The sequence below is a fragment of the Halichoerus grypus genome, chromosome 11, assembly GCF_964656455.1.
Source record: "Halichoerus grypus chromosome 11, mHalGry1.hap1.1, whole genome shotgun sequence".
Taxonomy (NCBI): Eukaryota; Metazoa; Chordata; class Mammalia; order Carnivora; family Phocidae; genus Halichoerus; species Halichoerus grypus.
In genome coordinates this window covers 9,249,157-9,320,980 of record NC_135722.1, presented here as the reverse complement: position 1 = coordinate 9,320,980, position 71,824 = coordinate 9,249,157, and the positions used below count along the sequence as shown (strand labels likewise).

Sequence of the window (71,824 nt, the reverse complement as noted above, 5' to 3'; positions counted from 1 at the left end):
TGGGGTGGGAGGGATGGGGTGACTGGGTGATGGACACTGGGGAAGGTATGTGTTCTGGTAAGCGCTGTGAATTGTGCAAGACTGTTGAATCACAGATCTGTACCTCTGAAACAAATAATGCAATATATGTTAAGAAAGAAAAAAAGAAGAAGAAGAATGTAGCAGGAGGGGAAGAATGAAGGGGGGGAAATCGGAGGGGGAGAAGAACCATGAGAGACAATGGACTCTGAAAAACAAACTGAGGGTTCTAGAGGGGAGGGGGGTGGGAGGATGGGTTAGCCTGGTGATGGGTATTGAGGAGGGCACATTCTGCATGGAGCACTGGGTATTATGCACAAACAATGAATCATGGAACACTATATCTAAAACTAATGATGTAATGTATGGGGATTAACATAACAATAAAAAATTAAAAAAAAAAAGAGAAGAAAAGACAGCTGGTGTTACATATGTGTCTCAGTCTTTTTTTTTTATTTATTTAAATTCAATTGAATTAACATACAGTGTATTATAGGTTTCAGAGGTAGAATTTAGTGATTCATTAGTTGCATATAACACACAGTGCTCATTACATCATGTGCCCTCCTTAATGCCCATCACACAGTTACCCCATTCCCCAACCCACTTCCCCTTCAGCAACCCTCAGCTTGCTTCCTATAGTTCAGAACCTCTTATGTTTTGCCTCCTTCTCAATTTTCATCTTATTTTATTTTTTCTTCCCTTCCCATATGTTCATCTGTTTTGTTTCTTATATTCCACACATGAGTGAAATCATATGGTTTGTCTTTCTCTGAGTGACTTATTTCACTTAACATAATACACTCTAGCTCCTACCATGTCATTGCAAATCACAAAATTTCATTCTTTTTGATGGCTGAGTAATATTTCATTATATATATATACACACACCACGTCTTCTTTATCTATTCATCTGCTGATGGACATCTGGGCTCTTTTTATAGTTTAGCTATTGTGGACATTGCTGCTATAAACATTGGGATGCAGGTGCCCCTTCAAAATACTATTCTTGTATCCTTTGGATAAATACATAGAAGTACAATTGCTGGGTGGAAGGAAGAGAAAAATGAAGGGGGGGGCAATTGGAGGAGGAGACAAACCATGAGAGACTATGGACTCTGAGAAACAAACTGAGGCTTTTAGAAGGGAGGGGGGTAGGTGGATGGGTTAGCCTGGTGATGGGTATTAAGGAGGGCATCACTGGGTGTTATATGCAAACAATGAATCATGGAACACTACATCAAAAACTAATGATGTACTGTATGGTAACTAACATAATAAAATAAAATGAAATAATAAAAAACATTCCTGGGTGGGAGGGTAGGTCTATTTTTAACTTTTTGAGGAACCTCCACACTGTTTTCCAGAAAGGCTGCACCAGTTTGCATTCCCACCTACAGTGTAAGAGTTCCCCTTTCTCCACATCCTTGCCAACATCTGTTGTTTTCTGAATTGTTAATTTTAGCCATTCTGACTGACGTGACATGTTATTTCATTGTGGTTTTGATTTGTATTTGCCTGATGCCTATTTTTCTTACTGATGTATCCTCAGTGCCAAGAACAGGGTGGACATGAAAATGAATGGTAGAAAAACTTTTTCCTGTACTCTTCAAGGACTTTTAGATGGGCTGATAATTGAATTTACTTAAGACAGATTAATAAGAGAAAAAAAACAAAGTTTTATTACATATGCATAATAAATAAAGCCCAGTAATAAAATTGATACCTAAAGGAATAACCAAGGCAGGCAGTTATAATACTTTTCAGATAAAGAGACAATAAATCAGTGAGGAATTGACAGGGCAGAGAAAACTTAACTTTGGGAGCTACAATTAGTAAGGAATTCTAAACAAAATTGGGCTGGGGAAAGAAATTAGTAAAAAGTAACAAGGATTGTTTATGCAGCCTTCATGGCTCGACATTTTCTTTCTTTTTTTTTTTTTTTTTAAAGATTTTATTTATTTATTTGAGAGAGAGAGAATGAGAGAGAGAGCACATGAGAGGGGTTAGGGTCAGAGGGAGAAGCAGACTCCCTGCCGAGCAGGGAGCCCGATGCGGGACTCGATCCAGGGACTCCAGGATCATGACCTGAGCCGAAGGCAGTCGCTTAACCAACTGAGCCACCCAGGTGCCCCCATGGCTCGACATTTTCTAACTCTGGTGATTAGGGTGTCTACCTCCTGGTAGAGAGAGGGTACCTTACATGGGGAGATTTATTTCCTGCTTTCAGGGCAACAGATGAGTGTCCTTATGCACTCATTGCCTCTTAAGTAACTTTTACTGAAAATAATCAACATGCCAAAGTAGCACATTTGGGGGCAGCTTGCCCTTGGCCCCTACAAAAGGCAAGTTCAACAATAGGTTTGTGAGTGAATGACCCAGATGTAAGAATCAGTCAGTGGAAGGACCCAGTCAAGGGACAATCAAAGAGAGACATGGGTTCCCAGTCAAGTTCAGATCAGAGATGATGAGCAAGTGGCAATGGAATTGCAAAAAAGACCATTCCAGATGACAGTACAGAAAAAGAACCATTGGCAAAGAAATGGAGGCTCCAGAATGATCTATCTTGCATTGCATGATGTATTTACTCTCTTGGGTACCAGAGATTACTGTAAAATATGGGGGTGGGGGTGGCAACCAGAAGCACTGAGCTAGAAACATATGAATTATTCCCTTCAATGGGGAAGCAAGGCCTCTCTTTAATGGGACCTAACAATCCCACTGACCTTGAGGCTCTAAGTAATATACTACACATACAAAAAAAGTGTCCCACTGGAATGCAGATTCTCCATGGTTTATGATAAAGGAAGGAATTATGGAATTTCACTTAAAAGCCAACATGGGTGGAGAAGCAATAGATGTGGGGGTGTCAGTAGGATGAAACAGAAGCTTATGATTCCCATTCATCAGTTAGCACATAAATGAGCATTCTAACGGGGACACAGACAAGCAAGTGTTTTCCTGAGGTTTAGGGTTATGGGCACAGAGGAGTAGGACCAATATGGGTGCTCAGCTTTCATAGAGTATGTGTGATTAGGTGAGAGGACCACAGGATGTCTCCTTTTCTGTGGCAAGGACATAGGCTCCACATCCTTGTCCAGATAAGCTTGCATGCACCTTGATCACCTGGACAACTCCTGTTGATCCTTCAAGTCTTAATCAATCACCTGACATCTTGCTTAAGGATCCAGGATTGAACTTCCTGCAAACATTTGTACAGTCTCTCTTATTCTCCAAGTCCCTCTACTTGCTGACTCCTGGTGATTACCAGAGAATGTGACAGGTAGAGGAGGAGGTAGACACAATTTTGGTATCAAAGCACTCAAGAAATGAAGCTATGGGAGGGGAGTTATGATTGCTTTCACAGTGTTTACTCTAAGCCTTCAGGGTACATGGAAGATGCTCCAAGGCTATGCTTGGAGAAATTGAATAGACCAAAGAAACCACCTATATCATCACCACATTTGAACCTCAGCAAAGTATTCATCATTTATTCTCTCCCATTCCAAATGTGTTTGCCCAGCTGAGAAGTAAAACATTTTATTAAAGTCTCTGTCACACTACAGATAAAGGGCTGATAGCCAAGATCTATAAAGAACCTCTCAAACTCGGGGCGCCTGGGTGGTTCAGTTGGTTAAGCAACTGCCTTCGGCTCAGGTCATGATACGGGAGTCCCAGGATCGAGTCCCACATCGGGCTCCCTGCTCAGCAGGGGGTCTGCTTCTCCCTCTGACCCTCTTCCCTCTCATGTTCTCTGTCTCTCATTCGTTCTCTCTAATAAATAAATAAAATCTTAAAAAAAAAAGAACCTCTCAAACTCAACACCAAAAAACCCCACAAATAATCAAGTAAAAAAATGGGCAGAAGACACGAACAGACACTTCTCAAAAGAAGACATACAAATGGCTAACAGACACATGAAACAATGTTCATCATCATTAGCCATCAGGGAAACTCAAATCAAAACCACATTGGGATACCACCTTACACCAGTTAGAATGGCAAAAATGGACAAGGCAAGAAACAACAAATGTTGGAGAGGTTGTGGAGAAAGGGGAACCCTCTTGCACTGTTGGTGGGAATGCAAGTTGGTACAGCCACTTTGGAAAACAGTGTGGAGGTTCCTCAAAAAGTTAAAAATAGAGCTACCTTATGACCCAGCAATTGCTCCTGAGTAGTTACCCCAAAGACACAGATGTAGTGAAAAGAAGGGCCACATGCACCCCAATGTTCATAGCAGCAATATCTGCAATAGCCAAACTGTGGAAAGAGCTGAGATGCCCTTCAACAGATGAATGGATAAAGAAGATGTGGTCCATATATACACTGGAATATTACTCAGCCATCAGAAAGTATGAATACCCAACTTTTACATCAACATGGATAGGACTGGAGGACATTATGCTAAGTGAAATAAGTCCATTATCATATGGTTTCACTTATTTGTGGAACATAAGGAATAGCATGGAGGACATTAAGAGAAGGAAGGGAAAAATGAAGGGGTGGGAATCAGAGGGGAAGATGAATCATGAGAGACTATGGACTCCAGAAAACAATCTGAGGGTTTTAGAGGGGAGAGGCGTAGGGGGACGGGTTAGCCTGGTGATGAGTATTAAGGAGGGCGCATATTGCAGGGAGCACTGGGTGTTATATACAAACAATGAATCACAGATCACTACATCAAAAACTAATGATGTACTGCATGGTGACTAACATAACATAATAAAAAAATAATAATAAATAAAGGTCGTGTCACCCATTCCTTCCAAGAAAATGACTTAGTGATGGTTCAAATCTCATTTATGTTACTAAAATGGATCTAATTTCACCAATTCCTCTCTGGTTGTGTCTTTAAATCATCCATCTCTGCTCATCTTGAGTGGAGGATGCTTAATATTTTCATCACCTTTTTAATTGCCCTAAGTACATATTATGTGCTCAATTGTGATAAATTAATAGCATCAATTTGCAGAATCAGTTCTGCTGGTAGAAATTGTGGAGTTGCATGCCCTAACAGGAATGGTTCATCTCTCACTAACTACTCATTGTGCCTAGAATATAAAAACTGAGATCTGCTCCCCGCATCTCCTACCCAGGGAATGAGACAAAAGAGGGATGGAATAAAAAATCTCCAAAGACACTTTGAGGTCACTTCCAGAGAGGATTCCTGTTCATAGGTTGAAAGAGCCCAGGCATTGTAGTGGAAGGAATTGGTCCAGAGCACCTGCAAATAATTTCAGCTAACCTGGGTTTCACCTGGTTGCAGTTTCACCCCCTGCCCCAGAAGTCCATGTTGTTGATGTTATTCAGTTTCCAGCATACAGTGAGATCAGGTCTTCATGTTTTGACCCTGTGCAAAGTTGATGATGGCTGACTGTTACTCTACCATAGGTACTTTCTTTATCTTCATGTCATACCACCCAAGAAGCCTCCCTGAATTTCCTCTGGTTAGGTGGTCATTTGCCATGATCCCATAATTCATAAAGCACTGTCCTTGTTGGACTTCTGTGGGTCGTGGAGACACTACTTCTACAACCACTGCAAGATGTGACATCAAAAGCTGAGAAAACATGACTTCTGCCTTCTTCCCACCTTTAAACTCCCATCAGTGCCCTCCACTAGAGAACCACACAAGTCAGCACTGGCAAGAGAGTCTGGGATATGTTAACTCAGATGCCTTCAGTTCCAGTGATAGAGACATGAGTAGGACAAAAGAACTCTGGAACTAAGAAAACACAGAGCCTATCTGGCACAGAGATTTAATCTACAGAGCCTGGGTTTTTTCACTCTGATAGAGACCACTTGTCTGAACTATAGAAAAATTAATAGCTGGTAAGTTTGTTGCCTACAACTAATAAACATGACTTATTGGCATAATAAATACATCAACTAACACACTGATAAGCTTTATTGGTCAATACCTGTGTACTAGGTAATGCTGGGATAAGAAAAGTCCCCTGAGCTCTTATGTTTTATGTTTAAACCCAGAGTGGCAGGTCTACAATGACAGATTGGGAAAGTTCCTAACGCTACGTGTACATAAATATTAGAGCAGAATGGAGATTAAACAGGATCAATACCCACAAGGCACAAATTACTTTTATTGTCCACTTCACTACAAAAGACTATTCAAGAAAAAGGTCTTTGTGGTAAGCAAAGTATAAAGGTCAGCAAAGAAACAGTCTTGAGACTCCTACACTGAGTATTACTTCATCAGTTTCCTGGCACATCTCACAAGTCCGGAGATTATTTGGCCTCTTCTTTACGCAGCTTGTCCAAAATTTAGAAACAACTTCACTCAACCTGTTGTTGATGCCATAGGGTAACTTCTTTCCTCCCTAGGCTAAAGATGGAGAAAATCTAAGTGACATCTCAGTGCCAATTTTCTTAAGTGTTTGCAGAGGACTCAAACTCCCCCTGTTTGGGAGGTACCTCTGATGAGGTTGTGACTTGCTGTCCTCAAGGTTCTCGTTGACATGTGAGGACAACTTATAATGAGGAGCATGTACCTCAGGGATGAACCAGCACACCTTCCTGAGGGTGGGGATGGTCAAGAATTGTTAGCACCTGGCTTGATTGCTACAAGGGGCCCCCTCTGGAATTGCTCTCTGTAACATCTGTTACTCAGATAGAACACATGTGTTGTGACAGAGTCTCACCTTGGTCTGGTAGCCCTGACTCCAACTTAAAAGGAACTTGGAATGAGAAGAGAGTCCTTGACATTCAAGTGTCTTCTCACGGCAGAAGGAAATTGCTGGAGTTCTACCTGAAAATCTCCTAAGCCCATGACAATTCCATATGAGAAGTGCTTCACAGCTCATTTAAATGCAGCCTGTATGTTTTTTGTATCATTGAGAAGGCTTTAGGCCAGTGTAGGCTCATTAATTTTGATTTATGTAGTCTGTAATTTGTCACTTGATTTACATACAACCTTGCCAGAGGTCTGGGATTGGGGTACAAGATGTGGGTGTATTTGGTGTTTAAACCCTTGCAAATCTGTAGGAAAATTTGTCTTATAAATTAAGATTCTTCATCTTAGTGTTTTTATTGTGAAAGAGTCTGTATATGGGAGCAAATGGAGTAACTCATCAATAATAGGTGGATCTGGGTAAATGTAAACATATGTTCTTCTAGCATTATAGCATTGCATAATTCCTAAAAGTGTTTAGTTATTTTCAAATACAAAGTTAACACTTGTACTGCTCAGACAAAATGGGATGAACAAACTTCTGCCTTCCCAGGATGGGAGGGTCAGGTCATCCTGGGAGAGTACCTGATACAGCTGGGCCATGGGAGGACCCCAGGGATGGGTGAAGCTATATGAAGTCAATGTGCAGCTGGATGAAGAGTCCTTAAACTCCAGGTTGTGACTGAAATGGCACCTGGACTGGATTCTCAGCATCATGAAATGCACAAGTAGGACAATGCACACTTTGAGAAACTGTTAATGGAAATTCTGCAGCAATCAAGAATTTCTGATTTTTTTTTCTTCAGTCTTTATCCTATGTATGACACAGAAAAGAGATTTAGACATCTTAGGACCATTGCGTTATGGCAACAGTTGGCAAACAGGTGAAGTAAAAAATCTCTGATGCCCAATGGCCTTTTCCATGACCTGGGCTTCTTTTTGCAGGTCACAGCTTATAGCAAGAAGTTTGAGCATGTGTTAGGGGTAGGAAGGTTGTGGCAGATGATGTGTGGGAATAGTAGATGGCTTGGTAATCTCACACATTTCCCTGAGGACCCTCAGGGCAAAAATCTCAGAAGCTCAACAGTGCACAAAGACAAGGGAAGAAATAATAAAATGGTTTTTGGAGTGTGTAAGATAAAGCACAGTGGTGATTTGGGTGCCATCAAATATGCTTGGAACTTTGGATAAAAGTATATTTCAATTTTTTATTAATTTTATTTTGTTATGTTAGTCACCATACATTACATCATTAGTTTTTGATGTAGTGTTCCATGATTCATTGTTTTTGTATAACACCCAGTGCTCCAAACTGTACGTGCCCTCCTTAATACCCATCACCGGGCCAACCCATCCCCCACGCCCCTCCCCTCTAAAACCCTGTTTGTTTCTCGGAGTCCGTAGTCTCTCATGGTTCATCTCTCCCTCCAATTTCCCCACCTTCATTTTTCCCTTCCTTCTCTTAATGTCCTCCATGCTATTCCTTATGTTCCACAAATAAGTGAAACCATATGATAATTGACTTTCTCTGCTTGACTTATTTCACTTAGCATAATCTCCTCCAGTCCCACCCATGTTGATGTAAAAGTTGGGTATTCATCCTTTCTGATGGCTGAGTAATATTCCATTGTATATATGGACCACATCTTCTTTATCTATTCATCTGTTGAAGGGCTTCTCGGCTCTTTCCACAGTTTGGCTATTGCGGACATTGCTGCTATGAACATTGGGCGTGTATGGCCCTTCTTTTCACTACTCTTAATAACAAGTTTTCCTTCTTTTTTTGTCTTTATTTTTTTTTAAAGATTTTATTTATATTATTTATTTGACACAGAGAGAGAACAGCAGGGGGAGCAGCAGAGGGAGAGGGAGAAGCAGGCTCTCCACTGAGCAGGGAGCCCAATGCGGGGCTCGATCCCAGGACCCAGGGATCATGACCTGAGCCTAAGGCAGATGCTTAACCGAATGAACCACCCAGGTGGCCCTTTACTAGAGATTTTTTCAAGAACAGTTTGAGGTTCACAGCAAAATTGAGCAGAAAGTGAAGAGAGTTTCCACATATCTACTAAAATCACACACATGGACAGCCTTCCCCACTATCAGCATCCCCCACCAGATGGTACATTACTTACACAGGATGAAACTCTACGGACACATCCTTATCACTCAGAGTCCATAGTTTACCTCAAAGTTTATTCTTGGTGTTCTCCAGTCTATGCCTTTTGTGATATCTATGTGATGTTCACCCCCCCCCCTTATAGTACAGGAGAGTTTCACTGCCCTTAAAATCATCTGAGCTCTGCCTGTTGGTTCCTTCTTCTCCCCGACCCCTGACAACCATTGCTATTTTTAATGTCCCCATTTTTTTTACTTTTCCAGAATGGCTGCCATTGAATGCAGAGATCCAGTAGAGCCCTAAGTCCCTTTGAGACTCTGGACCACTCAATGGGAGAAGCCTGGGCTCCTGAATGACTGGATGTGGTCAGGATGTATCATAGACGGGCCACTGAGAGGACCCTGCTTAGGGTCAATGTAACAATTATTTTAAAAGTCCAGCAAGGAGGGGCATGTTATCTGTGATACTGCCTAGAAAAACTAGCTCATGGTGATCATTCAAAGCAGTTGACTTTTGGGGGGAGAGTATGTGCTATGATGAGCACTGTGAATTGTGTAAGACTGATAAATCACAGACCTATACCCTGAAACAAATAATACATTATATGTTAATAAAAAAAAAAAAAAGCAGTTGACTTTTACTCCATTTTGTTGTCATTTTTAAATCCTCCACAAAAAAGCACCCGCTCATTGCCCATACCCCGTGGGAACACTTCCCCTGCACCATACTCTACCTCCAACATGTCAAAGCATGTCACCTGTCCTGGCCAACTGCATTGCACTGAGATATACTAATAATAAGCCATTATTTTTTCATCCACTGAGATGATGAAAAATAAAGACATATATGTAAAAGAAAATTAAAGATATATATGTATTTTGGAGGTAAAGAAGAAGATCAGAGACTCAGAAAGGACTTCTGAAACCAAAGGGAATAGATTGCCACTTGGCCCTATCTCTGAGCAGTGTATTTTCCAAAAATACACAGTCCAACAAATGAATAATGGTTTTTCAAAGAATTACTTTTAATTGCATTTTTAACACATAGGAATATGCAGTGTGCAGCAATTCTTAAATCCGGTTTTCCTCTCTCTTTTGTTTCCCTCACCTCTTTCGTTTCTACTCAAACATCTCTTTCTCAGGGAGAAGAGTAGAGTTTTTAGATTTTTTCCAAGTCTCAATGTCTGGCTCAATAGAAGACAGCTGCTTTTACATATTTGTTTCAGTCTTAAATGTTGCAACATCCCATGTCACGTAACCTCTGAAAAATTCCACTACATTTGTGAGAGAATGAGAGTAACCTGGGAAAAGAAATCTTAATATTATTATTAAAATTTTTTCCTCCCAGGACCCCTGGAAGAGTCTTGGGGTCCCCTCAGCAGTCCCTGGAAGCACTGCAGTATCTATATGTGTGTGTATATATGGTAAAATTTCTCCTCTGCATACCAAAAGATGAAAGCCAAAGAGGACTCTTAACTTCAAAAGTTAAACACATGTAGGGGATTCCAGAAAAAACACCAAAACCATTACTTAACATTATTATTATTACCTCAGCAAATGAATAGAGAAAATCTCATAGTTATATGAATAAAGTTATTTGATAAAATCTGGTGATACCTCTTAGTAAAAACTCTAAGTAAAGAAAGAATAGAAAAAAACTAGTCAGAACCCAAAAAAATCCAATTTCAAAGTCAACAGCAAACAATACACCAAAATACTGAGTGCTAAAGATACTTCCATGAAAATCAGGGAAACAAAAATGCTTGCTATATTCATTGTTAGTCAACATTGATTTGTAAGTCCGAAGTGTCACATTAAATAAGAGACAAAGTGATCACAAATATTTCCAAAGATAAGATAAAATACTTTTTAATTTGCAGACAGTGCAATTCTTTCACCAGGAGACATGAGACATGCTCACCAAGTACCATTGGAAGTATTAAAATAATAAGATCAGATACTTTGTAAGTGGCTGGATACTTGCTCAATCTATAAAAATAGAGCTGTTTATATGCTCTATGAGAGAGCCAGTGTACATGGAAGAAGATACCTCATTTGCAAAAGTAACAAAATCATAAAATACCTAAGAACAAATCTAATAAGATACATACCTGACTCTGGACAGAAGTTATACAAATGCCAATCTTTCCACAGTTGATATATAAATGTAATATACTTTAAATCATATCCCCTTAGAGCTTTAGCGAGAACTAGACAAAATTATTTTAACATTTGGGGCGCCTGGGTGGCTCAGTCAATAAGTGTCTGCCTTTGGCTCAAGTCATGATCAGGGTCCTGGGATCAAGACCCACATCAGGCTCCCTGCTCCTCGGGAAGCCTGCTTCTCCCTTTCCCATTCCCCCTGCTTGTGTTCCCTTTCTCGCTGTGTCTCTCTCTGTCAAATAAATAAATAAAATCTTCTAAAAAAATTATTTTAACACTCATATGGAAGAATACCCCCCGAAAATGGCCATGAAGATTAGGAAGAACACTGAATGGTGACTCGCTCTATCAGATACTGAAACTTACTGAAAAAGAATTCACCTTGATCTGGATTAGTGTAGGCACAGAAATAGACAACCATAATGTGGAACATAATGGAGAGCTCAAAAATAGATCCACATACTCCCAACATCACTTCGTGAATAAGCTCTCTTTTCCCAATGATTTGAATGTCACCATTACCTCTGATCTGGAGAATTTGGGGACATTCTCTTATAACCGATTGGTTCTCTATTTTTAAGCTGTTTCAGTGAATGCAGTTCCATTAGTGGTTTTTTTTTTTTTATTAAGGATTTTATTTATTTATTTGACAGAGAGAAAGAGACAGCGAGAGAGGAAACACAAGCAGGGGGAGTGGGAGAGGGAGAAGCAGGCTTCCCACGGAGCAGGAAGCCCGATGTGGGGCTCGATCCCAGGACCCTGAGATCATGACCTGAGCTGAAGGCAGATGCTTAACGACTGAGCCACCCAGGTGCCCCAGAACCGTCTCTTGAACGGTTACAGGAGGTTAAACGGAAACAAGAGGTTTAATGAGGAGAGTTATGATTGCTTTCACAATGTTTACTCTAAGACCACAGGGTCTATGGGAGATGCTTCGAGGAGAAATTGAATGGACCAACGAAACCACCTAAAACATCACCACATTCAAACCTCAGCAAAGCTTCATCGAACGTTCTCTCCAATTCCAAGTGTGTTTGCCCAGCTGAGAAGGAAAACGTTTTATTAAAGGCCCTGTCACCCCTCCATTCCAAAAAAAATGACTCAGTGCTGGTTTAAATCTCATTTATGTTACAAAAATAGATCTAATTTTCATAAGCTCCTCTCTGTCTCTTTCAGTCATCCCACTCTGCACATCTTGAGTGGAGGACGCTTAATATTTTCATTGCCTTTTTTCATGAACCTTGTCAGCATAGATTATGTGCTCAATCATGATAAATTAATAGAATCAATTTGCAAAATCAGTTCTGCTGGTAGAAATTGTGGAGTTGCTTTCTCTAACTGGAGATGGTTCATCTCTCTCACTAACTACTCATTGTTCCTAGACATTCAATAAAAACTGGGACTCTGCTCCCTGCATCTCCTACCCGGGGAATGAGACAAAAGAAGAATGGGATAAAAAATCCCCAAAGACACTTTGAGGTCACTTCCAGAGAGGGTTCCTGTTCATGGGTTGAAAGAACCCAGGTTGGACTGGAAGGAACTGGTCCAGAGCACCTGCATATACCTTCAGCCATTCTGGATTTCACCTGGTAGCAGTTTCACCCCCTGCCCCAGAAGTCCATGTTATTCATGTTATTCAGTTCCCAACAAGCAGTGAGACCAGGTCTTCCTCTGTTTTGACCCTGTGCAAAGTTGTTGAAGGTTGACTGTTATTCTAGCATAGATACTTTATCTTCATGTCATACCCCCCAAGAAGCCTCCCTGAATTTCCTCTGGTTAGGTGGTCGTTTTCCATGTTCCCATAATTCGTAAATCACTGCCCTTGCTGGGCTTCTGTGGGTCATGGAGACACTACTTCTACAATCACTACAAGAGGTGACATCAAAAGCTGGGAAACATGACTTCTGCCTTCTTCCCACCTTTAGACTCCCATCAGTGCCCTCCACTAGAGAACCACCAGGGCAGCACTGGCAAGAGAGTCTGGGATATGTTAACTCAGATGCCTTCAGTTCCAGTGATAGAGACATGAGTAGGACAAAAGAACTCTGGAACTAAGAAAACACAGAGCCTATCTGGCACAGAGATTTAATCTACAGAGCCTGAGTTTTTTCATTCTGTTAGAGACCACTTGTCTGAACTATAGAAAAATTAATAGCTGGTAAGTTTGTTGCCTACAACTAATAAACATGACTTATTGGGATAATAAATACATCAACTAACGCACCCATAAGCTTTATTGATCAATACCTGTGTACTAGGTAATGCTGGGATAAGAAAAGTCCCCTGAGCTCTTATGTTTTATGTTTAAACTCAGAGTGGCAGATCTACAATAGGAGATTTGGGGAAGATGCTAAAGCTGCGTATACACAAACATTAGAGCAGAATGGAGGTTAAAAAAGATCAATACCCACAAGGCACAAATTACTTTTATTTTCCACCTCACTACAAAAGACTATTCAAGAAGTAAGGTCTTTCTGATAAGCAATGTATAAAGGTCAGCAAACTAAAAGGTCAGAAGAATCCTACAGTGAGTATTATTTCATCAGTTTCCTGGCACATGTCACAAGTCATGAGGTTATTTGGCCTCTTCTTTATGCAGCTCGTCCAAAATTTAGAAATAACTTCACTCAACCTGTTGTTGATGCCATAGGGTAACTCCTTTCCTCCCTAGGCTAAAGATGGAGAAAATCTAAGTGACATCTCAGTGCCAATTTCCTTAAGTGTTTGCAGAGGACTCAAACTCCCCCGTTTGGGAGGTACCTTTGATGAGGTTGTGACTTGCTGTCCTCAAGGTTCTCATTCAAATGTGAGGCCGACTTATAATGAGGAGCATGTACCTCAGGGATGGACTAGCACCCCTGCCTGAGTGTGGTGATGGTCAAAAAGAATTGTTAGCACCTAGCCTTGATTGCTACAAGGAAGCCCCTTTGGAATTGCTCTCTGTAACATCTGTTCCTCAGACAAAACTAATATATTGTGACAGAGTCACCTTGGTATAGTAGCCTTGACTCCAGCTTAAAAGGAGCTTGGGATGAAAGGAGAGTCCTTGACATTCAAGTGTCTCCTCATGGCAGAAGAGAATTGCTGGTGTTCTACCTGGAAATCTCCTGGGCCCATGACAATTTCACATACGCAGTTCTTCACAGCTCATTTTAATGCACCCTGTATGTTTTTTGTATCATTGAGAGGGCTTTAAGCCACTGTAGGCTTGTTACTTGTGATTTATTTAGTCTGTAATTTGTCACTCAAATTAAGTATGACCTTCTCAGAGCCCTGGGATTGGGGTACAAGATGTGGTTGTAATTTGATGTTTAAGCCTTTGCAAATCTGCCAGAAAATTTGTCTCATAAGTTAAGACTCTTCATCTTATTTTATTTTATTTTTTTTTTTTAAAGATTTTATTTATTTGACAGAGAGAGAGACACAGCGAGAGAGGGAACACAAGCAGGGGGAGTGGGAGAGGGAGAAGCAGGCCTCCCGCGGAGCAGGGAGCCCGATGCGGGGCTCGATCCCAGGACCCTGGGATCATGACCTGAGCCGAAGGCAGACGCTCAACGCCTGAGCCACCCAGGCGCCCCTTATTTTATTTTTGAACAGAATTCTCACAAAGAGTCTGTATATGGGAGCAAATGGAGTAACTCGCCAACAATAAGTGGATCTGGGTAAATGTGAACATATCTTCTACTAGGGTACATAACATTGCATAATTCCTGTAAATTTCTAGTTATTTTCAAATACAAAGTTAACACTTGTATTAATCAGACAAAATGGGATGAACAAACTTTTGCCTTCCCAGGAAGGAAGAGTTAGGTCATCCTGGGAGAGTACCTGATATAGCTGGGTCATGGGAAGACCACAATGATGGGCGATGGTGTGTGAATCAATGTGCAGTTGGATGAAGGATCGTCCAACTCCAGCTTGTGTCTGAAATGGCACCTGGACTTGATTCCCAGCATTATGAAATGCACGAGTAGGGCAGTGCACACAATGAGAAACTGTTATGGAAAATTCTGGAGCAAACCAAGCATTTCTGATTTTTTTCTTCATTCTTTACCTTATGTTACACAGAAAAGAGATTTAGACACCTAGGACCATTGTGTTATGGCACTATTTGGCAAACATGTGTCTGAAACAATCTCTGAAGCCCAATGGCATTTTCCACCATATGAGTTTCTTTTTGTGGCTCACAGCTTGTAGCAAGAGTCTGAGCATGAGTTAGGGGTATGAGAGTTGGCAAATGGCAACTGATGTGTGGGAGTAGGAGATGGCTCAGTCAGCTCACACATTTCCCTGAGGACCCTCAGGGCAAAAATCTCACAGGCTCAACAGTGCACTATGACAAGGGAAAAAGTAATAAAATGGCTTTGTAGAGTTTGTAAGATAAGGCACAGTGGTGATTTGGGTGCCTTCAAAGATGCTTGCAGTCTTTGGATAAAGGCATATATTTCAATTTTTGATACTTTTTAAATCTATGGTATAAAATGTTATTGATAAATACATCTCTTAAAGAGCTGAATGAGGCCCTTTTTAGTTTTGCATATCCATGAATACCATTTATTCCTACAATGAGGCAGGTTTATTCATGTTTTTCATCTCTATAGATGTAAACCCTGAAAATACTGGTCACATGAATGTGCAGATGGGAAAAGAGTGAGTGTATGGCAGCGATGTCACTCGATTCTTTGAATTCCCCTAGGTACCAGCTAAAAATGACATTGTGATCTGTCACTCCAAATTATTTTTTGTACCATTTCAGCTTTTATTAATAAAACAGAAAGCTAAACTCAAGGCAACTGCTTTGTTCTTGCATCTGATCTGACCATATACTGGAGAAGTGATTCTTTATGAGGACTTAACTTTCAATATACAGACAGGTTCCATCAAAAGTGGGATATTGCAATATCTAATAAGGTTAGGTAAATGAAATTAAAAGAAGAACAAATTAAATATTAAAAATCACAGGAATCTCTCTCTCAAATATCAGGGGCTTCCTATGACAGTCTTCAATGTGTTCATCAAGATCAATCATATTGCTCTACCCCCAAAGGAAAAAACTGAGGGAACTCATGGGTAATTTTCACAGCTTCATTGTAAAGTCCAAGATCAAAAGGATGGTTATCTTCTTTAAACTGGATATATGATGTATACATTATGGTTGCCTTGGCCGTTACTCTTCCAGCTACTTCCACGATTCCAGAGATTTCTTCATCAAGGGGCTCCATCAACTCAATGGTTCCATTTTTTCCTTCTCCATCTGAAAGTATAAACATTTTTCCAATGGGATGAATCTTTTCCAGCCTCCTTATGAAGCAGACTGCCCAGTCGATGAACTGAGCTAGCGTGCTGGTGTTGACGGACGACCTGGGCAACACCATGACATCCACCATGATTGCAGTGCGAGACTTGCAGGCAGCAGGAAACAGACCATTCCAAATTATTTTTAATGATTTATCATCCCCAGCTGAATTAGGTCCTTTGATGTTATCCAAAGCAAGGAATCAGAAACCACTTCTTATAGAAAAAAGTGTGTGTACCACAAAATATTACTTTCAATTATTTTTTTGGTGTCTAGAGATTAGTACACAGAGCCAATGTTGTGTAAGATCTGAAGGGTGACATGCATGCCTCTGTCTTTATAAATTGGAATAAGAATGTTCATTTCAGGCAAAATGGGACATGACAACCAGTGTCACCACATGATATATCCTTTGTGACACTGTTTGTGGACCTTATGATCCAGAAGTGATGTCTTAAATTTTTCCATGTCCCATGTATATGTTAAGCCCTAGAGAATCCCTGGGATTTTAACCTCAACCAAAAGGACACATGTGACCAGTGTCTCCTGCTGTGAACACGAGCCCAGAGACCCTGTGTGGCTTGGGGATAACTAATATCTGTCTCCACCCCCCACTCTCTTATACCTTTAGTTCCAGTACTCAGTGTTTGGAATTTAAAATCACAAAAGCCATTTCAATGTGATAATAAAACAACGAATTAAGTGACTGAAAAGTACTATGGGGAAAATTTTAACTGAGAGAAACCCCATTTTAACATGAGAGAAATCCCAAAGAGACTAAAGCCAAATTCTGAAGCACACTTTGTTCCCACTTAGGATACATAAACATTCCTCATTGGCGGAGTCAGTTACATTTGGTTGATATTTGAATAGGGAGTGAGCTGATTTATTGTGTTTGACATTTTACTTGTATATTTTCCTTTTTGTTACATAAACGTGACAGCTGACATTACTGCCAGATACTATGCTGAGTGTTTTTCCTTTATTAATTCATTTATCATAAAATAAATCCTATGAGGTAAGCACTATTGTTATCACCTTATTTTGCAGATGAAGCACCAGCCCAAGAGGGTCAGCATCTTGCTGATGTGCCCACAAGTAGAAAGTACAACACCTGAGCTTGAACCCAGTTGTCTGACCCTAAAGTTGGGCCCTTACAATGTACTGCTCACACTGCTCAATGAATGAATACATTCTACTTTGTAAGACCCAGCATTTCAGAACCCAACACACAGTGTAAAACTGCCTGTTGAGGATTCTGAACGGGGCTGGACTGGATTTGTAAAATAATTTGAGAAGAGCGGACTTCCTTAAATGTTCTACTATTTTCGTCAGGAACAAAGTGTGTGCCTCTATTTTTTAAGATTCCTTTTTACATCTGTAAGTAAATTTTCATTATTTGATCCTTAAAGTTTGCATTTCCACTTAGGTTACTCCAACATATTTCTGTTGCTGCTATTGTTCTGTTGCTAATGGCATCTTTTTTTCCATGATGTTGAATAGTATTAGCAGGTTTATAGGAAAGTCATTGATGTTTACAAGCTAATCTTATATTCAGCTACCTAATGAACTTTTGTCAGTCCTAATACATTTTTTCAGTAGATCATCTTAGATTTATTCCCCTTGATCGACTATCTATATGTGGTGACAGTTCCATTGAATCATTTTTTTCTGACTGTTTTCTTGCTGAAAGAGAATGTTTTTAACAAGATGTTTCCCTTTTTTCAATAGCCTTTATGGATTTAAAGAAGTGTTAGGTTCACAGAAAAACCAAGCAGAGCATACAGAGTCCCGATGTGCCCCTCACCTCCACACATGCACTGCCTCCCACACCATCAATAACCACACCTGATGGTATATTTGTTACAATTGGTGAACCTATCCTGACACATCCTTATCACTCAAGGTCAGTAATTCACATTATATTTCACTCAGGTAGTAATTTGATGGGTTTCGACAGATAGATAATGACAGGTATCCAGCATCATAGTCTCATACAGAGTAGTGTTGCCAGCCTGCATATCCTCCGTACTCTGCATATTCATCCTTCTTGCCTCCCCAACCCACAAAAGCCTCAGATCTTTTATTGTCTCCATAATTTTGCCTTCCCAGGATGTCATAGAGTTGTAATCATACACTAGGCAGCTCTTCACGTTGGCTTCTCTTACTTAGTAATATTTATGTAAGGCTCTTCCATGCCTTTTCATGGCTTACAGCTCATCTTTAAGAGATCAATTCCTGGGCGCCTGGGTGGCTCAGTTGGTTAAGCGACTGCCTTCAGCTCAGGTCATGATCCTGGAGTCCCGGGATCGAGTCCCACATCAGGCTCCCTGCTCGGCGGGGAGTCTGCTTCTCCCTCTGACCCTCCCCTCCTCATGCTCTCTCTCTCTCATTCTCTCTCTCTCAAATAAATAAATAAAATCTTTAAAAAAAAAAAAAGAGATCAATTCCTTAGAATTTTACAGCTATATCCCATCGTTGGAAGGTACCACACTTTCTTTATCCATTGACATACTAAAGGAAATCTTGATTGCTTCCAAATTTGGGCAACTATGAATGAAAGTGCCATGAACATCACGTGCAGATTTCGTGTAGCCGTGTTTTCAGCTACTTCGCATGAATACCAAGAAACTCAATTGCTGGATCGTACTGTAAGACTATATTTATTTGATAAGAAACTGCTAAACTGTTTTCCAAAGTACCTGTATCATTTGGCATTCCCACAGGCAGTGAATGAGAGCTGCTGTTACTCCACATCCCCAACAGCATTTGCTGTTGTCAGTAAATTACCTTTTTAAAAAGTAAAAGAAGTGGCGCCTGGATGGCTCAGTTAGTTAAGTGGCAGACTCTTGGTTTCAGCTCAGGTCGTGATATTGGGGATGAGATCTGGCCCCTGGTCAGACTAGGTCTCATCGGGGAGTCTGTTAGAGATTCTCTCTCTCCCTCTGGACCCTTCCCCCACCTCTCTAAAATAAATGGATAAATCTATTTTTAAAAAGTAAACAAAGAAGAGAACTGGAGAGAGAGATGAAGAAAGTGAAGATCATCAGAAGAATTCAGTTGAGTCAGAAACTGATGCAAGCAGAGAACTTCACTGTCATCTACCTCTGTTCCATCTGACATGTCACCACCTCCAGCCACCCCCAACTGAAAGCACCAATTTGTTACTTTTTAATTCACATAACGTCTTGCCTGAACTAGACCTACTGGCTTCCAAACTGAACAAGATTGAGCAAGTTTCTTACCTTCTGCAAGTTAGTTGACTCAACTGTTAAACAGGAAACCTAATGGCTTGTAGATTTGGAGCAATGATTGAAGATGATAAATTATGTTTCCACATTCTCTGGCCATAGATAGCAAGCAAAATTACTGCTACTCATTTTCTTGCTACTATTATTATTGGCTACAGGAGGGTTTGCAACCCAAAGAAACTGTACGGAGGATTACAATGGTATGTTTCCAGATATCATCAACCCACTGTTAATGTGATGACATGATTTTCATTGAAGATGATATTTTACTTCCCCCAGCTCTGGCAACCACCATTTACTCACTATTTCTGTGAAACTGACACTCTAAGAACCTCATATTAGTGGAATCATACAGTATTTTCTTTCCTTTTTTTTTTTTTGCTGAGTTCTTTTTAATTTTTTTATTTTATTATGTTATGTTAATCACCATACATTACATCATCTAAGATATCTTTTCATGTTGATTTATACAGATTTTTTTATTGTGTTATGTTAATCACCATACATTACATCTTTAGTTTTTGATGTAGTGATCCATGATTCATTGTTTGCGTATAACACCCAGTGCTCCATTCAATACGTGCCCTCTTTAATACCCATCACCAGGCTAACCCATCCCCCCACCACCTTCCCCTCTAGAATCCTTAGTTTTTTTCTCAGAGTCCATAGTCTCTCATGGTTCGTCTCCCCCTCCGATTTCCGCCCCTTCATTTTTCCCTTCCTACCTATCTTCTTTTTTTTTTTAACATATAATGTATTATTTGTTTCAGAGGTACAGGTCTGTGATTCAACAGTCTTACACAGTCCACAGCACCCACCATAGCACATACCCTCCCCAATGTCTATCACCCAGCCACTCCATCCCTCCCACCCCCCACCACTCCAGCAACCCTCAGTTTGTTTCCTGAGATTAAGAACTCCTCATATCAGGGACACCTGGGTGGCTCAGTTGGTTAAGCGGCTGCCTTTGGCCCCGGTCGTGATCCCAGGGTCCTGGGATCGAGTCCCACATTGGGCTCCTTGCTCAGCAGAGAGCCTGCTTCTCCCTCTCTCTCCCTCTGCTTGTGCTCTCTCTGTCAAATAAATAAAATCTTTAAAAAAAAAAAAAAAGAACTCCTCCTATCAGTGAGGTCATATGATACACGTCTTTCTCTGATTGACTTATTTTGCTCAGCATAATACCCTCTAGTTCCAACCACGTCATTGCAAATGGCAAGATTTCATTCCTTTTGATGGCTGCATAATATTCCATTGTATATATATACCACATCTTCTTTATCCATTCATCTGTCGATGGACATCTTGGCTCTTTCCATAGTTTGGCTATTGTGGACATTGCTGCTATAAACATCGGGGTGCACGTACCCCTTCGGATCACTACATTTGTTTCTTTGGGGTAAATACCCAGTAATGCAATTGCTGGGTCATATGGTAGCTCTATTTTCAACTTCTTGAAGAACCCCCATACTGTTTTCCAGAGTGGCTGCACCAGCTTGCATTCCCATCAACGTGTAGGAGGGTTCCCCTTTCTCTGCATCCTCGCCAACATCTGTTGTTTCCTGACTTGTTAATTTTAGCCATTCTGACTGGTGTGAGGTGGTATCTCATTGAGGTTTTGATTTGGATTTCCCTGATGCCAAGCGATGTTGAGCATTTTTTCATGTGTCTGTTGGCCATTTGGATGTCTTCTTTGGAAAAATGTCTGTTCCTGTCTTCTGCCCATTTCTTGATTGGATTATTTGTTCTTTGGGTGTTGAGTTTGATAAGTTCTTTATAGATTTTGGATACTAGCTCTTTATCTGATATGTCACTTGCAAATATCTTCTCCCATTCTGTCGGTTGTCTTTTGGTTTTGTTGACTGTTTCTTTTGCTGTGCAAAAGCTTTTTATCTCGATGAAGTCCCAATAGTTCATTTTTGCCCTTGCTTCCCTTGCCTTTGGCAATGTTTATAGGAAGAAGATGCTGCTGCTGACATCGAAGAGGTTGCTGCCTGTGTTCTCCTTTAGGATTTTGAGGGATTCCTGTCTCACATTGAGGTCTTTCAACCATTTTGAGTCTATTTTTGTGTGCAGTGTAAGGAAATGGTCCAGTTTCATTCTTCTGCATGTGGCTGTCCAATTTTCCCACCACCATTTGTTGAAGAGACTGTCTTTTTTCCATTGGACATTCTTTCCTGCTTTGTCGAAGATTAGGTGACCATAGAGTTGAGGGTCCATTTCTGGGCTCTCTAGTCTGTTCCATTGATCTATTTTCTCTTTTTACTGGCTTCTTTCCCTTAGTCTACAGTCCTCAAGTATCACCCATGCTGTAGCACTTGACAAGCTTTCCTTGCTTTATATGGCTGAATGTGAATAATCCTACATTATATGTATGTACCATATTTTCTTTATCTATTCATCTACCCATGAACACTGGGTTCTTTCCACCTCTTGGCTATTGTGGATAATGCTGCTATAAATATGGGTATGTAAATATGTGTTTGAGACCCCGCTTTCGATTCTTTTGCACAGGTACTGAGAGGTGAACTCGATTGATCATATTAACTTTCCTTTTAATTTTTGGAGGGATTTCGAGGCTTTTTTCCTCAGAGGCTGCACCATTTTACATTCCCACCAAAATGCACAAGGGTTCCTATTGCTCCACATCCCTGCCAACACTTGTTCTTTCTCTCTCTCTCTTTTTTTTACAGTAGCCATCATAATGGGTGTGAAAAACCCATGTGATTTTGGTGAGAGATCTAAAACCCAGCATGAAAGCACTAGTGCCAATAAACCTAGATGTGTCTCACCCCACCCACTATTCTGCCCCCACATCCCACAGAGTACAATGGAAACTCTCCTTGATTTGGCCCATCCTGTCTCTCCAGTCACAATGCCTTTCTTCTGCCACCATGCACTGTTGTATGTATTGTATGTTTTAGGGTAACCTAGGTACCTGATATTCCCAAGGAACATGATTTATGCCCTCTTGTCTCCCCTCATGCTGTTCCTTGGGATCCCTCCTCCAGCCATTTCTTCAAGTCAAAATTCTATATACACTTGAATGGCTCTCCCATATGCTCCTCTGGATAACCAGACTGACCTTCCCATGCCTTTAGTAAGAATCTTCCACAGCTCCCCTGTGTTTCCACAGAGCAGAATGCTCATAATTGGGGAGAGGCAGAGGAAGAGCCAGTATGGGGAGATCTATTGCCTGGATCCTGATGACACCGAGGTGTGATCCTTCCAGTTGACAAGTAAAACTAACGAGGAGCTTCTTTTTCTCCATATAGAGCCTGATTTGATTTTAAATATCTTTTGATATTTTTTAAAATATTAGCTTAGAACAAGAAATTAGTATTGGGGAGGTAGTCTTCCTCTTGGCATTGTCTTCTCTTGGGATACCAAAAACCACTCATTCTTCTCACTGGGATCACTATGCTACTAACCTTTCTCCCTCACCTGCCCAAAGGGATACTTGGCATACCGGGCATCTATTCACACTGAAGATACACCTTAACCAAGTTTAGTGGTTTGGTGATTCATATTCATCATTTATCCCAAGTATATTTGCTTTTCCTTTCCTGTATGCCAGGCATTATGCTAAGTAAAGATGAGCAAAACCAGAAGTTGACCCGGCATGTCAGGAGCTAATGCCCGGGGGCGGGGGGGAGGGGGGGGGAGGACAGGCTTGCATCAATTAACTGACTATAGATTTGTAAAACTACAACCTCCGTTTTTGCTACAAAGGAGAGGTGCATGCTGCCAGCAGTGCTATGAACAGGAATTTTGACCAAGTCATTGGGGTCTGTGACACTGATGGATGGCATGAGCACTCAATGAGGAAGCTAGGGCTGGAAGCCAGGCCCATGGCCTAACCACATGTTTATTTGGGCAGCACCAGGGAGGCTCTCTAGGTATAAGTAGCTCTGGGCTCCCCAGTCTCCTGAATTCAGCTCCTAATTGCTCACCTTTCAATAAAGCTGAAAACTCAAAGGAAAATACAAAATGAGGTTGTTCCTGAGTGTCCTGCTGGTCATTCTGGCTCTTTACTGCTATGAGGGTGAGTATCATTTCTCATCAGACAGGCACCAGCCCTGGTGAGTACCCTTCTCTGAACTAGGTGAACTTAAGTGGCTCTCCTCTTTTTCCTACACTTGTGTACTAGCCCTCCTCCTCCCCACCTCATCTCCCAAGCTCAAGGTTCTTTTTGTCAGTTACAACAACCTGGAAATTTTACAACAAATTCTTGCGGGCAAATTTTAAGAGTTTTCCACTGAAGCCTCTCTCCTTATCTGTGATCTGTATTTCAGAAGCAAGAGGTCATAAGATTTAGTGTGAATCATGGCCTTGCCACTTAGCAGTGCTTTGGCCTTCAACAAAATGTTTAATCTCTTCAAGTTTCTTCTCATCCTTGTGTTTGACAGATACCACTAGAGTAGCTATAGCAATGAACTGAGATTAACTGTGACAAGGGTCTAGGTTTGGCTACAGGCTGATGTCTAGTAGTTTCCAGACATTCTCCTTCCCAGAGTTTTTCAGGTGCCAGTTGAGTCCACAGCATTTTCACTCATGGATTCAGACTTAAATGTTACAGCTGGAACGGTTTGGGGAGAGTTCTCACTTCCAGAAGTGCTAGTGTTCTCTTAGTCTCTGATAACAAATCTTCAAGGCAGCTCTGGGAATAAGCAGCACTCACTAAATCTACTAGTGAGTAGATCTCACTGTATCTACCAGTCCTCCTGGTTTTCTAAGAGTGCTCCCAGTATTTTGTAATAGAATGAGTATACTCTGAGGAATGGGATTTCTGTTTATCTAGATTAATTCTGGCTATCTATTCCACAATATTTTTGTATGTCTTCTTATCCTTGATACTGACCCAAGTCTTCTTCCATCTTTATTTCATCTATCTAAACATCCTCTTCTTTCCCTCTATTGCCTCTGATGTAAACCTCTCAAATTCTTTGCATAGTTTGACATCTGATCAGGGGTCAGAAAAGATCCTAATAGGGTACCTCCCTGGCTACAGCATGGTTACAAAGATGTGGATTGTTAGAGAATCCACATTAAGAAAAGTGGTCACTTTAAGTCTTGCCACAGTTCCATTGGAGTTAGGAAAGAGCCCCATTCCCTGTCTCTCACCCTCTCTAAGGAATTCTGTCCATCCATGCAGGAATAAAAAAGCCAGTCATAACTTTGTGTATAAGCTTCAAATGTGTTCAAACTGATTACCTGGGGGTTTTGTTTGTATGTATGAATTTAGCTTTTTAACCATATCTGCATCCAATGACATAATCCAATTCTTTAGTCTCAAGCTGTCATCTTCCACCATATAAAGAGTGTGACCTGCTCTTCTGCAGATTGACCCACGGCTTCTCTGCTCTCTGGAAAGATCTGACTCTACCATTCACTTAAAAATTGATTTTAAAATCTCCTCTAACCCAAAATCCAAGACAAAAACAAGATGTCATTCTATTCAGGCAAAACGTAATTGTGTGAAATATAAAGAAAGTAAATTCCATCAAACCAGGAGAGTTTTGGAAAGGAAGGAATGTGATTTAAAAAGGATAAAAACTGAACTAAGGATCAGTAAGCTGATATTCTAGTCTTAGCTCCTCTGTTTGCTCTTGAGTATGAAGTCACAGTTTCCCTATTCACCCATTGTCCTTGGCACTATAATGGGATGAGATCATACAACCTTTTGGGTTTCTGTCTAGTTCTAACATCAGGAAGCCATGGGGGAAATGTGATATCCAATATATCGATTGTATTTCTTTTTCTTCACCAGCCAATGCGTTTGCCTGTCCAGCCTTAGTAGATGATTTGTTGGGCTTTCTCTTTCAACCTGCAACCATCTACAAGAAAACAATTAGGAAATTTAACGCACCTCAAGAATTCATTGAGGCCAAGTTGGAAGTGAAGTCCTGCACAGATAAGATATTCCTTGGGAATAGAATACTAATTGCAAACACATTGGTAATTCCTTTCTTCTTTGTGCATAGAGGCTTCTGCTCAGCTGAGCAGCCAGGAGGGCGGTAAGGGTGCTGCTCTGTCAGGGGCACAGGTGGTGGAGGTATCTTCCTCCTTGCTCACCACTGATAGGGTGAAAGGTGGCCACAGGGTGGATGACATTACACCTGGGGAGCTACACTAAGGCTGCCTGGAGCATCTGGGCACCTTCCTCCTCTTCAGGTCACTTCCCTGGGTGCCAGGTTCCCCATAGTGTCCTGAGGGAGAGGACACCAGGAGCCCCAAACAGTGATGTTGAAGGGCCAAAGCCTGACTGCCTCCTTACTTGGAAGCTTTCCTGAAGGCGAGTTCTCCCCCTCTGAGCGGACACAGTCACAGCAGAATCCCATGGACATGTTGGGAGTGTTGAATGGGGAGACAACTGGAAAGGAGGGAACCTGGTCCTCTGTCAGCATGGAGGGCAGCTGGCTGGGCACTCTGCCAGCTTCTGCATAGCCAAGACCTACCCCCCTTCCTCAGCCCACTTCACCACTACCTGCCTACAGTGCTCTCCTTTATCGTACCCATGTCCAGAAACCCTCCTTCCACTATCTCCTGTAGTCACATGTGAGGGTAAAACACTTAAATTATATCTTTGTCTAGAAATAAGATAGTTAAAGGTGTCTCTCAGCCCATCCACTGCTGGATTTGGCTCATCAGATTCAGTCATAAATGCCCATGGGGGCTGGGTTTTCAGTGCTGAGAAGACATGTGCCATCTTTACACACCATGAACCTGGGACTCTCCTGAAAGCAGTATTCCCAAAGTCCCCTCCCACCCCTGTTCCAATCTCTCACCCCAGTCTTCCCACTGCAGTGAAAAATTAGAGTCCTCCACCCTGGGATAGCAGAGGAAAAAATACTGGGTTGCTCCTCCTTCCATTAGAAACTTGAGTCTTACTCTTGGGTCACCTCAGGCTTTATTTGCCAGACTATGAAAATGGATTTTTCCTGATTTGCATCGTTTGTTGTAATTGTGTCAGGTGTATTTAGTTTACCATTCTCCCTGGTTTCCTGTCTTGTGCCCATTCTACTTGCCTTTTGTTGGTTCAAATTTCACAGACAATGTCTTATGAGTAGAGTCTGTGTTAAGGTGTCATCCCCAGGAACAGCATAACTGAACTTCTCTCTCCTTTATCTGTTTCAGGGGAAAATCCTGAAAAAATGTCTCATATGAACCTTATATACAGTATGTCTGTCTTGCAATGATCACTTATTCTTCTGGAAAATGTAAAGGTTTCAACATCTTGCTTCAATAAATCACTTGCTCTGCACTGCTATAAATGTCTTCTTATTATCCCACAGTCTCCAGCCTTGAGTTGGGGTGCTCTTTGTCATGCAGTGGACATTGGGTGTTGTCAGTAGTTAATTTCAGAGACCTAATGTCCAGTTACCCATGGCAGCCTGGGGAGCAGGGACCAAAAGAGGAAGTATTTGCTCAGGAATTGTCCTGCATCACTTTATAGATTTCCCATTCACATGGTCACCAGCAAAAATGAAGTTTCAGGGTAATAAATGATAAAAAAAAAAAATTCCTGCTATGGTTTTGTAAGAAGGATACCCACAGCCTAATTCTCAACGTGGTTCTCAGCCAGCAGCATCACTAATATTGTGTCCTTATCACAACCACAAAAACCTACTTGGTCCTCACACCTTCACTCTGGATTCAATGTTATGAATTCTCTGGTATACTTTGTTTTCCATCTACTTCTCAATTTTTAGTGAATCTCCAGGGTTCACCCTTCAGTTAACTCTTTTTGAGTCTGCACATGCACATTGCCCGACACCTAGACCACTCATCAACACCTCAGGTTAATGCTTTTTCCCTCACATTCTCCTGAGAGCTCCAGAAAGAGTATCCAGCTGCCACCTGGAAAACTCCATACAGGACTCCACAGTTACTTCAGGTGAATGTGTAAAACTGTACACATTGCCTGCCTGCAGCCTGCTCTACCTTCCATGAGCCTTCCTTTCTCAATAGACTCCAAGCCATGAGGCACCTGATTAGTTTCCACTGCAAAACACTACCGTACATTTAGTGGCTTACACCAATTATTTTCTCAACATTTGGATGACAGGATTCAAAATCTGTAACACTTTGCAGAAATTATTGTGTCAGGAGGGCCACGCTACCTCTGGAAGATTGAGGTGAAAATCTAGTCATGGTTGCTTCCAGCTTTGATGGCTGGAAACCATCATTCCTTATCTTGTGTCCCATCATTCTGATCTCTGCCCTATGAGGTCACACTGCTTTCTCCTTTTCTGTGCCTGTCAATCTCCCTTTGTCTTTTTCATATAAAATATATCGGGTGTGGGGCGCATGGGTGGCTCAGCCTTCGATTCAGGGCATGATCCTGGATCCCAGGATCCATCCCTGCTTCCAGCTCCCTGCTCTGAGGGGAGTCTGCTTTTCCCTCTCCCTCTGCACCTCCCCCACCCCTTCCTCTACTCAGGCTTTAGGTCTCTCTCTCTCTCTCTCTCAAATAAATAAATAAATAATAAAATCTTTAAGATATATGGGGTTTCATGTAGAGGACAATCACAAAAATTCAGGACAATAAGGCCATGTCAGAGTCTAGTTTTATCACATTGACAAAGTCCTTTTCTACCATGAAGGTAGCATTGCAAGTTGCAGGGATTAAGATGCGGGTATCTTTTGGTGAGCTTTATAAGTTTACTGTTTTCACATCCCCCTGACATCCAAAAGTTCACTGAATTCTGCTCCTACTGCTTTCACAGCCTTACTTCTGAGCTTCCCCTCCTTGCCATCCCCACAGCCATCATCACACACCAGTCCTGTCCTGCCTGGCTTGCGTCAAATTTTCCTATGTGGCTCCCTGGGCTCTGCCATACTTTCCTGCAATACATATTCCTCATTGACACCAAAGTGACCCTCCCTTCCAACTGTGAATCTGATCTCACTCCTACAACCACGAATTACTAAAGGTTACATGTTTCCACACCTTTTGAGTAAGAGGAGTTTTTGAATGTTAAACCCAACTCTCAAATTATAGTCAGAAAGTGATACTACCTCTTGACTGAGAAATAGAAGGTAACAGCTATTTACTATTATCAATTATTAGCAATGCCTTTATAATAAATTTTTAACACATCAAGAAATATGGACACTCAAATTGGTCCCCTTTTGTGAAATACATTCCGTATTCAAGTTACATACTATGCTCAGTGGACACAAGGATTATGGAGCTCTTGAAAACTGAGATACTCAGACTGCAGACACACTGCTGGGAGGATCAAGGCCCACCATTTGCATTGCACACAAGGGCATTCATGGCTCCATCCCTGGGCACTCCTTAGCCTCAATCCCTGATCACCCAGGACTCTATGCTCAGCCCTATTTGTCTGCATGCCATTCACTCATGTATCACCCTGAGTCACTCGATTGTACCAGGGAGGTGGAGTTCTCTTTGCCTCTATGTCCTGCCTGAATAGGACAGCCTACAGCCTCACCTGCAAGGTCCATTTCCCGTCTCCTCTTTGTGAAGCTCTCTCTGAGTCACACACCCTGAAACAAATCTTTATACACAGACACACATTTCACCCTCAACAACACACACAGTACACAGTTTTACAATCACACACAGACAAACCCAGAAATACACAATATCACACTCACACACACATCTTTCTGTTATCACTTTGCCTTTCTCTGATAGACTATTCATATCACAGAGTGGTTTTGGATAAATTAATAATGTAAAACAACAAATTTTATCAATCACCATTGTCATTTCTAAAATACTAAGCATTTACATTCACTGAGCACTCTTATGGGCTAGTCATTATCCTGGAAGGTTTACATGTTCTGTCTCTCTTAGTCCCTACTAGCAGCCAGGAAGGTAAAAGATTAATACCACCATTGAATGTGGAGATGAAGAATGTCTTCCTCAAGTGTTCCTCAACCCTGGCTCTGTGTTAGATCAATTCGGAAGATTTCAAAAGCAACTGATGCCCAGACTGCTTGCCACAGCCACCAGGACCAAAATACAGATATCTCTGCAGGCAGAACCCATGCAGTCCTCATTTCTTCATCCCCATCTCCTTTAAGTGTCAGTGGCCCAGTGACTGGAGAGGCAGGTGCCCGTCAATGGGGGGAGGAGGACAAGAATCTCCGTGATACTCAGAGAACCCCCAGCATCACCGTGGTGGTCACCATGAGACATTTTGTGTTTTATTTTAAGTTTTATTCTTATTTAAGTTATCTGTACACCCAATATGGGGCTCAAACTCATGACCCCGAGATCAAGAGTCCCATGCTCTTCCCACTCTGCCAGCCAGTCAACCCCTGCCTTGAGACCTTTCCTTAGCTACTTCTGTAAACCTTCAATCCTGCTCATTTCAAGGGTATCCATTAGTTCCTCTGTTATAAAACTAATAAAATTAAGGTCTCATACAGGAACATATTCCTTCATGAGCTGCTGCTACGGAGTGTGAGGTGAGACAAAGCAAGACTGCAAAGGCAGGGCTGGGAGGAGAGAAGTTTATAGAGTGATTATTTACTGCGTACAGAGTTTCTGTTTGAGATGACTTCTGCAAATGAGTAGCCATTACAACATTGTGAATGTACTTAATGCAGTGGAATTGTACATTTAAAAAGTTTAAATAATAAATTTTATCTTATGTATATTTTACCAAACACACACACACACACACACACATGCACATATGCACACACAGAGACTCCTCAGGCTATAGCTCCCTGACGCAGCAGAAAGATAACTAAATTGGAGCCAGGCCTCTAGTTCAATCTCCACTGGACATACTCCTCCAGAGTTGTTGACACCTCAAAGTCAAATAACGTCTGGTGTCAACTCACTGTTTGATTCGCCTCCTAGATTTTTCTTTGTTGACATATGCCTAATTTTCTAGTAACTCTGGCTCAACTCACAACTGTGTTTAACCAAGCACAAAGGATGAATGTATGCAGAGTCTTTTGACTTTGTCTTTGAGGCCTCCATTTGTTCCCCTGGACACAGATTACCACTCTCTGCCCAGGGACTCCTCCTCGAATGGCTTCTCCCTGCATCCATCTTACTCTCTACAAAAAGTCAACACTCTGAACACAAAGCTCTGCTTTTTCCATGGCTTATTTCAAGCAAACCTTCAAAGGTTCTCCATTTCCTGGGATATGAAGTCTAATGTCTCCATTCTGTAATTAGCATATTCAGGCCTGTATAATAATCAAAACCTCACATTGTTTCAGATTAAGACTTCTCCTTTCTTTCATTCTTTTTTTTTTTTTAAAGATTTTATTTATTTATTTAAGACAGAGAGAATGAGAGAGAGAGAGAGAGCACATGAGAGGGGGGAGGGTCAGAGGGTGAAGCAGGCTCCCTGCCGAGCAGGGAGCCCGATGCGGGACTCGATCCAGGGACTCCAGGATCATGACCTGAGCCGAAGGCAGTTGCTTAACCAACTGAGCCACCCAGGCGCCCTCCTTTCTTTCATTCTTATGTTTTCACTCCTGGCTACTAACCATAATTTCTGGCAGAGTTAAGGCCTAAAATTAGGTGAGACAAGAGACAAGAAAGTTCTTAACTTACTCATATTCTTTTGCATTTAGTGTAGATTCTCTGGGCCAGGCAGATCTTTCTCTTGTGGATCCTTTCATGGGTCTTCAGAAAGTCCAGATTACCAAGATCTCTTCATCTCCTCATGGCTTAAAAATATCCCAAGTAAAAGAGAGATCTGGAGAAATTAAAAATATAACCTCTGGAAAAAAATAAGAATGAGTTGGAACTCAAAGCAAAATCATGAAACATAAGTAGTGTATATGTATTGGAAAGGACAAAGAACACAAATATGAGAGAATGGAAAAGCATGTTAAAGCATCGATCCATGACACCTAACTAACAGATATGCAGAATGAGACAGAACACAGTGGGAAGAAAATAATCAAAGCAATAGGACAAGAAAATTTCCTAGAAATGAATAATACAAAATTGAATAACCCACTCACTCCTCACCTCAAAACACATCTCTGTGATTCTTTTAACACCACTCAGAAAAAGGTGTTTGTTTTTTTTTTCAGAAGGAAACACTAGGTCATATCTAAGAATGGAGAATAAAAATTGATTCAACACAAGACTGGAAGACAGAAAAGTTAGATTAAAAATTCAGAGGCTGCAAAGTCAGTCAGAGAAAGACATGTATCATATGACCTCACTGATATGAGGAATTCTTAATCTCAGGAAACAAACTGAGGGTTGCTGGAGTGGTGGGGGGTGGGAGGGATGGGGTGGCTGGGAGATAGACATTGGGGAGGGTAGGTGCTATGGTGAGCACTGTGAATTGTGCAAGACTGTTGAATCACAGATTTGCACCTCTGAAACAAATAATACATTATATGTTAAAAAAAAAAGAAGAAGAAGAAGACAGCAGGAGGGGAAGAATGAAGGGGGGGAAATCGGAGGGGGAGATGAACCATGAGAGATGATGGACTCTGAAAAACAAACTGAGGGTTCTAGAGGGGAGAGGGGTGGGAGGATGGGTTAGCCTGGTGATGGGTATTAAAGAGGGCACGTTCTGCATGGAAAAAAAAAAAAAGAGACGTTTATAGTAATTCAATGGTAAACAGTTACAGTGACAATCCACAATAAAGAACTAATGAAATTCCAAAAAAAAAAAAAAAAAATTCAGAGGCTGCAACCTGTAATTGTATATGAATGGAATTCTATATGAAGTCAACTATCACTTAACCATGAAGAAAAATGGAGATTTTGGAAGTGCAAATCTTCAAAAGTTTTATCTCCAGTGAGCTTTTTCTCAGAAGGTATGGGAGGATATGCTTTACCAAAAAGAAGGAGTAGATGAGAAAAGATAAGGCATGAAATCCAGTCAATGCAGGATAAAACTTAGGTTTTTATGGATGAATCAATAGAGAAGAGTTTAAAACAATATTGAGAACACAGCAAAACCAGGAGACACAGTGAAAGAAGTTGTAGAGGAGTATGAAGCCACGTGGTGTGGGTAAGAATAGAGACGGCTCCAGCGTTTCTCAATGGAAGCTGTTTTCAATAGTTTCCTTTTTCAACAGTGCTTCCATATCACCATTTTAAAAGGAAAATTTTGAGGGGCCTGGCTGGTGTAGTCATAAGAGTATGTGACACTTGATCTCTGGATCATGAATTCTACCCCATGTGGGGTGTACAGATTACTAAAAATAAGTAAACTTAAAAAAAATAAGATGAAAATTTTGAAAAAAACAAGAAGTTGTTATAAATGAAAAGGAAGGACAAGAGAGAAGAGGCAAAAAAAATTCGTTAGAGAAAAATTTGACCAAAACTACGTTATGATTCAGCAAATTATCTCAGGTCAACTATGAATCTACACTGCACCAAACATAGGAGCAATTTATGTATTTTATTGGAAGAATTAATGGATTTCCTTAAGGAATTAATTATCATGTCAAATGACAAGACATAAAAGAAGTGAAAAAGATACCAATATATCCCTGAGATTGAGATTCTACCATAGAATTCAAAGGCCGTAAGACATTCAACCAAGAACAAAGCCCTTATGAGCTGAACATTCTCTCTGAAGGAAGACTTTGGGAAGAGGTGAAGACTGAGTTGGATTTTGAAGGACAAAGAGGATGTGGATGACAGCATGGAGAAAGCAAGGCACTCTGTGAACAAAAACAAGATGAGATCTGTGCACTCGATGACACAGATGCCCTCAGTCCTGCCAGCATCTGTCTGCACTGGGACTCCACTCACTGTCCACTTAGTGTGAGGATACCTAGCACTACTGATATTTTGCCACAGGGCAAATGCTTTTAGTGATTTCTCTAACACTGAGTTTCTCAACCAAGGCTCTATTGACATTTGAGGATGAAAATGTCCTTTTTGATTAAATGTCCTAAGCATCCCAGGTTGCTTAAGAAGAGCACTAGTCTCTACCCACCTGATGCCATTAGCATACCACCTACCCTGTGGGGACACCCAAAACGTCTCCAGACATTGACAAATGCCTACAATATAGAAGGAAGGAGAGAGTCAGTCAGCTTCAGTAGAAAATCATTGTTCTCATAGTACAAATACTTACATCAGTTCTGCCATATCCTCCTTGTAATTCCCCTGAGGACCAGAGCTTTACAACTGTGCATTTCTACAGGTAGCAAGAAAAGTTGGGCACATAGTGGATGGAAAATTACTAACTCAATATAGAAGATAATGGTGTAGATATCTAATGATCCATATGAACTGTCACGGGTAAATGGGGGATTAAATGCCAAATTACACATTTCTTGGCAACGTCAAGTTGTGTAAAAATCAGGGTTTTGGTGAATGAGCCAAGGACAATTCACTGGAGGAAACCACTGATCCTGGCTTGGCTTCCAAATCCGGCTTGCAGCCCCAAGTCGTCAGACGGATCCGGGAGAGATTGGATCAAAGTTACATTGGCTCAAGGTAATGGTTATTTCTGCCAGCCCTCTCCCTATTGTGACACCGACGTCCTCATCTAGGAACATAAACAAGGTGGTGTTAGCACCAGAATGACAGGATGGTGACTGGTTTTAGTGTGGGGTTTGATCCCTGACTTCACTAAAGATTCAAATTTAAATGCGCACTTCGAGGGAGGGGGGAAAGATGGCGGAGGAGTAGAGGACCCTATTTCAACTGGTCCCCCGAATTGAGCTGGATAACTACCAGACCACTCTGAGCACCCACGAAACCAGCCTGAGATGTAAGATCTGGATCTCTACAAACAGAATATCACAGGCGGTTGGTTTCAGGGTACGAATTGGAGAGCCGTGATTCTGCGGGCAGATATCGGAGGATAAACGGCAGCAGGAGGGAGCCTGGCCGTGGGGATCCTACACCGCCGGTGAGTGACAGCCTCGCGCGCTGCGGACGGGCACAGACTCGCAGACCGGTAGCATCGGGAAAGGACTTTAGGGCAGCCCCGGGGTGGAAAACCAGACCGGCGGGGTCGCGCGCACGCGAACTGCAGCCTCCGAGAGGGAAACCCAGTGCGCCGGGGTCCCGCCGGTGAACTGCAACCCCCGGGGGTGGGAACCCCTAGCGGTGGAGTCGCGCACGGGAACTGGGGGCAGCTGGTGGTTTTAGAAGCACAAAGGGCAGAGACGTGCCCCGACCTGGAGGCAGGACTGGGAGCGCTGCGGAGGGGCGCACAACCCAGGCCGCTGCAGTTTATAGCAGCACGGACAGAAACGGAGATGGTGTGGCCTGGAGAGCTCACTGAAGAACAGACCGCGGTCTCTCTGCTCGGAGGCAGAGGGTTGGAAACGGTCTCTTCTGCTCTGACTTGCGGAAGAGACGCGGAAAGCCGCCAGGGAAAGGCGCCAGAGAACAAAAGCCCCAAAGACTGATTCCCACTGAGCCCATCCCCCGCCACAGGGGCGCAGGGCAACTCCGCCCGAACAGGGTTGCCTGAGTACCAGCGCGGCAGGCCCCTCCCCCAGAAGACAGGCTGGGAAAACAAGAGGCCAGCAACCCTAAGGTCCCAAGAAAACAGGTGCATCTTGCTTGGGTTCTGGTCAATAATTTGGACTCTATACATTCCCTCAAACACCCATCAACAGAATGACTAGGAGGAGGAGCCCCCAAAACAGAAAAGACTCAGAGATTATGACTTATGCTGCAGATTTACAAATGGATGCAGATATAACCAAGATGTTGGAGATGGAATTCAGGCTAGCAATTGTGAAGACAATGGCTAGAATGGAGAAATCAATTAATGGCAACATAGAGTCTCTAAGGGCAGAAATAAAAGGTGAATTGGCAGAACTTAAAAATGCTATCAATGAGATCCAATCCAATCTAGATAATCTAACAGCTAGGGTAACTGAGACAGAAGAGAGAATAAGCGATCTGGAAGACAGTATAATAGATAAAAAGGGAAAAGAGGAGGCCAGGGAAAAACAACTCAGAATCCATGAAAATAGAATCAGAGAAATAAGTGACACCATGAGGCGTTCCAATGTCAGAATCATTGGAATCCCGGAGGGAGTGGAGAGAGAGAGAGAGGGCTAGAAGATGTATTTGAGCAAATCATAGCTGAGAACTGCCCTAATCTGGGGAATGAAACAAACATTCGAGTCCTAGAGGCAGAGAGGACCCCTCCTAAGATCAAGGAAAACAGGCCAATACCCCGGCATGTAATAGTAAAACTTGCAAATCTTAGAACCAAGGAAACCATCTTAAGGGCAGTTGGGGGAAGAGATTCCTTACGTACAGAGGGAGGAACATCAGAATAATGTCAGACCTATCCACAGAGACCTGGCAAGCCAGAAAGGCCTGGCAAGACATATTCAGGGTACTAAATGAGAAGAACATGCAGCCAAGAATACTTTATCCGGCAAGGCTTTCATTTAGAATGGATGGAGAGATGCAGAGCTTCCACGACCGGCAGAAGTTGAAAGAATATGTGACAACTAAGCCGGCCCTGCAAGAAATATTAAGGGGGGTTCTATAAAAGGAGAAAGACCCCAAGAGTGATCTACAACAGAAATTTACAGGGACAATCTATAAAAACAACGTCTTCACAGGCAACATGATGACAATTAATTCATATCTTTCAATAATCACTCTCGGGGCGCCTGGGTGGCTCAGTCGTTGGGTGTCTGCCTTCGGCTCGGGTCGTGATCCCGGGGTCCTGGGATCGAGCCCCACATCGGGCTCCTTGCTCCGCGGGAAGCCTGCTTCTCCCTCTCCCACTCCCCCTGCTTGTGTTCCCTCTCTCGCTGTGTCTCTCTCTGTCAAATAAATAAATAAAATCTTTAAAAAAAAAAAAAAATAATAATAATCACTCTCAACGTGAATGGCCTAAACGCTCCCATAAAACGGCACAGGGTTGCAGATTGGATAAAAAGACAGAACCCATCCATATGCTGTCTACAAGAGACTCATTTTGAACCTAAAGAGACATCCAGACTGAAAGTGAAGGGATGGAGATCCATCTTCCATGCCAGCGGACCTCAAAAGAAAGCTGGGGTAGCAATTCTTATATCAGACAAATTAGATTTTAAACTAAAGACTGTAGTTAGAGACACAGAAGGACACTATATCATTCTTAAAGGGTCTATCCAACAAGAAGATCTAACAATTGTAAATATCTATGCCCCAAACATGGGAGCAGCCATCTACATAAGCCAACTGTTAACCAAAATAAAGAGTCATATTGATAACAATATGTTAATTGTAGGAGACCTCAATACTCCACTCTCAGCAATGGACAGATCATCGAAGCAGAAAATCAACAAGGAAACAAGAGCTTTGAATGATACATTGGACCAGATGGACCTCATAGATATGTACAGAACATTCCACCCTAAAACAACAGAATACTCATTCTTCTCGAGCGCACATGGAACTTTCTCCAGAATAGACCATATACTGGGTCACAAATCAGGTCTCAACTGATACCAAAAGATTGAGATTATTCCCTGCATATTCTCAGACCACAATGCTCTAAAACTGGAACTCAATCACAAGAAAAAATTTGGCAGAAATTCAAACACTTGGAAGCTAAAGACCACTCTGCTCAAGAATGTTTGGGTCAACCAAGAAATCAAAGAAGAACTTAAACAATTCATGGAAATCAATGAGAACGGAAACACATCGGTCCAAAACCTATGGGATACTGCAAAGGCGGTCCTAAGGGGGAAATACATAGCCATCCAAGCCTCACTCAAAAAAACAGAAAAATCCCGAATTCACCAACTAACTCTACACCTTAAAGAACTAGAGAAAAAGCAACAAACGACACCTAAGCCACGCATTAGAAGAGAAATAATTAAAATTAGAGCAGAAATCAATGAGTTAGAAACCAGAAACACAGTAGATCAGATCAATGAAACTAGAAGTTTGTTCTTTGAAAGAATTAATAAGATTGATAAGCCACTGGCCAGACTTATCCAAAAGAAGAGAGAAAGGACCCAAATTAATAAAATTATGAATGAAAGGGGAGAGATCATGACTAAAACCAAGGAAATAGAAACAATTATTAGAAATTATTATCAACAACTATATGCCAATAAACTGAGCAATCTGGATGAAATGGAGGCCTTCCTGGAAACCTATAAGCTGCCAAGACTGAAACAGGAAGAAATTGACAACCTGAATAGGCCAATAACCAGTAACGAGATTGAAGCAGTGATCAAAAACCTCCCAAAAAACAAGAGTCCAGGGCCTGATGGATTCCCTGGGGAATTCTACCACACATTCAAAGAAGAAATAATACCTATTCTACTGAAGCTGTTTCAAAAAATAGAAACAGAAGGAAAACTTCCAAACTCATTCTATGAGGCCAGCATTACCTTAATCCCCAAACCAGGCAAAGACCCCATCAAAAAGGAGAATTTCAGACCAATATCCCTGATGAATATGGATTCCAAAATCCTCAACAAAATCCTAGCTAATAGGATCCAACAATACATTAAAAGGATCATCCACCACGACCAAGTGGGATTTATCCCCGGGATGCAAGGGTGGTTCAACATTCGCAAATCAATCAATGTGATAGAACACATTAATAAGAGGAGGGAGAAGAACCATATGGTCCTCTCAATTGATGCAGAAAAAGCATTTGACAAAATACAACATCCTTTCCTGATTAAAACTCTTCAGAGTATAGGGATAGAGGGAACATTCCTCAAGCTCATAAAATCCATCTATGAAAAACCCACAGCGAATATCATCCTCAATGGGGAAAAGCTGAGAGCCTTTCCCTTAAGATCAGGAACACGTCAAGGGTGCCCACTCTCACCACTGTTGTTCAACATAGTACTAGACGTCCTAGGAACAGCAATCAGACAACAAAAAGAAATAAAAGGTATTCAAATTGGCAAAGAAGAAGTCAAACTCTCTCTTTTCGGAGACGACATGATACTTTATGTGGAAAACCCAAAAGACTCTACCCCCAAATTACTAGAACTCATCCAGCAATTCAGTAATGTGGCAGGATACAAAATCAATGCACAGAAATCAGTTGCTTTCTTATACACTAACAAGAATGTTCCCTCTATCCCTACACTCTGAAGAATTTTAATCAGGAAAGGATGTTGTATTTTGTCAAATGCTTTTTCTGCATCAATTGAGAGGACCATATGGTTCTTCTCCCTCCTCTTATTAATGTGTTCTATCACATTGATTGATTTGTGAATGTTGAACCACCCTTGCATCCTGGGGATAAATCCCACTTGGTCGTGGTGGATGATCCTTTTAATGTATTGTTGGGTCCTATTAGCTAGGATTTTGTTGAGGATTTTGGAATCCATATTCATTAGGGATATCAGTCTGAAATTCTCCTTTTTGATGGGGTCTTTGCCTGGTTTGGGAATTAAGGTAATGCTGGCCTCATAGAATGAGTTTGGAAGTTTTCCTTCTGTTTCCATTTTTTGAAACAGCTTCAGTAGAATAGGTATTATTTCTTCTTTGAATGTTTGGTAGAAGTCTCCAGGGAATCCATCAGGCCCTGGACTCTTGTTTTTTGGGAGGGTTTGGATCACTGCTTCAATCTCACTACTTGTTATTGGCCTATTCAGGTTGTCAATTTCTTCCTGTTTCAGTCTTGGGCATTTATAGGTTTCCAGGAAGTCATCCATTTCATCCAGGTTGCTCAGCTTCCTGACATATAGTTGTTGATAATAATTTTTTTTTTTTTTTTTAGATTTTATTTATTTATTTGGTAGAGAGACAGAGCCAGAGAGCACAAGTAGAGGGAACAGCAGAGGGAGAGGGAGAAGCAGGCTCCCCACTGAGCAGAGATCCTGATGCAGGGCTTGATCCCAGTACCCTGGGATCATGACCCAAGCCGAAGGCAGATGCTTAACCATCTGCCTGGCCACCCGGGCGACCCGTTGATAATAATTTCTAATAATTGTTTCTATTTCTTTGGTGTTAGTCGTGATCTCTCCCCTTTCATTCATAATTTTATTAATTTGGGTTCTTTCTGTTTTCTTTTGGATAAGTCTGGCCAGTGGTTTATCGATCTTATTAATTCTTTCAAAGAACCAGCTTCTAGTTTCGTTGATCTGATCTACTGTGTTTCTGGTTTCTAATTCATTGATCTCTGCTCTAATTTTAACTATTTTTCTTCTAATGCATGGCTTAGGCATCGTTTGTTGCTTTTTCTCTAGTTCTTTAAGGTGTAGAGTTAGTTGGTGAATTCGGGATTTTTCTGTTTTTTTGAGTGAGGCTTGGATGGCTATGTATTTCCCCCTTAGGACCGCCTTTGCTGTATCCAATAGGTTTTGGACCGATGTGTTTTCATTCTCATTGGTTTCCATGAATTGTTTAAGTTCTTCTTTGATTTCCTGGTTGACCCAAACATTCCTGAACAGAGTGGTCTTTAGCTTCCAAGTGTTTGAATTTCTGCCAAATTTTTTCTTGTGATTGAGTTCCAGTTTTAAAACATTATGGTCTGAGAATATGCAGGGAATAGTCTCAATCTTTTGGTATCGGTTGAGAGCTGATTTGTGACCCAGTATGTGGCCTATTTTCGAGAAAGTTCCATGAGCGCTCGAGAAGAATGAGTATTCTGTTGTTTCAGGGTGGAATGTTCTGTACATATCTATGAGGTCCATCTGGTCCACTGTGTCATTCAAAGCTCTTGTTTCTTTGTTGATTTTTGGCTTAGATGATCTGTCTATTGCTGAGAGTGGAGTATTGAGGTCTCCTACAATTAATGTATTGTTATCAATATGACTCTTTATTTTGGTTAACAGTTGGCTTATGTTAGGTTTTAGTTCTTTTATTACTCCAGAAAGGGATTCTCTAGTATCTTCTATGCTTTTTTCAAGCCCAGCTAGTATCTTTATAGTCGTCATTCTTAACTCTAGTTCCGACATCTTACTGATGTCCGTATTGATTAGGTCTCTGGCAGTTAGTACTGCCTCTTGTTCTTTTTTTGAGGTGAGTTTTTCCGTTTTGTCATTTTGTCCAGAGAAGAATAGATGAATGAGAGAACAAAATGCTAACAGGGTAACAACAACCCCAGTGAAATATACACTAAACAAATCAGAAGAGACCTGAAACTGGTGGGAAAAGAAAGGGGCAGAAAGAAAAAGAATATGATCAGGCTGGTGAATAGAACAGAGCCACACACTAGATTTTGGGTGTATTTTGGTCTGTTAGAAGAAATTGCCTCCCAAAATTTTAAAGAAAGAAAAACATATATATACAAAAATAATGGTAAATACGATGAAGGGATGGAATATGACTGTAAAGATGAAACTTAAAAATGATTTTAAAAAAGGAATTAATAAGATAAGTTGGTTGAAAAAAAGAAAGAAAACCAATTTTTTTTAAAAAGGGAGAGAATGTGATCAGGTGGGAGACTAGAACAAAGTCATATGCTAGATTTAGAGTATTTTGGTCTATTAGAAGAAACTTTATCCAAAAATTTTAAAGAAAGAAAAACTTACATATATACAAAAAATAAGTTTAAATACAATGAAGAGATAGAATATGACTGTAAAAATGAAAATTTAAAAAGATTTTTAAAAAGGAATTGATGTTGGTTGAAAAAGGAAAGAAGAAAATTTCAAAAAAAATAGAAAAACTTTGAAAGACTAAAGAATCATGGGGGGAAAGCCATGAATTCTATGTGCAGTATTCCCCTAGCACTGGAGTTTTGCAGTTCTCATTGATCGGTAAACTTGGTCTTGGCTGGCTGTTCTCGCTGATCTCCTGGGGGAGGGGCCTGTTGCCGTGGTTCCCAAATGTCTTTGCCGGAGGCGGAATTGCCCCGCCCTTTCCAGTCGGGCTAAGTAATCTGCTCGGGTTTGCTCTCCGGAGCTTTTGTTCCCTGCGAGCTTTCTGTACAGCTTTGGAGGCGGAGAGTGAAAATGGCGGCCTCCCAATCTCCGCCCCGGAGGAGCCGAGAACTCGGGGTCCCGCTCCTCAGCGAGCCCCCAGAGAAAAGCAGTCAGTCACTCCCGTCTCCCCGGTCTCCGGCCGCACTCCGCGCTCACCCGGCCTGTGACCGCGCCTTTCTATCTGGCACCCGACCCCGGGTGGAGTCTCCAAAGCCAGCAGATCCCTGCGGTGCTCTCCCACGCCGCTCCTCCCAGGGGAGGAAGTGTTGTCTCCCAGGATCTGCCGCTTGTTGGGTCCCTGCTGGAGGAGCAGTGGCCCGACTGTGCCCCGGATCACGGTTTATGGCAACCCCGAGCTGAGAGCCCGCGCCTGGGCTCCGTCTCTGCAGCCGGCTTCCCTGCTCCGATCCCTGGGAGCTCTGCCGCACTCAGGCACCCCTGGTCTTTCTGTGACCCCGAGGGTCCTGAGACCACACTGTCCCGCGAGGGTTCCACCCCCCACTTAGCCACCAGAGCGACGTCCCTCAGCAGAGCAGACTTCTAAAAGTTCCGATTTTGTGCTCCGCGGCTCTATCACTTGGCGGAAGGGGCCGACGGAGGCCCCCTCCCCCACCGTCTATCCTCCCAAACACCTCAGATTCACTTCTCCGCACGTCCTACCTTCCAGAAAGTGGTCGTTTTTCTGTCCATAGAATTGCTGATATTCTTTTCTTCGATCTCCTGTTGAGTTTGTAGGTGTTCAGAATGGTTTGATCCCTATCCAGCTGAATTCCTGGGACCAGACGAAATCCAGGTCTCCTACTCCTCCGCCATCCTGCTCCTCAGCAGTTGACTTTTCATTGTCATTTTTAAATCCTCCACAAACAGGTACCCATTCATTCTCCATACCCTGTGGGAACACTCCCCCCACACCACCCTCCACCTCCAGCATGTCATGGAGCATCTCCCCTGCCCTGGCCAAGTGTACTGCACTGAGATATTCTAATAATAAGCCATTATTTTTTAATCTGCTGAGATAATAAAAAATAAGTAGAAAAATGGAGAGACATATATGTATTTTGGAGGTAAAGGAAGAAGATCAGGGACTCAGAAATGGCTTCTGCAACCAAATGGAATAGATTGCTACTTGGTTCTATCTCTGAGCAGTATATTTTCCAAAAATACACAGCCCAACAACTGAATAATGGCTTTTAAAAATTACTTTTAATTTAATTTTTAACACATAAGAATAGGCAATGTGCAGCAATTTTTTTTTTTTTTTTTTTGAGAGAGAGAGAGAGGCGGAGGAGGGTCAAAGGGAGAGGGAGAGAGGGAATCCTAAACAGGCTCCACACCCAGCATGGAGCCCAACGTGGAGCCCAGTGTGGGGCTCAGTCTCTCAGATCATGACCTGAGCCAAAATCAAAAATCAGAGGCTTAGCTGACTGAGGGCCCAGGTGCCCTATTGTGTGCAGCAATTCTTAAATCCTGTTTTCCTCTCTCTTCAGTGTCTCTCCCCTCTTTGGTCTTTACTCAAATGTCTCTTTCTCAGTGAGAAGAGTAGCATTTTTAGATTTTTCCAAGTCTCAATAGAAGAGAGCTGGTTTTACATATTTGCTTCAGTCTTAAATGTTGCAACATCCCATGTCTGGAAGCCAGATTACCTAGGGGTGAGGAGTAAATGGAAGGTTAAAAAGTGAACAGTCAGTCACCCTCCAGAGTCTTGTGATCGTTGTTTCATACGTTGGTCAACAGAACCTAAATGTGCTATTTTCTGGAATGTGTTCTCTAGACTAACTGAGGACAATACATGTTTATATCAGAACTCAGAGAACTGTCTGACCAGACTCTGGAGAGTCCTTCCACCAGGAATGCTCACCTCCTAGACACCTCACACTCTCTCCCTCACCTCCTTCACATCTGGGCTAAAACATTATGCCCTCAGTGAGTCCTTTCCAACCCACCTGCTTTGTGTTGGTCTGAGCCTATCAATAGTGATGGTATCTCCTAGCAACGCCTGGGGCACTCACTGGGCCTGTACCACTTGTATTGATCCCCCACAGACACATTCTTTTTTTTTTTTTTTTTTTTTTAAATGGCTCATTTGGTTTATTTTCTTGCATCTGGATCCTCTACAAATACCACGTTTAGCCTAGAATTGTTCTAAATTATGGTTCCTTAAAATTTTAGACATTTGCAGCTATTATGTACAAAATGTGATGTTAGCAGTAATTTGTTGAGTAAAATCCCATTTTTTATGATAGGTTAGGATCAAGGTTATTCAGTAAAAGTGGGTTTCTAGAAAAGTAGAAATTGGCAATTCATCCTAACAATTTCATTGGAAAATAATTCTATTCAGTTTGAATAATAGCTGAAGGTAAAACATGCCAGTGTTCCTCCTTTTCCCTTTATTAATGAATTAGGGTACACAAAAACACAATAAAACATGTATAAAGGCATACTAGCATCCTTTATATCTTTTCCCTTGCTATCTTAAAAATTTGCATTTACATTAAAATGATAATTTGTCAGCAATAGAATTTTACTGTAAAACTACAGAACTTAGCTTTCACGGCTGTTACGAGAACCAAAAGAGATAATGTAGATTAAAGTACTTTAAACACTATAGTTTATAAACGTAAAATAGAGGCGATTGGCCATAAGCTGATAATTGAAGCTAAGAGATTACACATGGGATTCCTTATATTACTGGGCCTACTTTTACATGTTTCAGAATTTCTATTATAGAAAGTTAAAATATATAAAATAGACTATTGTGTATTACAGTTTGTTTAGCAAGATAAGACTGATGCCACAGTCCAGGAACTGAGTTGGTAGGTCTCCATAACTCACTGCATCAGTCCACAGACACATTCTAACTGGAGCTTACGTTGTGGCTAGACCAGGCCTGCGGTTCTTGTTATGATTGCAAGAAGCACCTCAGCAACAACCATCAGGGAACATCAAAACACAAGGTTCATTACTCACAAGTCCTGGAGGGTATATTGCATGCTGGGGGCCGCACTTGGAGGTAGCCAATAGAGAGAGATTGAGTTCTGACCTGGGGTTCCTGCCTTTATTGGAGTTGAGGGTGGGGTTTCTAGGGTTTCCTGGGTTCACTCTTTAGTGGTGAATTGAAAACGTAACAGTGGCAATTAGGGCACCAGGAGGGAAAAGCAGGGTCCCTCAAGCAATTACCTTCCTTTCTGTGGCCTCAGGCTGATGCTGAATTTATCTACATGCCCTGGCTTGTGCTATCAAACCTCCCCAAGAGGTACGCCAGTAATAGGGGAATGTTGGCTGGGATTCAAAGTGGTTGCAGATAAGCCACAACATATGACATACCGATTCGACTACATGAAGAAGAGGTAGGAAAATGTTTCTAGAGTGCCTTTTGGGTACAATAGTCCAGTGAAAAAGCCTCCGTGGTTTTCTAAGGGAAATTTCATAAATAACAATCACCAGATGTGGGGCTGTGTTAGCCGGAGTGGTCAGAAATTAAATAAGACAATTTGGTTGCTGATACCTTCTGGGCTCTATCTCCATGGTCTAGTCTCTAAGAGAAGGCAGCACTGAGGAAAGAATGTGGTTCTCTCTGTGCAATGCCTGGTGCTTATTCTGTCTTCGGATTCAAAGCTTCAGGCTGGGTGAGATGAGCTTCCAACTGAAGTGAAGCAGTGCAGTGGGGCTGACCCCTGGAAAGGTAGCATGAGAAGCTTCTGTAACATCTCCCAGCTCTGTATTGACAAGGAGCCCACCTGGATCCCAAGAGTGCAGAATCAGGTGAGAGATAGGTGGTTGTGTTAGTGTCCTAGGGCTGCTGGGACCAAGTGCCACAAACCAGGCAGCTCAGATCAACAGAAAGGTATTCCCTCACAGTTCTGGAGGCTAGAAGTCCAAGATCAAGATGTTGGTAGGGCCAAGCTCTCTCTGAAGACTCTAGGGGAGGACCCTTCCTTGCCTCCTCCTAGCTTCTGGATATTGCTTATAATCCTTGAGTTTCTTGGCTTGTAGATGCATCACTCCAACCTCCACCTCCACATGGTTTTCTCCCTCTCTGCATCCAAATTTCCTTCTTATAATCACATTGTTAGACCACCTGTTGGGGCCCAAGTCCCCCAGGTAAACAAAGACACTGTTATCAGATAGGATATGCCAGTGGTTTAAAGATCATCTCCCAGGAGCCAAGGGCAAAGGTCAGATCCTTCTTGCAGTAAGGTTAATCCTTTGTTGTACAGCTTCATTCTGTAAAGAGACTTTCCACACGGTGGAAAAGATGACCACCAACAGCCCCAAATCAACAGTCTCTCTAATTAGCGACTGCAGTGGACAAAACTTCTTTCTTTTTGTGTCCAAACTTCAATTCTAGAGAAGTTATATAATTGGCCCTGCTTGGATCACACAGTCACTTTTCGAGCCAACTACTGTTGCCAAACAAATGGAATACCATGATTGACCAGGTTGGGTTTTTGTGTCCATGTCTATGGCTATTGATTGAAGGTCTATAACCAGGAAAAAAGGAGATGTAAATGGTCAGGACTCCGTCAATAAATGCCACCTTACCAACTGTTGTCCCCACTTCCAACTTAGGACCAACCAGAGAAGGCCAAATATGTCCCCCTAACCGATCACATAGGATGCCCACTTCTGGTCTGCCCGCCCCCAGCTTCCCCGCACCGATAACTTCCGGTCAGAGCACACCCTTTCCTGTCATTGAGTCTCTGCCAAACACAAGTAATGGTAGCTGATTCCTTGGCTATAGCATGCTCTGGGTTAAAAAAGGGACCCTGGAGCAGGGGCTGGCCTTCTTCAGCTCTGGAAATCAGAGCATCAGGCCAAACCTTTACCTCAGGCTTTTGCTTCTGTTGCCTGCCCTACCCCCAGGGATATGCAGTTACTTTCAGCTAGTGACAAACCTCACTTCTCTCTCTTCCTCTGAGGAACATAAAGTCAGAATGTGGGTGTTTGAGAATAACTGGACTGCGGGGTGACTGAATCTGCTATAATTTTTAAGAAAACCTTTTATTCTTTTTTTTTAAGTAGTCTCCATGCCCAACGTGGACCTTGAACTCACAACCCTGAGATCAAGAATTGCATGCTCCACCGACTGAGCCAGCCAGGTGCCCCAAGAAAAGCTTGTATTCTTAATCTTCAATAGCAGCAACTTCCTTTTGACACAGGTCTGAAAAAAGCTTCTCTGCCTTATGCATTCATTTCCTGTACAGTGGTTTTCAAACTTTTTCACTAAGAAATTCCTAATGATGGAAGAGAAAGAGCTAGTCACTCCCTTTCCCTGGGGAAGGGGAGGTGAGGAAATAGTAAATATATTAATAATAATAATTGCAGAAACAACAGCAACCCTGTATTATGCATTTACTATGCACCAAGTTAATGCTAAGGACTTTGCTTACATTTTCTCATTTAATCTGCGCAGCAAACATGGTTTCCTGGACTGGTTGCTAGAGAAGTTGTGGTTCAGAGTTCTATTTTTGTATAAGGTCTGGCCATTGCCCTTCTGAATTCAGTCTATCAGGAAGTTGTTACTGGTGGAAGAGTCTGTGTTGTGTGGATAGAGGTCTCTGTTCTTGGATTCCCCAAGAAAGATTTATGTGAGGATCCGCGCTGGAATAAAGACAAGCAGAAGGAAAGTAGCAAGCACAGAGCAGTTTATTAAGCAGAGTACACTCTCAAGAAGGGAGAATGGGCAGGCCCAGAGTTGGCAATTTCACCACAGTTAAGGGTGTCTTTTCTTTCTATGTTTGCAGAGGTAATGGGTCATAGCTACGGAGATCTCCCACTGAGGATGTTTCCAGTCATCTAAGGGACTCCTACTGGTTAGGAGGGGGGAGTTTTTGGCCCTACAATGTTCTTGCCTGAATTGTCATGGCCATCTTCCTCCAGGGAGCGTGGGATGGTGGAGTGGGAGGGGTGAAACCACAATGTAAATATATTACAATGAAGCTATGGGTTACCCTGGGGCAGAGGTTGAAGAGGAGAGTGTAAAAAGCCACAATCAGAAAGGGAGCCAAACCTTGAGAGACTCTTGACTCCAGGAAACAAACCGAGGGTTGTGGAAAGGGAGGTGGGTGGGGGGATGGGGTAACTGGGTCATGGGTATTACGGAGGGCACGTGATGTGATGAGCACTGGGTGTTATACGCAACTAATAAATCATTGAACACAACACCAAAAACTAATGATATACTATATGTTGGCTAATTGAATTTAAATTTAAAAAAAAAAAGCCTCAGTCAGGCTTCTAATGTGTCATCTATTTATCACCGCCTTTGTCTCCAGCTCTTAACTAACTGCCTGCCTTATCAGAATCAGGCCCTACATTATGAGTATCTTAAATTGGGGAGGCTGTGTGATGCTATTTGTTGGACAAAGTGAAAATTTATCTTTGACATTGGCTCATCCAACCAATAAAAAGTTTAAAGCAAATTACTAATGGAAATAAAATTATAATTCAAAAGGCTACTTTGCATATTAGAATAATGTATCCTTTGGTTCATTCCACTAATCTAGTATCATACAGTTGTCTTATGGATAGAAATGTAAACTCCTTCTATTGGAAGGATGCTATGGCAACGGGAAGAGGGGGGCGGATACAGATGATTGGTTAAGTCATCCAGGGGGTCAGAGCCTTAAGGCAACTCTCTGGAGCAGGTTGAAGAAAATGTGTCAACAACAACAAAAAAACTAAGGGCACAAGTGGTTTAAGGAATTTAGAGCTGGGCTCCTGGAAGCTCAGAGGAGGGAATCCGCCTAGGGTTTCAGACTCTTCAGAGCACCTCCGGCACAGAACCATACGAATTATAGTTTATCTTTCCGTTCTTTATAAAAGGTTAAGGAGAGAGCGGATTAGAAGGAAGCGATCTGAATTTAAACGAATAACAAGACTGAGAAACATTTCGAGCAGAGGAAGGGTATCAGTGCCCACTGCATTGCTTTTCAACTGTCAGTTACAAAACCTTGGCACATCACGTATTTCGCCACCAACACCAACACCCCGCCCCCAGCCTCATAAGGAGGAAGTGGAGGTTCCCCCTTTCACCAGGAAGCTCGGGTGAGTGGAGGGCCAGCATTGTCCCTGTGCCGGGAGCCAGCCTGCTGGGGTCGAGCCGGAGCGGAGACGCCCGCAAAGGTGAGAGATGCTGCGCGGCGGCCCCGGGTCGGGGCTTTACGGTAACTGAGCTGCGCGCCAGCCCCGCCCTCGTGCGCAAGCGCGAAGCCGTTGTCCGCGGAGCGGTTGCGAGCCCAGCGGTTCCCAGGACAGGCTCGCCCCGGCGCTGGACCGCGCAGGTTCGGAGCCGGCCGGGCGGCTCGGCCCAGCCTGAAGCCCCGGCGTCTGCCTCCCGCGGCGTCCTCGGTAAGTCGACGGCGCCGCCGGAGCAGCTGCCGGAGACCGGGAAAGCGCCCTGCCCGGTGGTGGGGGACTGGGACGGGGGGCGCCGACGAACTGGCACTGCCCAAGAATGTCAAGGCTGAGGGATTCCAGTGGGATGTGGCGCATCTCTTTTTGGGGGGCGGGAAGGGGGACCTGGACCTCTGCAGCGCGGGGTGACCCCCGAAGTCCGTGTCTGTGGCCCAGTCTGTCCCTGCACGGCCTGGACTGGACGATCCCAAGGAGCCTAGATGCTGAGTGTCGCTGGCAAGTGCATGCGCAGTTCACACCAGAGCACCTGCCTCTCGGTCTGCAGCCCTCTGGGCCTGTTGGGTAGGGCCTGTCTTAGCCCACCAGGAATGATCCTGAGGCCAGCGTTTCCTCCCACTGCAGTAGTGATGAGGAGGTTGGAATTGTGGTTACCCTCAGACCCTCAGACCCTTTTTCCTTGGGGCCTGTCTGGCGTTCATGATTCCCAGCTGTCTCCCATCCCTAAACTCTGACAGTCCCAGAATGGCTTCTGAGATCCTACTGAGATCTGGCTTTAGAGGATTTAGTCATTTTGCTTTGAAGCTGGATGGCCCCCAGCAGCCTGATGTCCTTCCCACAGGTTCCACCAGTGTCCCCGACTATCCCTACATGGTCCAGTCCCCGGACCAATACCAGGAATCCTGGATACCTAGTCAATGTGGTACCTGCCTTCAGATATCCAGGACTTACAGCCTTGGAAAAGGGACCATCCCAGGGGAAACCCAAGACCAGAAAGAGCCCAGGAGTAGGGCTCGAGCTCTGGCGCTGAAGGCAGTCCCCACCCCTTCCCAGCAAAGACTGTGGTTCTCTGGAAAACTGAGGCCAGATGGCAGCCGGTGGGGAGGGGGCGCGGGCACTGGGTCCCGAAGCCCCACCCGAAGGCCCAAAGATGCCTGAGGTGGGGGTGGGAGAGAAACCGGGAATGTGCGAGGCCGGGGGGCACTCTGGGCATTTTGTGCAAAGTTCAAACCAAGCTGTCTCTGCCCTCCGCCCCCATCCCCTAGGTCTCAGGAAATTTCTTGAGGCTCTAAACCTTGCCTCCCTCCTGGGGTAGAAACTGGACCTAGTCTCCAGTGGAATCTCCCCCAGGAGATTATGCCCAGAGTGGTCTTCTTGGGCCTGTTCGAAGTGACACTTTCATCTTCCTGATGCTTAGGATCCGTCGACATGAATCCCGTCATCGTGGTCCATGGTGGCGGAGCCAGCAGTATCTCTAAGGACCGGAAAGAGCAGGTGCGCCAGGGCATCATCAAAGCTGCTGAGGCAGGTTACAAAATCCTGACGGATGGAGGGAGTGCAGTTGACGCTGTGGAAGTTGCTGTGGCATTCCTGGAAGATCATCCTGAGTTCAACGCAGGTATATTTGCAGTGCAGTTAGTAACTGATGCCAAATCAGGTTAAGCTTATCCCCCTACACAAATAGAATCTAAAGTGCCAATGAATCTGGTAAGCTTTTCAGTAAAATTTAATATGTTAAAAAGATTTAATTTTTCTCTTTTTACCTGTTGACCGGGTTGCTTTAAGAATTTTTAAATCCATCAGTTCACTTTTTTTTCTTTAACTTGCTTCCGAGAATTCACATACCGAGAGGCTTTTTTATTACATCTTTTTGTGGGGGTAGACTATATACTATAAAGTGCACCCATTTTAAGTTTTGAAAAATATATACACCTGTGTAACCACACCACAAGATTTAAAACATTTCCATCAGGCGCCTGGGTGGCTCAGCCAGTTGTCTGCCTTCAGCTCAGGTCATGATCCCCCGGTGCTGGGATCGAGCCCCACATGGGGCTCCCAGCTCAGCGGGGAGCCAATGCTTCTGCTTCTCCCTCTTCCTCTGCCTGCCACTCCCCCTACCGGTGCTCTCTTTCTCTGTCAAATAAATAAATAAAATCCTTTTTAAAAAAACAAAATTAAAACATTTCCATCATACCCAGAAGTTCCTTCATGCCGCTTTGCATTTTAATCCACCCTCATCCTCACTACCAGGTATCCACTGCTCTTCTTCTGTCGTTATAGATTAATTTGCGTTCTCCAGAATTCCATATAAATGAAATCATGCGGAGTGTATTCTTTTGTGTTTGGCTTCTTCCTCTCAATTGATCCCTTTTTAGAGTAATTATCATTGTAACTACTATGATTATCTACTATGTATCAAGCAATGGTCTGAGAAGTTTGCATGATTAACTCATTTAATCTGCATTATGAGTTAGGTATAATTCTTATGCTCATTGATTTTAAAATAGAGCACCGAGAATCTGGGGATTAAAATACTTCTTGGGATGATACCACCCACCTAACATCTGTCAGAGAAAAGAGTTTCAGGAAATCTGAACCAATTAGTCATGAAATACTGAGTATTTGTTCCAGCCCCTTGCTTCTGCTAAGCACTCTTTAACACTTATGCAAAATTTCCTAAGTCAGGCTGACCAAAGAATGAGGCATAAGTGCACTGTTATGGCTGTCGGTTGAACCAGAACTTAGCAGATGCTCCCCCTTGCCAGCAGAAGGAGTGGCGCTGTTTCAGTGGGAGACTTGTGCAATTACACGCCACTAGCAGTTTTGACCCTCTGGCTGACAAACACCCTCTTATTCACAAAGGACCTTGATTTGGAACAGGTCTTCTGGTCCCCCACCCTCTCTAAGCTACTGGGATCAGTCATCTGCCTGAACTGGGGAGTATGGATTCAGAACTGGAGTGGCTAGTTCTCGTCTTCGCTCTATAGCAAAGCCTGGTAGAGTGACTCACTTCTAAGTGACTCGCTTCTACTGTGCCAGGCGTCTGCTCTGCAGCGCATTGAGGGAGAAGAGTAGAATCACACAATCTGTAGCTTTTCGAGTCTGGATTCTTCATTTACCGTAATGCATTGGAGGGCCGTCCATGTCGACACAACTATTAATAGTCCGTCCATTTCTACTGTTAAGTAGCATTCCATTGTATGAATATACTAAGTCTTGGTCATTTACCAGCCAAAGGACATGGCCAATTTGGGGCCATTACAAATCACTATTAACAATTGCATACAGGTTTTTTTTTTTTTTTTTTTAAAGATTTTATTTATTTGAGAGAGAGAGCATGAGAGGGAGAAGCAGACTCCCTACTGAGCAGGGAGCCCGATGCGGGACTCGATCCCGGGACTCCAGGATCATGACCTGAGCCGAAGGCAGTCACTCAACCAACTGAGCCACCCAGGCGCCCAACAATTGCATACAGGTTTTTGTGTGAACATAAGTTTTTCTTTCTCTTGGGTGAATACCAAGGTGTGGGATTGCTGGTCATAGGACAAGCATATATTTAACTTTACTTGAAACTGCCAAACTTTTCCACAGTGACTCCCACTTTCCCTTCCCACCAGCAGTGTATGAAGGTTCTAGTCACTCCACATCCTCACCAGCACTTGGTGTTGTCAGTATTTTGTATTTTAGCCATTCTAACAGGTGTGTGGTGGGATCTCATTCTAGTGTTAATTTGCTTTTCCCTAGCAGCAAATGTTTATTTTAATATCTTTTCAAGTACTTTGTCAATTTCTGTATTGTGTTTTTTATTATTATTACTGAGTTTTAAGAATTCTCCATATATTCTATATGTTGGTCTTTTATCAGATATGTGATTTGCAAATATTTTCTTTTGGTCTGTAGCTTGTCTTTTCTTTCTCTTAACAGTGTCTTTCAAAGAACAAAAGTTCTTAATTTTGTAGGAATCCAATTTTTTAGTGCTTTTAGTGTCATAGCTTAAGAACTATCTGCCTAGGCTGGGGCATCTGGTGGCTCAGTCGGTTAAGCGTCTGCCTTCGGCTCAGGTCATGATCCCAGCGTCTGGGATCGAGCCCCGCATCGGGCTCCCTGCTCGGCAGGAAGCCTGCTTCTCCCTCTCCCACTCCCCCTGCTGTGTTCCCTCTCTCACTGTGTCTCTCTCTGTCAAATAAATAAATAAAATATTAAAAAAAAAAAAATCAGGTAGTAAGAGTCTTGCAGCTCTTTGTGTGCATGTTTGTGTAACTGTTTTGGCTGTCCTAGTCCCCTTTGTCCTTCCCACCAATTTGAGAATCACCTTGTCAATTTATACCAAAAAATCCTGCTAGAATTTTGATTAGGACTGTATTAACTCTGTAGAGCAGTCTGGTGAATTGAAATCTGAGCAATACTGAGCCTTTCCATCCAATACTTCCATTTGTTTAAATCTTTGATTTCTCTCATCAGTGTTTTGTAGTTTTTAGCATGCACTATCTTATACATATTTTGTTAGATGTATACTTAATTATTTCATGTCTTTTGGTGCTATTGTAAATGTTACTTATTACGATTAGAGTTACGAACCTTTGTTGCTGATATAAAAATACAGTTGATCTTTTTCATACTTGCCATCTGTAGGTCTTCTTTGGTAAGATGTCTGTTCGGGTCTTTGTCTCATTTTTTTGTTGTTGTTGTTTTTTTTTCTTTCTTTGTCTCATTTTTTAATCAGATTGTTTGTTTTCTTATTGTTGAGTTTTAAGAGTTCTTTGTATATTTTGAATAGCAGTCCTCTATCAGATGTGTCTTTTATGAATACATTTTCCCAGTCTGTGGCTTATCTTCTCATTCTCTTGACAGTGTCTTTCATATGGCAGAAATTTTTTGTTTTAATGACGTCTAGCATAACAATTTTTTCTTTCATGCAGCATGCTGTTGGTGTGGTATCTAAAAAGCCAATCCCAAGGTCATCTGGATTTTCTCCTATGTTATCTTCTAGGAGTTTTATAGTTTTGCGTTTTACATTTAGGTGTGTGATCCATTTTGAGTTAATTCTATGAAGGGTGTATGGTCTGTGTCTAGATTTGGGTTTTTTTGCATACGGATGTCCAGTTGTTCGAGCACTGTTTGTTGTAAAGACTTATCTTTGTTCCCCTGGATTGCCTTTGTCTGAAGATTCTGAACCCAGTTCCAGTGCGTGTGTAGATTTTCCCACACCAAGCACTTTTCCTACACCAGCTGGGTGTCCTACAATTTAGCTCATTTCTGACACTATCTACATGGAGGTATCATCAGATTCCACAGGTGAGGGCGCCTGGGTGGCTCAGTCGCTTAAGCATCTGCCTTCAGCTCAGGTCATGATCCCAGGGTCTAGGGATCAAGTCCCGCATCAGGCTTCCTGCTCGGTAGGGAGTCTGCTTCTCCCTCTACCCCTCCCCCCTGCTTATGCATGTGTGCGCTCGCTCTCTTCTCTCTTTCTCTCTCTCAAATAAATAAATAAAATCTTAAAGAAAAAAAAAAGACGCCACAGGTGAAGGGCTCAGTCCCACGAGACTACCCTCCACTTCAGATGCCAACTGTAAATCCAGGTTGTTACTTGTGCTTCTGACCTATTAATTAATTAATTAATTAATTAAATCTTTTTTTAAAAAATATGTTGAATTTATAGTGGCACCTGGGTGGTACAGTTGGTTGAGCATCTGACTCTTGGTTTTGGCTCAGGTCTGATCTCAGGGTCCTGAGATCAAGCCCTTCTTCGGGCTCCATGCTCAGCACAGAATCTGCTTGTGTTTCTCTCTTCCTCTCCCTCTGCCGCTCTCCCCTTGCTTGTGCTCTCTCACGCACGTGAGATCTCTCTCTAAAATAAAATAAATCTTTTTTTTAAGATTTTATTTATTGATTTGGGAGTGTGCACAAGAGAGCGAGCACAAGCAGGGGGAGCAGCAGAGGGAGAGGGAGAGGGAGAAGCAGACTCCCCACACAGCAGGGAGCCCGACGTGGGGCTCAGTCCCAGGACCCTGAGATCATGACCTGAGCCAAAGGCAGCCACTTAACCGACTGAGCCACCCAGGCGCCCCTAAGATAAATCTTTAAAAAAAAAAAAAAGATGTTGAATTTATTGGTTTAAGAGTTATTTATAATATACTTTATTTAATTTTTTTAATGTCTATAAGGTCTGTAGAGTGGTCCCATCTTTCATTCTTGATATTTGAATTTCAGTCTTTTTTTCTTGGTTGTCTAGCTAGAGTTTATCAAGTTTGGTTTTGGGGGAATTTTTTTGGTTTTTTTTGTGTGTGTGTGTGTTTTCAAAGAACAGTAGCTTTTGGTTTTAGGAGGGTTTTGTGGATTTTTTTATTGTTTTTTCTTTTACTGTTTTTCTCTTCTGAATTTCATTGATATATCTGTATTATTTCCTTTCTTCAACTTACTTTAGGAATAATTTACTATTATTTTTAGATCATTAATTTGAGACCTGTCTTTCCTAATACACGCATTTAATACTTTAAATTTTCCTCTAAGCCCTGCTTTGATGGCATCCTACAAGTTTTCACATGTTGTCTTCTCATTTTCATTCTGTTCAAAACATGTTATAATTTCATTTGTGACTTCCTCATTGAACCATGGGTTATTTAGAAGTGCGATAATTTCCAAATATATATGGATTTGCCAAATATCTCTCTGACTTTTATTTTAATTCTGTTACAATCAAAGGATATACTGTGTGATTTACATTCTTTTGAACTTTGTAAGGTTTGGGTTTTGGCCCAGAATATGGTCTCTCTTGGTAAATATCCAATTTGTATTTAAAAAGAATATGTACTCTGCTATTGTTATATGGAAAGTTCTATAAATCTCAATAAGGTTGGGGCGCCTGGGTGGCGCAGTCCTTAAGCGTCTGCCTTCAGCTCAGGTCATGATCCCACGGTCCTGGGATCGAGCCCCGCATTGGGCTCCCTGCTTGGCGGGAAGCCTGCTTCTCCCTCTCCCACTCCCTCTGCTTGTGTTCCCTCTTTCACTGTGTCTCTCTCTGTCAAATAAATAAAATCTTAAAAAAAAATAAAAAAATAAATCTCAATAAGGTCAAGTTAGTAGATAATGTTGTTCAGATCTTCTATACCTTCATTTTCTGTCTATTTCTACTGATTAATGAGAGAGGAGTGTTGAAATCTTTAATTTTATTTGTGAATTTCTCTATTTCTCCTTTGACTTCTATCAGTTTTGCTTCATATATTTAGAAATTGTTGTTAGGTACATAGATTGCTGTCTTCTGTGTGAACTGACCCCTTTATCATTATGTAATGTCATTATTATTTAACGTTCCTTGTTCTGAAGTCTACTTTGCCCAATGTTAATATAGCTGCTCCTGCTTTCATTTAATTCATTTTAGCATGGTATAACTTTTCCATTCTTTTATTTTTAACCTGTTTGTATCTTTATATTTAAAGTGGATTACTTTTAGGTAGCACATAGTTGTATCTTACCTTTTTATACAATCTGACCATCTCTGCTTTTTATTGGGGTGTTTACGCGATTTACATTTAATGTGATTATTGATATGGTCAGCTATAAGTCTGTCATCTTGCTATTTGTCTTCTATTTGTCCAATCCATTCATTGTTTCTTTTTTCCTCTTTTTCTGTCATCTTTTGGGATAATTGAGTGTTGTTTATGATTCCGTCTTACCTCTTTTGTTGGCCTCGTAGCTAGACTACTTCTTTTTAAGGGTTATTTTAGAGTTTATAGTATACATCTCTCACTTGTCACAGTTTACCTTTAAGTAATATCATACTCCATGAATAACCTCAGAACCTTGTAATGGTATACTTGTTTCCCCTTTCCTAGCCTTTGTGCTATTGCTGTCATGTATTTTACTTCTGTGTATGTTATAAATTACCCAATACATTGTTACTATTTTTCCCTTAAACAGTTATATATGTATATAGATACACACATATACATACATATTTTTTTTTTTTGAGAGAGAGAGAGAGAGAGAGATTGAGTGTGAGGAGAGGGGCAAAGGGAGAGAGAGAGAGAGAATCTTTTTTTTTTAAGATTTATTTATTTATATGAGAGAGAGAGAGCAGGGGGAGGGGCAAAGGGAGAGGGAAAGGGAAAGAATCTCAAGCAGACCCTCCTGAGTATGGAGCCCTACGTGGGGTTTGAACTCACGACCCTGAGATCATGACCTGAACCAAAATCAAGAGTTGGACTCTTAACCAACTGAACCACCCAGGCTCCCCTAAACGGTTATATTTTAAAAATATTGTTAAAATAAAGGGAAAAGGTATTTCTGCTTATCCATATACTAACCATTTCCAGTGCTTTTCCTTCGTGTGGCTTATGACTGTGGTCCACTGTCCTTTTCCTTCTTCCTGAGAGACTTCCTTTAACATTTCTTGTATTTCGCATCTGCTATTGGTGATTTCCTTCAGCTCTTGTGTATCTGAAAAAGTCTTTGTTTTCAGTGTTTGAAAGATACTTTCACTGTATATTGACCTCCAACTTGACAGGCTGTTTTTGTGTGTGTGTTTTGTTGTTGTTGTTTTTAACTTCAGGGCTTTAAAGACATTGCTCCACTGTCTTCTGGATTGTGTCATTTCTGACAAGAAACATATTATCATTGTTTCCTCTCTTCCTAATGCATGTCTCTCTGGCTACTTTTAAGATTTTCTGTCTCATTAGCACCAAGCTGTTTGATCATGATGTCCTTGCATGTAATTTTCTTCATGTTTCTTTTGCTTGGAGTTTATTGAGCTTCTCAGATCTGTGAATTTGTAGTTTTAATCAAATGTGAAAATTTATTATCCATTTTTCCTTAAATATTTTGTTGTCCCTCTTGTCTCACCTCTCCTTTTAGAGATTCCAATTACACATAGATTGGGTTGCTTGAAATTGTCCCTGAGCTCAATGATCTCTTTTAATTTTGGGTTTTTTTATCCTTTTTTATTTTTCATTTTGGATAGTTTCTGTTGCTACATCTTCACGTTCATTAATCTTTTCTGCTGCACTGTCTAACCCTGTTTTATTTTCTGTATATTTTCCACTTAAGACTTTTTTTTCCATCTCTAGAAGTTCTATTTGGGTCCTTTTTATGTTTTCCTCCATGTTCTGGTACATATAGAATATAGTTATAACAGCTGTTTTATTAACATCCTTGTCTACTAATTCTGTCATTTATGATCTGTTACTATTGAGTGAGGTTTTTTCCCTCCTTGTTATGGGTCATATTTTCTTGTTTCTTTGTGTGCCTGGAAGTTTCTTATTGGATACCGAACATTGTGAATTTTACCTTGTTAGATACTGGACAGTTTTATAATCCTTTAAATATTCTCGAGCTTTGTTCTTATCCCATTTTACAGATGAGGAAACAGGCCCAAAGAGGTAAAGCATAGCTAGCCTGACAGGCATTAGCTAGGCAAAAGAAGTTGGAGGAAGGGTGGTGGTGGTAAAGAGGGCAGCATGCACAAGGGGACAAGAGCAGTGGGAACTTATTGTACTTTCATGGAAACCTAATATTTCAGTAAAATGCAGCCAAGGAGGAGGCGGGGAGGATACAGCTGGTAAAGGAGATCAGAAGCCAGATCGGGAAGTGTTTCATACTTTTTATTTTGTAGGTCATGGGGTGCCAAGCCAGATGTGGGTTTCCAAACATGTTTCTCTGGCAGTGGAGTAGAGGATGAATTAAAGTTGGCAGCTTAGAGGAAACTTGGGAGCCATTTCGAAGTTCTTAATTCTTGCTTTTCAACTTCTCTTTGGCTTTAGGTTGTGGATCTGTCTTGAATGTAAATGGTGATGTTGAAATGGATGCCAGTATCATGAATGGAAAAGACCTGTCTGCAGGAGCTGTGTCTGCAGTCCGCTGTATAGCAAATCCCATTAAACTTGCACGGCTTGTTATGGAAAAGGTATGTGACAAAAGCATCCTTTTTGTAAGAAATTGTTACCGCTGTACTCTAGCAACTAAAAGTGGTCTAACTGTAGGGAAATACTTGTGAGCACTGTTCTCCTAAAACCCTATAAAAGAACAGAAGCAATGCTACTTAAATTTCTCAAATAAGCCGAGACTCTGACTCTGTTGGCAGTGGAATTTGACTAGTAATCCCTTGTCCAGTGATTACTTTGTTTTCATCTTGTCTTCTTGTATTTTCTTCAGTCTTCTCTCAACATGGATGACATAACAGATACAAATTGAACAGACCAACTGTTTAATAGCATGTGTAAAATAAAGATGAATTATGTTCTCTAAACTTAAGATCAGGGCGCCTGGGTGGCTCAGTCGTTGGGCGTCTGCCTTCGGCTCAGGTCATGATCCCAGGGTCCTGGGATCGAGTCCCACATTGGGTTCCCTGCTCTGCAGGAGGCCTTCTTCTCCCTCTCCCACTCCTCCTGTTTGTGTTCCTGCTCTCGCTGTGTCTCTCTCTGTCAAATAAATAAATAAAATCTTTAAAATAAATAAATAAACAAACATAAGATCATACATAAGTACCTTTCTAGTAATATTCCATCACTTTGGGGGTTTTTTGAAAATACAAGATCTCAGAGTGCCAGGCTCTGTCCAACATTCGAGGAAAAGCAAGCCAGTGGAATTTGCATTTTTGAGGCTCTATACCCAGAGAGAAGTAATTATATCCACACAGAACAGTTAAAAAGATTTTTTAACTATTTCAAAAAACTAACCATGTTTCTGTTTCTTTCTGGCTCAAGACAGCTCACTGCTTTCTGACTGACCAAGGTGCAGCGAAATTTGCAGCAGTCATGGGGGTCCCCACGATTCCTAAAGAGCAGCTGGTGACAGAAAGAAACATAAAACGTCTGGAAAAAGAGAAGCATGAGAAAGGTGCTCTGAAGTTAGACTGTCAACAGTAAGTGTCTTCTGTGGCTCACAGTTTGGGGACTTACTCAGGCGTGGAAGTGTGACAAATACCTGATTACCTACATTTCTTAAATAAGTCAAGAATCACTTGGTAGTTTCCATTTTTGTACAAAATAATTGACACTACATCATGGAAAAACTGCTCTTTTGATTCTTACATTTAGCCTCATTTATTACTCCTATAATAACAACTCAGATTTGGCCAAGAGTTCCTTCTCCAATCACAGAGTGCCTTGTGTTAGTGGATTAACTGTCGGATGTCTCTTGATCAGTTTGTTATCTTAAAAGCAGACAAAACAGGTTGTCTGTGACCTAGTGAACCCTCTGAAGTTACTTGAGCCTGCTGTCCTAGTACAGAGGAATCAGAACAGTTCTTATAAGTTTGAATTAATCATTTGTTCTGAATTACGGTTTTCTGTGTTATAGAGTTCAAAATCCCAAAGAAAAGCTCCCTTATTCAAAGCAAAATTTGAAAAATAGAATTTAGATATGGCCTGGGAGTTTATAATGGAATATAATCCATTAACTCTGCGTACTCTTTAAGATTTGTCATTTTTAACCAGCAGTATACTTTAATATCACCTAGGGAGCTTTTTCAAACTATTGTCTGGTCCTCTTCTTAAAGAATCTAATTTAATAGATTTAATTTAATAATTTAATCTAATTTAATAGATCTGAGGTGAAGAGGCCAGGCAGGTGTATCAGGAAAAAGTTTCCCAGGTAATTCTGATGTGTCCCCAGCTTAAGAATCTGTTTCACAAAATTGGCCATGTACTGGTACTTCTGATAACCTTACCAAGTGTGCTATTGTACCTGTAGGCTAGAGTCACCAGAATGGGGTGCTTTATCGATGGTTCTTGGGTCTTTTAACAGATGTTGTCGCATCGCTTTCCAAAAATTCTGCAACAGCACACATCTCTACCAGCCAGTATTACCCTTAGATATAAGCGAGAGGGGCTCCGCCCTGGGTCCTGCACTTTAGAGGACCCCCCATATCACAAACACACAAAACAGTTGGCTTATTACAGACACCTGGGGCACGTCTGTCACTCAGCAGTGGCATAGTATAGCCCATAACCCTCATCATCCACTCTTGTGATTAACACCATTCAGCCCCCAGGGAAATGCTTCTCTGCATCTCTTGCTCTATGTCTTGGAAGCGAAGGCCACCTAAATCTAAAGATTTGTGGATTGTGCTACTGCTGATATCGGAAATGGACACTGCTTCGGAGTGGGGGGAAGAATTGAACAGCAGAAGGACTTAGGTAAGAGAAAAAGACAAATTAATTACTTGTCGAATAAATTCTTACGTAACAAAGTAGTTGTTTCCCAGTAGTGCCAAGTATCCATTTTCTTGCCTCCTTACATGTTCTATGCTGTGGTTCTGGCGGGATTCATGGATTAGTACAATGTCTGCAAGACTTGCACATGAGGACTGATGCCCATTACTCTTAAAAGTGTATATATGTAGGTCTAGACCAGCACTGTCCAACAGAAAGACAAGAGCTGCATATGGATTTAAAATTTTCTAGTAGCCACATTAAAAAAGTAAAAAGAGACAGGTAGGGGTGCCTGGGTGGCTCAGTCGGTTAAGCGTCTGACTCTTGATTTTGGCTCAGGTCATGATCTCATGGTCATGAGATCAAGGCCCACGTCAGGCTCCATGCTCAGTGCAGAGTCCGCTTGAGATTCTCTCCCTCTGCCCCTCCCCACCCCCACTCACACACTCTCTCTCTCTCTCAAAAAAAAAAATATATATACACACACACGTGAAATTAATATATTTCACCCAATACATCTAAAATTTTATCACTTCAGCAGGTAATCAATATAAGAAATTACTTGAGATATTTTACATTCTTGTTTCACACTAAATCTTCAAAATCTGACCCATATGCTATGCTTGTAGCATACCTCCACCGCCCCCCCAGGGGTTGCCCACGCTTCCTGTGGCCAGTGTGCAGGAGGCTCATGTCTGCCATACTGGACAGTGTGGGTCTAGACAGAACCTGCGTGAGGAACCAGCTCTTTATGTTGGCAACTAAATGGACACTGAATGTTAGTTAGGAATGGTTTTGTTTGTTAAGATATGTTAAAATTTTTAGCTTTTAAGGAATTTTATTTTAAGATGTTATATTCACTAATTATAATTCATGTTTTGACTTTAATATTAATAGATAATTTGGTATATTTTAGGAAAACACTTAACTTTTTAAAGTTATATCTGTAACTCATTTATATTTATTCAGTTATATTTACTCTTCATTTTTTTATGAAAATATATCCTAATTTTGTGCACTTTCAAGACGATTACATCTTTTTAATCCCTAGATTATTGAAAATGCATGTTAAGTCAAGATTTTGATAGAAAAAGAATACAAAAGTGGAGCTCACAAAAGAAAACAGAAAGCTGAGCGGAAAAAAGAAGGAAAATAATCTTCCAGGACATAGCCCACGCACATTTTAGAAAACAAAACAGTAAAGTAAGCAGTCTTCTTCCAGGAAGATCCACCTAACGTTCACAAGCGGGACATTCCAAATTCTTGGTCCAATGAAGATTTAATTACCTGTCAGAACAGTGAAAATTAGTAAGAATATTATTCTTGCCACAACCTCAGTTTGAACAGTTCCAATGAAATCCCAGCGATTTCCCGTCCTTTACTACAGGAAGAGTTAATTGCTCATCACGAAGAATCACACACCAAAAGGACACGTGCAGTCGGTAGGATTGGGGGAACAGGCAGTTGATAACAGCAGAAAAAGAAAAAGATGATATGAAACAGGGATGTAATGTTCTTGAAAGAATAATACAGTGTGTCCGGTATTTAGCCAGGCCTAATGAGGCTTTTCATGGCACTCCATCATCAGCACCGTGTTTACAAAACACAGTGGGACATTTCTAGGCTTAATAAAAACTATTTCAAAATTCAATAATATATGTAATTAAGACAAAAATAATGAAACTAATAATCACTATCTAGGATAGAGAATTTAGACAGATTAATTTAGTGGGTAATAAGCAAGAGATGAAATCAAATACATAAAATGTTTTTAACAAAATATTCAGTTCAACTAGAAGGTACCATGGTCAGAAGTCATGTCAAGCAACTAACATTTATTATATGTATGGCTGTACTACCCTGAGAAGAAAAACAAGGTCTGACTCACCTGCTTTTTGAAGTAAGTGTTTTGGATTTAGAGAAGAAGTGGGGACAACTTTTCATCTTAGGCATCAATTTAAAAGACTGTCGAAGGCAATGGGGCACCTGGGTAGCTCAGTCAGTTAAGCGACCAGCTCTTGATTTTGGCTCAGGTCATGATCTCAGGGATGTGAGATCAAGCCCCTTGTCAGGCTCCACGCTCAGTGCAGAATCTGCTTGAGATTCTCTCTCTCTGCCCCTCCCCCTACCCTGCTTGCACACGCACACTTTCTCTTTCTCTAAAATAAAGCTAAAAAAAAATAAAATAAAAGACTGTCAAAGGCAAGCCTGTGATAATGGAGTGAACGTGGTTGGTAAATAGAAGATATATAAGCATGAAGTTTGGCCAAGAGTCCAAAAGTATTCCATTTGACACAGTTTGAATCTGTTTCTAGGAGGTGTGCCCCCACCGTGTGGCAGTAGAGGGTCCAATGGGGGAGTCTCTAGACAGGCCCAAAATGGAACAGCGTGTTCAAACTCCTGTCTGACCTTAGAACAAATCTCAGACAGATGGTGGGAATGACAAACTCAGTGCTATTAAAGTGATTACATTGAATTTAGATAAAGAATTCTGTGAAACCACAGAAGATTCTCAAAGAGTAAATTATGGACTTTGACAGACAGTGAAATTAATTTTGAATTGGTGCTACCTACAGTCCCTTCGTATGAACTGTTAATTTCTATTGATAAGCTTAGTAAAAGCTTTAAAAAAATATTTTTGGCTATTTCACTTTTAAAAGGATTGAAAATATATTAAGTTTAGAGAAACAAAATCATACTGCATGTGAAATGTGCAAGAAGAATAACATTTCAGGGCCATGAGATTTGAGCCCCACATGGGGTTCCACACTGGGTGTGGAGCCTACTTGGCATTCTCCCTCTCCCTCTGTCCCTCCCCCCCGCTTGCGCTCTCTTGCACTCTCTCTCTCAAAGAAAGAAAGAAAGAAAGAAAGAAAAGAAAGGAAGGAAGGAAGAAAGAAAAGAAAATTCCAGTAAAATAAAAGGAACCTGAAAGAAGGCAACAAAAATTCTTGCCTAACTTGAAGGAGAAGATTCGTGTACAAATAATCCCCAGATCAGCTCCCATAGAGGCTGTCTTTCTGTCATATATCAGAGCCTAGTGCCATTTGAAGAGAGACTTGCACAAAATCAAACAACACAGCCGCTATTTTCAGTCTTCTTTGTAATACGTCAGCAGTGAAATGTGAAAGAGCTGAAGATACTCTGCTGGATCTGGGTGCTGCTGAAGAGATGGTATAAATGACTACAGGGAGCGATCGTGACTTGTATGATCAAGTTAAAGTATGTAATAGTGTCTTCCGTTACAAAAATGTGTCCCGCGGTGCCGGTAGCATCTGAGTGTGGTAATGTTCAAATCAGGAGTTCTTTCCAAATCTAAGGATTGCCTTAGGAATTCTGTTGAACATTCCAGTAGCTGCTGCCTCAGCAGAGGGAAGCTTCTCCAAATTAAAATTAATAAAAAACCTGCTAAGAACTACACGGACTCAAAAAGATCTGTCTTATGTGGCAGTTTGTCAAGAGAACACATGTTGTATGGACATACGATTATAAGAGCATACTGCTTCCTGAGATGAAAGCAGGAAAATCAACCTTGTGGAGTAAACACTTAATAATTTATAGGGTGGGTGGGTAGGTGGGTGGGTGGGTGGGTGTGTGTTTGTTTCCAGCCATCAATAGCTAATCCACAGAGGACCCAAATGGGCACAATAATAATTACATTAAGTTGTCATTGGTAGTTTGTCCACTTACGGGCATGTAAAAACCATGGCTTTACAATATTTATTTAAAGACATATTCATCACTCTAAGAGAAAAGAACGTATCTACAGCTTCTCAAAAGTAAATAGATGGCGTATGGGCCTCCATTTATATTTGCAGTCTTGCCTCCACACCTTACGAGTGTTGGGGGTGGGCCTGCCAGCAGCAGAGCCTGGGAGTGCCTGCCCTCATCTGACGTCAGGAGGGAAAGGCTGTCACTCTAAGCTGTATTCCCTGGCTGTCAACAAGTTTGAGCATTTGGCGTTTGTTGGTGGGCCATTTGTTTCTATGAATTCGCCTGTTTTTGTCCTATGATCATTTTTTCTCTTTCATTGTTATGTCCCTTCTTCTCAGTCTTAAGGCTGTCTGCTCTGTTTAAAAAAAAAAAAATTCCAAATCTGTTGTTTTTAGTCTTGCTTTTACTTTGCTTATGGTAATTTTGCCATACAGAGGTTTTTACTTTTTTATAATCAAATACTCAGTCTACCTCTCTTGTATAGCTTGCAGGACTAGAAACGTAGAAGGTACTGCCCACCCTGAGACATCTGTAGTCACCTAGATTTTCCTGAAGAATTTTGTTTTATGTTTTATATTCAGGCCTTGAACTCTCTGGAGTTGATTTTTTTTTTTTTAAGATTTTATTTATTTATTTGATGGAGAGAGACACAGCGAGAGAGAGAACACAAGCACGGGGAGTGGGAGAGGGAGAAGCAGGCTTCCCGCTGAACAGGGAGCCCGATGTGGGGCTCGATCCCAGGACCCTGGGATCATGACCTGAGCCGAAGCCAGACGCTTAACGACTGAGCCACCCAGGCGCCCCTCTGGAGTTGATTTTTGTGAATGCTGGAAGATAGGGTTTTCTGCCAAACAGAATGCCAAATTTCTCTTTCTAGCCCCCCTGAATGCCGGCCCATATCTAGCTGCAATTTGCTCTCTCCATGTGATTGCCCAACAGGTACCTCAAGCTTGTGTCCAAAACAGAACCCCGGATTTCCCTACCAGCCTTGCTCCACACCCACCAACAAAACCAAAAAACAACAAAAAATCTATTCCTGGGTGGCTCAGTCGTTAAGCGTCTGCCTTCGGCTCAGGTCATGATCCCAGGGTCCTGGGATCGAGCCCCACATCAGGCTCCCTGCTCGGCCGGAAGCCTGCTTCTCCCTCTCCCACTCCCCCTGCTTGTGTTCCCTCTCACGCTGTCTCTCTCTCTGAAATAAATAAATAAAATCTTAAAAAAAACCCTATTCCTAATAGTCTACATTTCAATGAATGGTTCCTGTACCTTTTCCATTCTGGAAACCAAAGCCTTAGAGCCGCCCATAATCTCTCTCACACCCAGCTCCCCCACAGTCTGTCAGCTCTGCTTGCAGAATGTCCCAAGCCGAGCCCACTTCTTTCCATCCCAGGAGCACCCTAACGGAGGCCAGCGACTCTTCAAGCCTCCTGACCAGTCTCTAGTTCTACTCTTGTCTCCCTCAGTCAACACACATTTGCCAGAATGATTATTCTAAGAGAAACTTTTTGTACACGTGTGGCATACATACAGGAGTGCACCAGTCTTATGTTGCCTCTGATGAGTTTTCACAGAGTGGACCCATATAACCAGCCCCCAGGTGGGGAAATTGCTCATCGCCCGATGCTCCCCACCATGCTCCCTTCCATTCCCAGCCCTGCCGTAAAGGCAACCACTTACCTGGCTTCTAACACTGTAGACGACTATTGCCAGTTTTCGAACTTTATTTAAGTGGAAACATATAGTATGTGCTTTATTTGGTGCCTTCTTCCCTCATTATATTTCTGAGATCCGTCCATGTGCCGCATACTGCAGGAGCTCATTTTCACGGCAATAGACAATTCTGTTCCATGACTGTATCTCAGTCCACCTACTCTGCCTTTGGTGGAATTTACGTCACTTTGTTTTCTGTTATTACAAACAGTCCTCCTGTGAACATTTTGGTATATGTTTTTTGGTGAACGTAGCTCCGCATTCCTGTTGGAAGAATGCAGAAATGTAGGAGTGTGATTGCCAAGTCAGCGTTGGTAGATTCTGCCAGATGGTTTTCCAAAGGAATACCGAGTCATCTTCATTTTAGCCATCCTGGTGGATGGGTGTAGGGTAAGAATGATATTTTTAAAACAACTCATCTAGTGACACATCTTGGCTCAGGTTCTGCAGTGTCTTCCCATCTCACTCAGGACCTATACGTCAGAGGACCATATGAGTTAGTGTTCAAATCAGAACTTGACTTTGAGAGTGAAAGGGGAACTGTTACATGGGGATAAATCAGGACTGTCCTGGGTCACGACGGTGTACAGCACCCCCACCCGTCAGAGCCTCCATGGTCTGGCTGCTGGCCGTCCCCTGACCCCCCCACCCTCTCTCCCTTGCTTTATTCTCTGCAACCACAGTGACCTCCAAATTCCATGAGCTTCACAACCATGTTCCAGCTTCCCAGCAAACCGTGCGGGCTGCCCTCACCTTCAGAGAGGCCCCGTATAAAGCCCTCTCCATGCTGCTGGAGTCACCATTTTTACTGTTGTTCCATAAAACAAATTTTTATCGCTCTGTTGCCCTCTGCCCCCAAATGCAAGCTGCACAGAAGGGACTTTGTCCGTTCACTGCTGTGCCCGGCACTTACCATGTGCCTCAGATATAGTTCATCATAGAATCTGGGTGGTGGGTATTATAGCTGTTGTACAATTTCTTCCAGTTCTTTTACTTGAAAATATATGTTAGGGAAAACAATAGCTCATTTCATCTTTACAGCAAGCCCTGGGAAACAGGCAAAGTGGGGTGTGACAGGCAGCATCAGCATCACCTGGGAGGTTGTGAGAAATGCAGGGTCTTGGGTCCCACCCTGTAGCCACCAACTCAGGATCTCTGGGGTGGGCCCGGGGATCCAAGGGATTTGTATGCACACAACGTTTGAAATGCACTCAATCATTTTTATCCCCGTTTTATAGGTGGGGAGAATGAGACACAGAGAAGAAAACTTTAAGTCCCACAGCTAGAGGACGGTGGTACTGGGATGGGATGTGCTCTTAAAGCTGAGGTCTAAAGGAATGTCTAGCAATCTGTCTGACCGGCAGAATAAAAAGCTAATGTGAGGCGTGAGTGTTAGAATCGAAGCGTGTCCCGTTTGCCATTAGCATCTAACGTGGGGATTTAAGTGCTGTTCAGCTACGATGTTACTTGTGACAGTGTCTCTCGTCTCAGTCTGTCACTTTTCTCTTTATTCTTGGCAGAGACTTGGGAACCGTGGGTGCTGTTGCCTTGGACTGCAAAGGAAACGTAGCCTATGCAACCTCGACGGGCGGCATCGTTAATAAAATGGTCGGCCGGGTTGGGGACACCCCGTGCATAGGTAGGCCCCATGGCTGGCTGCTGCCCTGCCCCTTCCGCTGCCATGCACCTGTCGCCCTCTCCTCTTCACTCCCTGCCTCTTCCGGCCGCTCCAGGAGCGAGGGGGGGGGGGGTGGCCACCGCCTAGAGAGGGCGCCTGTATGTAGCAGGCGCGAGGCTTTTCCGAGGCAGGTGGCTCCCGCGATGACTTGGGGAGGCTCAGGGGGCCCCCAGCGAGCCCCCAAGGGCCTCTTTCTTCTCTCTAGTCCCAGCTTCAGGATCTGCAGACTTAGCCCCGAAGAGTTACATACACAAAGCCTCTTCCCAGGCATGGGCTCAAATTAACAAACAGAAAAAGCTGAGAATATAGGTTGGCAGCTACTAGATTTGAGTGGCACGAAAGCGACGCGGTGCTGCTACAAGTGGAAACGTTTGTGTTGACACTGAAGTACGTCCTCTGGCTCCCGGGCGTGGGTCAGTGGCGGGGCTGGGACTGGCTACATGGGCTTCGCAAAGGAGGAGCCGTCCTGGAGGAGCTGCTCCGGGAGAGCTCGGGCCAACCCCCCCTCACCAACCACCACTGATTTCAGGGTCATCACCTGGCACGCACTACTCCACCTCTGCATCTCAAGGTCACGGCTACTGACCTTTGTTCACACTTTGGCACTCTTTGGGATTTAACGTTTATGTAGCATTAGACTTGATACGTGTTTGCATTTCTTCACTGTTGCTGCTCAGTCAGAACCAGTGCACCTTTTTTGAGCAGGATCTGGAGGTTATGCGGACAACGACGTTGGCGCCATTTCAACAACGGGGCACGGGGAGAGCATCCTGAAGGTGAATCTGGCCAGACTGACTCTCTTCCACGTAGAACAAGGTACACAGAACAAGTTCATACTGTCTGAAGACAAGTGAATGGAAGCTCTTTATAAATAGGCTGTAAAGTATATGAAACCCTTTCTCATTTGCTTCAGATGTTCCTTGCAGGTTAACGCTCCTTTGACTTCTTCCCACCTCCTGTTAGGATCTGGAAAGAAGTGCACTTAGGCTATTGTCCGTGTTGGACATCTCGGGGGCAGTAGAGAGACTTTGAGCCTGGGTGTGGGAGAGAAAGCAGCTCTGCTCAGGCTGATGCGAGGCATCATCTCGTGCAAAGAGGGCCTTTTATGGTGAGGATCCTTCTTTGAAGCGTTCATAGAAATCATTTGCCCAAAGTCTTTGTTAACTTATTTGGGTTGTTCATACTGCAACTGATTTTCCCATCATATTCGTTTCATTATAATGTGTGTTTTTTCTCAACCTTTCCTCGTTTTCAGGAAAGACATTGGAAGAGGCAGCCAACATGTCGTTGGGTTATATGAAGTCAAAGCTGAAGGGTTTAGGCGGCGTCATCTTGGTCAGCAAAGCAGGAGACTGGGCGGTGAAGTGGACCTCCACCTCCATGCCCTGGGCAGCCGCCAAGGATGGCAAGCTGCACTCTGGAATCGATCTCAACGAGACCAGTATCACTGACCTGCCCTAGGACCCTGAAGATTGTGTTCTAGATGCTAGCTTGGAGGGAAAGTCCAGTTTCCTGGTGTGGAGACTTGGCTTAATCAATTAGATCTAGAAATGGAAAATTCTGCAGTCTGTCACTCGTTTTGTCGCCTTGATCAATGAGTATCTGAGTGTTTGGTTGAGGGGAGGATCTGGAAGTGCTGAGAGAAACGCTCCTATTAAGGTCAAAATAAGATGACCAGGTCCTGAGTCTTTCTTATGAGTCGTCCCCAGTGTCTTAGATTAGAAAGAAGAAATGACATGATCTGAACAGGACAACAGCCACTTCGGTGCAGGGAGTGCCATCTGGGATCAGGAGACCTGCAGCGGAGACAGAAGGGGCAGGCTCGAAAGGTGGGGGGACCCAGACCAACACCTCCCGGGGCTCTCTTGGTTGCAGAGTTCACGTTAAGTCAGAAGAATGTCAGGGAAAAGAACCCATGAGAGGAGAAGCTGATTTTTCTAAGAAGGTTCAGATCTCCTCTGACTTACTGATGTGGACATGTTTCCAGATACTTTAGAAGTAGCCTCTGATAACCCATAGTCCCCAGTCTGGAGGTGAAGGGTCTAATGGAGACTCTGCGGAGCTCCCACGTGAGTCTGCTGGCCTCGCATTTTCCCACCAGCCTCCGCCTACTGCAGGCCCTCCTGGTGCTCATGCCGAGTAAGGGGGCTCATGATCTCTCCGCCCCTACTATAACCAGCGCGCCGATCCCGTGGGGATGCACCATGATCTACGGCACTCTCCCGATGTCCAGGGCTGTGGGCCCCCACGACTGCAGGGGGCATGTGTACAGCATGGTCAGCATCATGAAAAAAAGTCATTTCCTTGGTGGAAACTATTCCTATTCATCTCGCTTTATACTGGAAATGGTATTTCTGCTGTGACAATTTTTTAGTCTGTCAGGTCTTACCTTCTCACTGGAAAGAAATTGCTTAACTTTAAATTCCATGTGCCACTAATAAAATTTATTTTGAAAGAATAACAGTGTGGTTAGGAGTCACTGTTGACCAAGACCAGAATGTCCACAAGCTCCCATTGTTTGTCAGTTCAGACAGGCGTACTAACTCAAGAGGACTTTCGAGAGGAGGGTGGTACAGGGATGTCGGTTACGTCCTGCCTCGTGGAGTATATTGGAGAGTTTTTCAGAGGAATGGAGCTTTTTCTCAATGGATTAAGGGAGAAACCAGACCACCATTTGCAAGGATCAGCAGGGCGAATGAGCAACATTCTTGCGGTTTGCCAGCCATCTCCTTCCAGATCCCTGCCCATGACCTTCCCGGGCCGGCCGGCTGCTCCGAGCCACGGAGGGGGAGGTGGCACTCGGAGGCACAACTGAGTCTGAATCCTGACTCTCCCCACTACCTGGGTGACCCAAGTTAACTTCTAGGAATGTTTTCATCTATAAAATGGATTACCATGAAGATTAAATGCAATTAAAGGAAAACTGCTCTGTGTTTATCTTAAGGATCCTCTGGACAGATAGAGAAACTGTGGTGGGGCCCAGGAGGGAGTGGGTGTGTTCATATCCTTGAAAACCTCAAAATGTTGGGGCGCCTGGGTGGCTCAGTCAGTTAAGCGTCCAACTCTTGATTTCGGCTCAGGTCATGATCTCAGGGTCATGAGATTGAGCCCTGCATTGGACTCGACACTCGGCAGGGAGTCTGCTTGAGATTCTCTCTCCCTCCCTCTCCCTCTGCCCCTCTTCCGCGGTCGCCCGCTCTCCCTCTTTCTCTCTCTCTCTCTCCCTCTAAATTAAAAAAAAAAAAAAAACTCAAAATGCAACCACTGCCCTGTAGAAATAAGTATTATGTTAGGGTTATATTCGTTTGCTAGGGCTGCCAACAAGAAAACACCACAGACATGGGCTTCAACAATGGAAAGTTATGTTCTCACAGCTCTGGAGGCTGGAAGTCCAAAATCAAGGTGTCAGCAGGCTCAGTGTCTCCGGAGGCCTCTCCTTGGCTGGCAGATGGCCTCCTTCTCGCTGTGTCCTCACGTGGTCTTTATACACATCTGTAGCCAACTTTCCTCTTCTGATGGGGACACCAGTCAGATTGGGTGAGGGCTCACCCTAATGGCCCCATTAACTCGACCACCTCTTCCAAGGCCCTGTCTCCAAATACATTCATGTGTTGAAGAACTGGAGGTTAGGGCTTCCACAAACCAATTTTGAGGGGACACAATTCAGCCCAAAAAGGAGGCAAAGCAGAATTACATGAGAGGTTGGGAAAGGAGAGACTGAAGAAGAGAGCCATCACTAAGTGGATAAGGGAGGCGGAGGTAGGAGGAAGGCCAGCTGAAACATCTCAATTTGTGCTTACCAGTTCCACCATTCGAAAGGAAAGCAACTCTAGTCGTCAAAGACTGCTGAAGGCTCTGGAGGCTCAGCTTGGAGGCCACCTGACCGCTTTGGCCGGGCAGCCCAGTTAGGTAAGAGTACGTACGTCGGCCCCCTTGTACAGCCCAAGGTGTGGATTGTTACCCTCAGACCCTGATTCAGTGAAAAGTCAGTGGCCTCCACTAGCCTGGGAATGCCCTCAGCAGAGACCGGGTATGGCCCTCTGTTTTGTCCCACACGTTGTCCCGAGAGCGAGATGCTACGTGAAAGAGGAGACTCATCACTTCTGTGCCACTAGAGGG

The 71,824-nt window shown here is 42.5% G+C and overlaps 2 protein-coding genes and 1 pseudogene across 3 annotated transcripts; 2 read left to right on the top strand and 1 right to left on the bottom strand.

Annotated features, from left to right (window-relative positions):
- Positions 1-15,719: 15,719 nt before the first annotated feature.
- On the bottom strand, positions 15,720-16,377 carry LOC118554581 (replication protein A 14 kDa subunit pseudogene; annotated as a pseudogene).
- Positions 16,378-23,518: 7,141 nt separating this feature from the next.
- On the top strand, positions 23,519-25,664 carry SCGB1D2 (secretoglobin family 1D member 2). Its single transcript, XM_078059119.1, has 3 exons — positions 23,519-23,573; positions 25,299-25,486; positions 25,575-25,664. Exons 1-3 carry the CDS (start codon positions 23,519-23,521, stop codon positions 25,662-25,664), a joined length of 333 nt encoding a protein of 110 aa, XP_077915245.1.
- A 22,664-nt stretch (positions 25,665-48,328) lies between these two features.
- Positions 48,329-70,166, top strand: ASRGL1 (asparaginase and isoaspartyl peptidase 1). Of its 2 annotated transcripts, none has more exons than XM_036122247.2 (7): positions 48,329-48,448; positions 49,875-50,075; positions 58,213-58,355; positions 59,155-59,312; positions 67,548-67,666; positions 68,411-68,521; positions 68,961-70,166. In XM_036122247.2, exons 2-7 carry the CDS (start codon positions 49,886-49,888, stop codon positions 69,164-69,166), a joined length of 927 nt encoding a protein of 308 aa, XP_035978140.1. In that variant the 5' UTR covers positions 48,329-48,448; positions 49,875-49,885; the 3' UTR covers positions 69,167-70,166. The 2 variants fall into 2 exon arrangements, with proteins under 2 accessions (XP_035978140.1, XP_035978139.1); XM_036122246.2 differs by lacking the exon at positions 48,329-48,448 and adding an exon at positions 48,516-48,673.
- Positions 70,167-71,824: the final 1,658 nt, after the last annotated feature.

What these genes read in the sequence shown, in the direction of transcription:
- ASRGL1 (XM_036122247.2), top strand. Translation starts at nt 49,886, where the DNA reads ATGAATCCCGTCATCGTGGTCCATGGTGGCGGAGCCAGCAGTATCTCT. An exon ending in CTGAAGTTAGACTGTCAACA is followed by an intron (nt 59,313 to 67,547) that starts GTAAGTGTCTTC and finishes TATTCTTGGCAG; the next exon opens with AGACTTGGGAACCGTGGGTG. An exon ending in TGGGGACACCCCGTGCATAG is followed by an intron (nt 67,667 to 68,410) that starts GTAGGCCCCATG and finishes TTTTTTGAGCAG; the next exon opens with GATCTGGAGGTTATGCGGAC.
- SCGB1D2 (XM_078059119.1), top strand. Translation starts at nt 23,519, where the DNA reads ATGAGGTTGTTCCTGAGTGTCCTGCTGGTCATTCTGGCTCTTTACTGC. An exon ending in GGCTCTTTACTGCTATGAGG is followed by an intron (nt 23,574 to 25,298) that starts GTGAGTATCATT and finishes TTTCTTCACCAG; the next exon opens with CCAATGCGTTTGCCTGTCCA. An exon ending in TACTAATTGCAAACACATTG is followed by an intron (nt 25,487 to 25,574) that starts GTAATTCCTTTC and finishes TCAGGGGCACAG; the next exon opens with GTGGTGGAGGTATCTTCCTC.